Consider the following 71,307-nt stretch of genomic DNA (forward strand, 5'->3'; position numbering starts at 1 on the left):
TTTAGCTCATGATGTTGCGCACCGAGAGGATGAAGCACTCACACGCGTGGGTGCATACAGTATGTAAATACTGTACCTTTGAGAAAGACCCCTCAGGTGAGAACACACAAGTCTTAATTTTAGACTTACACAACTTTCCCCATATCCCATGTGGGGTATGTGCCTCCCCGGGTCTGGACAATACTGTTCACCTGACTTTCAAATGTTGTTCTATCAAACTGATTGAAGTTGACATGTGTGGTGAAGCTACTGGAGTACTGTGCAAAGGCAAACTGTGGAAACAAAATAGAAACTGCTCAACAGATGGCATAACATCCCCTGGAAACATAATGGATACATGAACGTTATTTATAATGTATATATATATATATGTATTTATACATTTATTTATAGTTTATTCAGAGCTACTGAACCAACAATAATGTTAAATTGGGAATGAGTTTGACATACTAATGTGTCATACGGCAGGAGACTCCTGGTCATATTCTTCACAAGCGTTTTCATGATCAAGAACTGGTCTGCAGCCACACTCCCAGATCCATTCAGAAGGAAGACAACATCTGCTGCCACTGAAAGGGAGCCATTGCAGATGACATTAGTTATGAGTTAAAATAAATTACACAGCCTTTTGATTAATTTCTCTGGTTTCATCATATTCATAATAAATACATATTCTATTATATTATATCATATTCTAGCTACTATACTGTGTTTGGAGTCAATACATTTGACAGAGGTCAAATCCATTTGCAATGAACAATGTTTTTTGGTGAATCAGAAAACAACGTTCTAGCTATTTATCACTTACCAGTAGGCCTAGTACAGAAGATGATTTTGAAAATGTTTAGAAAGTGCCTGGTATAATATTACAATGTAGCACCTATTATATTGGAACTAATGAGTATTAGTTCATTCGGAGTAGCTCAAGATTGTTCCAAGATGGCTTGCTTTGTTTATACAAACTAAAGAGGAGTTAGTTTGCTGTCGAGGAGTAAGTAAATTAAGTTTAAGCAGCTGCCATTAGAGAATGAAGGTGTTTGCTTTCAAATATGACAAACCCATTAACCCACAAAAATAATGTAATAGTCAGGCAGTCGATCAATCAAATCAATCAAACGATGACATGGCGAGCAGTTGACATGGTTTGATGGCCAGTGTGTCATGCCTATAATATTGTAGAAGTTGCTTGGAACAACATTGTTTGCTGAATAGATGTTCTTTGCTGTAATTTGACTGAATTGATGTAACTTATTAATTTAAGTTGACAACTAAAAGATTCATCAAGTTTATTGGATGCTGGATAGGTTGGACTAGTCCCTAATTGGGTCATCACGGTGCACATGCTGTATGTACAGACTAGCACAATGTGATATGGTGAAAGTAGGTTACACACTCTTACCTTGTACCACCTGTGTAGCCGTGGAACAACCTGTAGAGGATGGCAAATATATGGTTGGATCTTACATTTATTCATTTGGCAAACACTTTTACCCACAACAACTGTGTAAACCTTGAGATATCTTCGTATCTATTAGAATTTATAATATCCCGATTGAAGTTCATTCTAAAAGTACAAACACTCCAACCTTGGCTGATATATACCAGAACCATTTTTGAAGCAAAACAAAATTGAAGTGTTTTCAGTCTGATATCTATACTGGATCTAACGGAAAAGATCCTCAGTAATGGGGAAGCCTCTCCGGAAAGCTATATTCAAAATGAGACCTGGCCGGTTTCCCCAAAACCCACTTTAGGAGATTAAAGGAGCAATACAAATATCAACAATGAGTGGACCAACAGCCCATAAAATAAATGTATCCTTAATCGTGCTCTTGTTTGAAAACCCTCACTGTGTCTCATTCTTACATTTTATTCACAGAGACTAAAGGCTCTGGCATGGTCCCGCGACTGCGTCACGCGGACGCGGCACTGGTGAGCGCGTGACGAGAATTGCGTAATTTTTACGGCATGCGTTGCGTTTTTGAGTCGACCAAAATTTAAGACAGCGCGTCTCTTTCACGCGTAGACTGCGCATGTGTGAAACGGAACTGCTGTAAACACGCCCCTCCAGTAGAGAGGCAGCACAGAGTTCACTACACAAGTTCAGTAAAGCCGGAAAGTTTGCCGTTCCTTGATGTTCTCCCTGATCAAGAAGTCAGAAGCCAAACACCCCTCAAAAAAATAAGAAATTCAAAGATATTGACAAATTGCCTATTTGACTTGATGTGCAGACAGTGAGCTTTATCCGTCAGACATTAAGATGAAAAGAGACGTGGAGTGGACTTACCAGTGGGTGCTGCAGTGGAATACCCACCTGTTGGGACACCAATACAAGAAGCCATTAGATACACACACCCATTCCACAAGGTCTTACAGAAGCCGTCAGATACACACACAACCATTCCGCAATATCTTAGAGAGGTAATTTACTATCGGGCCAGCTGCTAGGGAAATATAAAGACATCAGCCTGCACTGCTTCCTTACCGCATTCATTCAGCAACAAGTGTCATGATACTCATGATACATCTGCCCACTATCAGCGGGAGGCATGTTTTCAAGTGGTGTGGGTGGTGGGTGTTTGTGTGTGTGGGGTTGTGACTCCCTATAGCAGAGGTCATAAATAATTACTAAAGAATAGATTTATTTCTCATTCCATATTTACGTCTTGTCATGCCCTCTGTCTGGTGAACAAAACATGGCGACAGAAAGGGTAGCCTACAGAAAATGCACCTGTGGGTAAGAAAGGGTATAGGAATACATATGGATATTTCATATGCATTTAATATTATATCAAATAAATGACACAAATACTTAAATAATGAATAAATATATGGCACTAAGTGTATAAACAAACATTCAGAGAAAGCGTACTTAATGCCACCATGAGGAGCAGTGGGAGTGGATTCATCATTGTCCGTTTTCTTTTCCTTGACCAAAGTCTTGCACCTGTGAAAACACACATAATAACAGTAGGCAAGGAGTTTTGCAGGAGGACCCAAGCAAAAGACTCATGATTAAATGCAGGGGAACAGTCACACAATTTAGTTGTTGGTAAATCCACATGAGAAGCAAAACCTAAACGCTGATGAAGAAGGCTGACGAAACTAAGAAAACAGAGGGCACAATCAAAACAACAGGCAGAAGTGAAAAACAGAAAAGAAGGGAAAACCTAACACTTACTGTATAGACTTCACTTTCAACTTACACAACAAGTGCAATGAACCAACAAAGCACAGAGGAGCAGAGAGTTTACACACACAGTCCAAGGAACAGATTAATTGGACAAGACCATCAAAACAATAACAGGGAACAGGTGTGAGCAGAAAATGGAGGGAAACAAGACAGGAAGTGCAGACCAAATAAGGTAAGGGGCGGAGACAGTCACATGTTAGCAGGCAGGTAAACACAGAGCACATGGGGAACAGCAAAAGGCGCGTTCAAGATGGCTGCGCAGCACAAAAACTGCGCAGCACAAGATGCACGTGGTTAAAAATCTGTCCACGATGGTCTAGATGGGTGTGTTTTCGACTCTGCAGTCGGTATCACATGGCCTCAACTTATCGCGGGAGCAAGGCGTGGCCAGGCAGCGGAGCAGCAACTTTAGAGGTACTGCGGAGCACAGCGGAGCCTAGACCCTGCCTTCATGACGTCAGGTCTTTGCCCTAATTGGCTTTTACATCCCTGACGTATATGTGCAGGTGTTTAGATGCCTCCTCATATCCACAAGGGTCCGTGCGGGTCCGTGCCTCGTGATTCGTCACATGGTCAAGTCTAGACTACGGGAAGTAGAGAGTGTACAACTTCATAGCAGCGTTTGTATCCCCTCCCCTGCTGCCACCGGCAGCTCTCGCTGCTGCAAGAGGTCATTTGGAGTTGAACTTGAACACGCCTAAAAGCACAAGCACAGGACAATATACAATATGGCCACCTTATCCAACTCTAGGACTGCGGGGAGAGACCCAATTTCACTTGGGGGTGGCGTATTCCTTTAAGAATATGATTATCCAACTTATGTTACCAGTCTTTATTGTATCTATACTCAGATTTTATACACTCAGTCACACAAAATAACAGAGGTACCCCACTGTTGTTAAAGAGAAAGCAGTTCCCCTCCACTCCTATAATATGAGCTGGTACCCATATGAACGTCATCATCCTTCCTAATTCAACAAACAAGTCAATGTCATGCCACCACCCGTGGAACTTACAGACACTATTGTTACAGACACTATTACAGACCTTACCAACTGCTCTATTGTTACAGACACTATTACAGACCTTACCGACTGCTCTATTGTTACAGACACTATTACAGACCTTACCAACTGCTCTATTCTCCATATCTGACACAAACTCTTGTCTTTAGATGTGAGAAGGTCTGAGACTAAGGAAACCTAGAAATCTAGACGCCCCTACGGGGTAGTCTAGCAACTCTCCGCTGACTTGGGAGCTGGAACTTTGAAACGACGGTCAGGCCAATCACATCGTGTATAGAGTCGGTGGGCAGGCTTAACATAATGATGACTCACATGCGACCATAAGTTGCGACCGTTAAACGTGATTTCTCTATCCTGCTACTGCACTTGAAAACAAGAAGATGATTGGTTGTACCGCTATCCTATTGCGTGGAGAGGGAGTTTGAAAGACAACCGTTTATCCCACCCCTCTGATTGAGCCCTGCCTATATGGTGAGTGCCCAGACCCTACATCTTGATGTGGGTCTGGCTCGTCAGAGTCGTCAGGCTATCTGAGACTAGGCTTTCAAAAATGTACAATGTAAGCAGGGCTTTAGTTATAATTTCCCTGTATGTCCTAATGATGACTTTAGTTTGAGTAGGCTACCTGTTAATCTGACGCTCTTAGCCAGTAACTAGTAGGCCTACTCTGGGTCACTTGTAGATGTACGAGTGTTTCCACAACGTTCCTGCAAAGATGGTTTTGGGAAACAGTCCGCACATCTTAAGACGTTTGTAAGAGGGGCTTTACGACCCTCTTAGGCTGCTGACGATGCGTTTGGGACACCGGGCCCTGGACTGCTTTTGTGCCACCCTGGTGGCCATTCTGTATACTGTCCTGTGTTTGTGATTTTGTTTCCCCCATAGACCTCTGAAGTTCGCCTACAAAAAAGCTACCATCTTTGCCCAAATAAGGAGATCCGGTATCTTGACATTTTTTCTATGGGAAAATAACATGGGGATTTTCAATTATCGCACCTGTTAAACTCACCTGGGGATGATGACATTGGAAATGCAGACGTTTTTCGCTAGACAGTTTTGTCCACTGCCGTCTAGTGGATACTGTGATCTCCGGTAGGTGAAGACGGCACACTTTGATCTTTGCTACCCCACAGCTAACTTACAATGCAACTTGCCATAGGCAGTTAGCTTCAATTAACTCCCGGATCTCCTTATATGGGCAAAGATGGCAGCTTTGGATCCTTTTTGTAGGCGAACTTCAGAGGTCTATGTGCTCTGTGTTTACCTGCCTGCTAACATGTGACTGTCTCCGCCTCTTTCCTTATTTGGTCTGCACTTCCTGTCTGGATAGTTTCCCTCCGTTTTCTGCTCACACCTGTTCCCTATTATTGTTTTGATGGTCTCGTCCAGTTAATCTGTCAATCTGTTAATTGGTCTTTGTATTTATAGCCTCTCTGCTCCTCTGTGCTTTACTCTGTGCACTTGTTGTGTAAGTTGAAAGAAGTCACTAAGTGTAAGTTTTTTTCCCCCCCTCCTTTTCTGTTTTTAAATTCTGCCTGTTTTGATTGTGCCTTCTGTTTTCTTGTTTGTTTCGTCAGCCTGTCTTTAGAATTTTTGCTTCTTTATCTAACAAATAAATTGTCCGACTGTTCTCCTGCGTTTAACAAGTCTTTCACTTGGGTGCTCCAGGAAAACTGACATTACGTTGTGTTTTCATTGTGTGTTTTCACAGGTGCAAGACTTGGTCAAGGAAAAGAGAATTCACCATGCTGAATCCACTTCCACTGTGGCTCCTCATGGCATTCAGTAAGCTTTTTCAGAATGTTTATTTATACACATTTATTTTATGATTTATAATATAAAATGCATATGAAATATTCCTACCCTTTCCGTTGCCATATTTTGTTCACCAGACAGAGGGCATTATAAGAAGTAAATTTATAATGGGGAGGGAGGGGGGGGGGGGGAATCTATCCTTTATGACCTCTGCTAGGGAATCACATCCCTTTATACACACCACTTGAAAGCGCTCCCCGGGAGGCATGTTGTGGCACAGCAGGCTACAGCGCTCATACCACATATGGGTCCGAGTGCCCACGGGGACCCAGGTTCGAGTCCGGCCTGCGGTCATTTCCCAGTCCCACTCCATCTCTCTCTCCCACTTACCTCCTGTCTCACCCTTCACTGTCCTATACAAATAAAGGCAAAAAACCCCCCCAAAAACTAGTAAATGACTTAAGATATTGTGGAATGGATGTGTGTATCTCATGGTCTTCTGTAAGACATTGTGGGTGTGTGCGCATCTAATGGCTTCTTGTATTGGTGTCCCAACAGGTGGGTATTCCACTGCAGCACCCACTGGTAAGTCCACATCTTTTCATAATGTCTGTTTACACACTGTCTGACTGATTTGTGTTCTTCACTTCACAATGAACAATCAGTACACCAGAGTAAAGTGACAATACTTCTTTACTTGGTTAAACTTCACTTAGGTACATTACATTCAGTTGCATGTGTACTACTCTATAACAATAGTATCAGTGCGCTTGATGGGCACTATATCAATGTAGCCATACGCAGAACAGAAAAGTAGTTCTCAATATAACTAAAGTAGATCTCATATATTTTCTTAAACATAACACTGATAAAGCTCACTGTCTGCACAAAGTCAAATGTGTTTATTGCTCCTGGGGAAACCGGTCAGGTCTTATTTTGAATTTTGCTTTCTGGAGAGGCTTCCCCATTACTCAGGATCATTTCCATTAGATGGGTGTGAAAACACTTTAAAAATGGTTCATTTTTCAAAGTCAGCCAAGTGTTTGAATTTAGTTCATTCTAAAGTACAATCAGGATATTTTATGTACAGTATTTTACTAGATACGAAGATATCTCAAAGTTTGCACTTGTACAGCTGCACTGTAAGTAACTGTAGTAAAGGGTTTGCCAAATGACTAAATGTAACATCTACTAACCATATCTGTCTACTGTGCCATCATCTACAGATTGTTCTACAAAGGTGGTACAAGGTAAGAGTGTTGCTCCTAGAAACTTCCACAATATAGGCATGATGCTCTGGCCACTGCTCGGCAGTGCTCGCAGCAGTTTGAATTGATTGATTTACTGCCTGACTAATAAATTATTTGAGGGTTGATTGGCTTTCATATTTGAAACCTTAACATTTTCTAATGGCAGCTGCTTCAACTCTATTCTGCTCTACTTACTCCTCGACAGAAAACAAACTCCTCTCTAGCTTGTTCCAAGATGACTTGTTTATACAATCTTGGGCTACTTTTTTCCCGATTAAGTAATAATTTGTTCCAACCGTACGTAATGGGTGTACATTGTAATATTATACTAGACACTTTCTAAACATTTCCAAGTCATCTTCTGCACCATTGGTAGGTCATAAATGGCTAGAACTTTGCTTTCCGATTCACCAAAAAAGTTCACTAAATAACAATACTTGTAAATAACAATACATTCACCAAAAATAATTGCAATGCAAATGGATTTTAAATGTATTAACTCCAAACACAGTAGCTAGAATATAATGTAGTTCTTTGAGTGTGATAAAACCAGAGAAATGAAAGGCTGTAATTTATTTTTAACTCCTAATTCGTAGTATGTCACCTGTAATATCTCCCATTCAGCGCCAGCAGATATTGTCTTCCTTCTGGATGGATCTGGGAGTGTGGCTGCAGACCAGTTCTTGATCATGAAAACGTTTGTGAAGAATATGACCAGGAGTCTCCTGCCATATGACACTTTAGTATGTCAAACTTTCCTGATTCAATATTATTGTTTGTTCAGTAGCTCTGAATAAACTATAAATAAACTGTCTGTATATCCATTATGTTTCTAGAGGAGGTTATGCTATCTGCTGAGCAGTTTCTATTTTGTTTCCACAGTTTTCCTTTGCACAGTACTCCAGTAGCTTCAACAAACATGTTAACTTCAATCAGTTTAGCAGAACAACATTTGAAAGTCGGGTGAACAGTATCGTCCAGAGCCGTGGAGGAACATACACCGCATGGGCCATGGAGAAAGTTGTGTAAGTGTATTCTCACCTGAGGGGTATTTCACATAGGCAATAAATCCAAGGTAAGAGAAAGCGGGGCTTAATTTACACTCACGTGTGTGCTTCCTTATCTTGGCACACAACGTTGTTTCATTAAACTCCTCCGTTTTCAATCAATTTGTACAGTAGACTATTCATCAAACAAGTAATTTCAGCCGAACATTGACATTATCCAAACTACACAACTGAATAACATGACTGTTTTCCAAAAATGGATTCATGGCATTTGGCAAATTGTGTAAATTATGCTCTTAATTCAAATGAGACATCCATGTGATCTTTTTGACATTAACATTAGAATTGGCTAAGCCTGGCTGTTGGCCTGGTATTCATGGGTTTCATCCGGTCCCTTTGCACAGGTGTATCAAATCAAGCACCTAGATTATGAATGCAGTTGCATGGTGCTTGATTAATACACCTGGGGAAAGGGACCTGATGAAACCCATGAATAGGGACAAGGCTATATGTGCATAGAATAAATCCCTATGATTTATGGATGAAACAAAGTTGAGGCTAAATTAAATTCCAGCTTAATCCCTTATCTAGATTTTGCGAAATTACCACTCTGATGCATCTATCTGTTAACTGTTAAATTGCTCTACTACACTTTCACCACAAACGTAACCACTTTTTCTGCCGCTAATGTTTCATCCAAACTGTAGGTGAAGTTACACGCTCTTAACAAAACTGGTAACTCTGTTAAAGAGTTCATAATGGTGTGTGTGTCATCATTTGTAGTACAGTATATACTTTTTTTTACACAGGCAAGAAATGTTTGATTCATCTGTTGGAGCAAGAGCTGGCGCGAAAAGATTCCTCATCGTCATCACAGATGGGCAGTCCTCTGATTCTATAAACTATCCCAGTGTTGCAGCGCAGGCTGATGCAAGCAACATCACTAGATACGCTATTGGGGTATGAGGCACAACTGTGTTCATATATGTTCATACTGTAGTTTTTTTTACTTGCATCAGTATTGCGGTCACCTGATCCTCCGATCTTGTGGTTTTCATTTTGCTAATTTCTTAAAGGTTAAAGTAAACCTAAGACTTTTCAGGATGTCATGTCAAGTAGCCTATCCTCAGACTTCCCCCTGATGTCAGTCACTCGGCTTTGTCTTTCCAGTATGGCATTATGTATGATGTACCTCATGGTCCTTGTCTGGCAATCCTATTGATCATCTGTGTCTGTAGAAAATATGTATATAATCACAATGCATTTTCCTGGTAAACTAAAAGAGAAAATCTTTGACAGGTTGGTGCTGCCTGGGGCAGTAAGTCATCCCACAATGAGCTGAATGCCATTGCATCCAAACCTGAATCGGAGCACCTGTTTCAAGTGGCCAACTTTGGTGTGCTGGAACAAATCAGCAAATCACTGGAAAAGAAAATCTTGACCGAACAAGGTATGAACACATTTGGGTGTATTTGCAAGTGCAAATTCATCTAACATAGAATAACTAGAAAAGCACTCTGAGCGCAGACCTCGGCCTGCATTGTTCTTCCTAGGATGTCACATTTGAACCTAAACTATTCAGATCGCCTATTGCTAACAAACACCGACAAATAAGCAAGCAAACAGATTTGACTGACTTTTTTTCGTTGTTGAATGGATGAAAGCCAAATGCTGACATAAGACTAACGTTGACACCAGACTAGAGTTTAGAATGTGATTCTAAACCCATAGAAATGACTTGGTTTCCCATTAAATACATGGGAACACGATCAATGTAAAGATGTGTCAATGGCCTAAACCCAGTTATAAGACCACCTTCCCTGTGAACTGGTGTATTTGAATGACTTGGGACTTATCTAATTGGCTTGTCAAATTAGATTAATTGGCCATCACTTCGGTTTGCTGAAGCCATCTGCTTGTTGGTGGATGAGCTTGTCTGTATCCCATTTTCTGAATCATGCTGATATGAAGATATTTCTGCACATTAAGTTTAGAAACATGCACCTGACATTCCTATATGTTCACGACTTTATCTTTGTCTACAGGGGTGGCTGAAAATTGTCCAAAACCAGGTAAGTGAGTTTACGCATCCACCATATCAGACGTACTATATATATTCAAATTTAGCTAATAGTAGAGCCCTGCAGAACAGATTTGACTGACATTGGGGTACTCTTTTCAAAGTAATTGAAGTAAACTCGGCTGAAGCAGAAGCTAATAGGATGTACAGAATGTAGTGATGAGTGTCTAGCAGCCTTGAGATGAGCTCTCAATTATTTTTTAGTTTTATACAAGACAAATTCATTCACCACTGTATCTACAGGCAACCAAACGTGTCCGCCCACACCTTCCGATCCACTCAATACAACCCGAGGTAAGAGTTTGTACGCATTCACAATCAGATTCATGAATACCCCTCAATCAATGTTTAATCTCTGCAAAATGTATTGTAGCTGCGGTTTTCATGGTGGTACTCTTCAAAACCATTGACTTGTGTTAAATGTACTTGATGACCGTTGGATAACCCCTAAGCAGATGCGCTGTGGCGATTCACTCTTTCAGACGCTGACAATTGTAAGAAACATTGCAATATGTATTTGATTAAACTCTTAAATTAGCATGACTTCAGTCATACCCAATTTTACCAGGCTGGCAATGTCATCTCGCCGACTTGATGAATTAGAATTACATCTCTGTGTGCAATAGCTGACTGCTCTCTTTTGAGGATATTTCTGCTTGCTTATTTGAGTTTTGGGGAATTTTGTATTCCGACTTTTGACTATCACGATTTAAGCACCGGCTTAACACTCTCACTGTCTTTTGCAGAACGATCCTACATTTGCTCCCATAAAACCTTATACAGTACATGTACAATATTTTACATTCAGTTACAATGGACTAAAGGGAAGCAATTATGAATATTGGAAAGATTAAGCAGGTTTTTTTTTTCATAAATTTTGCCAGGGCTTAGATATTAAGACTCTTCACTATAGCTGTGCTCTAAACATTCACACAAATAACACGATCACAATTTGGAAATTGCAAATTAATATTTCTTGATCAAATAAACTATAAACGCTTTGCTCATATGCCATGTCATTGATTTCTCTCTCTCCTTAGCATCTGCAGATATAGTCTTCCTTCTGGATGGATCTTCGAGTGTGAAGGCAGACAAGTTCGTTCTAATTAAGGAATTTGTGAAGAGTGTGACCAAGACTCTCCTGCCGTTTGACACCTTAGTAAGTCAAACTCATTGTTCAATATTATTGTTTGTCCATAGCTTTAAATAAACTATGAATTAACAGTCTAGATATGCAGTGAATTACATTTCCAGGGCATTGAGCCATGCATACATCACACCATGTGCTGAGCTGCCATTTTGTTTCCACAGTTTGCTTTTGCACAGTACTCTGACCAGATGACCAAACATGTGAACTTCAATGAGTTCAATAGAACAGATTTTGAAAATCAGGTGGACAGTATCGTCCAGAGACAAGGAGGCACACACACAGGATACGCTGTTGAGAAAGTTGTGTAAGTCTGAAATGAGATTTGCTGCACTTGACATTTGGCACACATTTTTACTTTGACAATCCCCCCCCCCCAGCTTTCCACTTTTTCAAATGTACTTTGACAAACCGTAGGAGCTAATTATTGGTCTCTTAATATTATGGACATCTTTGTCTATGAACTATTCATAATAGTTAGCACGTGATCATTTGAAGTGCACTGCATTAATCTGTACTTATTTATACAGGAAATATATGTTTCATTCTTTTGCTGGAGCAAGACCTGCTGCCAAAAGAATCCTCATGATCATCACAGATGGGCAAACCTCTGGTCCTTCGAATTATGCCACAGCCACAGCGCTGGCTGATGAGAAAAACATTACTAGATACGCTATTGGGGTATGAGCTGCTATATGTTTATATTCACTGCACAGCACTAGACATCCTCTTTCATCAGTATGTGTGGCCTCCGTTAAATTGTTGTGCAAGGCACTGACAATCAGATTAACAAAGCAACACTTATACAAATATTGGCACAATGTTTTGGCTAAGACTTTATGCACAGTTTTATTTGTACACACATGGCAATAGTGCCTTCAGTTGTATAAGCAACCACTCTGGATATCACTGCAGTCCGCCTGCCTGTTGCACATTCCCTCAACTTTATATCTGTAACATGTTGCTTCATTGTAGTTGAGTGGTCTGTCACTAATAAATTACAATGAAGGGGGGGGGGGGGGGATGGCTGACTGTTTCACTTGCCATTTCTCCATATCTGTTTTTGTGAACACTGAAGTGTCTCTGTCTCTAGGTTAGCAGTTTCTCGACCAGCCAGATGGCAAAAAAACGGCTCAATGCCATTGCATCCAAACCAGAATCAGACTATGTGTTTCAAATAGACAACTTTGATGCACTCGGCAACATCAGCAAAGCACTGGGAAGTGTCTCTGGCGAACAAGGTGTGTGCAAATTTAGATTACTGGTACTAACTATAGTTGCTACCAAACAATGAGGAATAATGGTGTTTTTGTCAAAGAGTAACTTGTCAGACTGACCTTGTAAGCACTAACAAAATGCATGGAATGGATTCGTAACCTCTTTTCCCTACCTAGAGCTGGCCAAATTGAATTCTTGTCAAATGCCATAACCAACTGTTCTGGCCAGTCACCGACATGCATGCTTAGGAGTTTCAATTGGATGGGGGTATAGGGAGTAGTGGGCTAGCATGGTTTTGTTTGAACATCAACAGACCTCACATCGCTTGGAGCACCTTTAGAGCGACTCGCCACTATTTGTAGACTGCTCTGCCAGCTGCAATGACCGACTAAACCCATTTAAAACAAATATTGGAGCCTCTCACTCAAGTAGTGATATTGGGTGGAAAAAGAGCCGACTTGTGTAATTACATTATGTAATTACAAATATTACTCTGAACTCTATTACTGTGCATGTCTAATGCTGTCCTTTGCTGTTTCCAGTCGTGCCCACCGTTAATGGAAATGCTGACGGTGCACCTTGTGAATTCCCTTTCGTGTACTTGGGCACAAGCTACTCGACATGTACTACCATCAACCATGACAAGCCATGGTGTTCAACCACAAGCAACTTTGACGAGGATGAGCGATGGGGAGAATGCTGCATTCAAGATGGGGAATAATTGGACATGTGACCGTAAAAATGATTTAATAAAGTCTAAACATTGAAGTGAAAATTGAGTTAAATTACTGATTTGTTCACAAATTCTTGGTTTTAGTCCTGCGTCTGTCCTGTTTATGCGTACTGTAAATACCTCAGTTGAATAGACCGGCTTTGCTGGGCTAGCCGATCAGGATCAGTTTGTCAGGGTGTGCACTTGACATTTTGCACACAAGCTGGTGTTCCCCAAAATAGGTCATGGCTAGATTCAGGAGCACATTAACATCTTGAAGGGCCTGGTAAAAATACAATTTCTTGGGACAAAATGCACCTTCAGTCATTTTTATCCACACATTGGTGTTTGATTTTGAGCTCTAAACCACTTCTACAAGTCATATTAGCAAATCAACAGAACAATTGACCTTCAAGCCATTTTGCAACCCCTTAACGCAAAGTGAAAACGTGTGCTCACTAAACTTAAAGAAACAGTATGTATGATTTTGGTCAAAACTGGTATACTGCAAATCACTATCAAAATGCTGCAGAGTGGTGTATCCCCTCTCCCTCCCCACGGAGTCAGAAATGGCAACCCGGATGCTGAAACACCACGGGAGTTGATCATTAGTAGATGGGGTAGAGGGTGGCGCATCAGGCCAAAACACAATATGTAAACATGCCCAGAACCAGTTTGAACATCAGAGGCATGTACTGTATGCTGGTCAAGCGTCCACCAGTTAATCACCAGATTTGTCAAATGCTGTCCCCTCCAGCTCTTGACTGCAATACGATTTCCACATCTTTGTTGCAAAATGTTCTTTTTCTTCCATTGCATAGATGGTGATGCCATAAGGAACAACCTAGATGAACCGCAAAGCGGTACAATATATGACCGCCACTCAGTCCTTACATTTTCTCCGCAAAAATAAATCATGCTGGTCAATTTGTTTTTCTTCCCCTACCACAACTTTTATGTATGTAAATGAGTTTGTGCTTTTGTATACTTTTCTGAATTTTTGCTTACGAGTGGGTGTGTCTGTCTGCCTGCATTTGTGTGTGTGTTTTATGTGTCTGTGGATAATGGTGGGTGTGTGCGCATGCGTATGCCTGCCCGTCTACTGTGTGTGCACAGTGTGTGAGTGTGTCTTTTTGTGTATGTGCATGTGTGTGAGCGTGTGCGTACCTGTGTCAGTGTATGTGTGTGCCGACGAGTGCTTCAAATGTCGTGCAGTGTTGAACTTGTCAACCAAAGACACCTGCTATTACAATGCCTCATTTTTTCTTTTTCATTTTTGGGTGGTGCTATACATTAAGTGATTATGGGATGGGTTGACATGGGCCCTATGTAGGCCCTGTGGTTCTCGAGATATTCACAGCAAACTGTCATCTACAGGTCAATTAATGTCCAGTGACTAATACCAGAGAGGGTTAAAGCGGAGCGAGAGGCGCAAACGTTCGACCATTTCCGCGTTCTGTGTTCGCAAAGGGGAGGGGGGCGAAATCCCCCTTTAAGCAGACCTAGAAAGTAACGTTACATTCGAACTGAACTGCTTGCCAATCTGACAGAGATCGATATCCCACTATGACGTCTTTTTGACGCCTCTTTAAACAGCCAGGAACTGTTCGATTTTTTTTTTTTGTTCGAATTTTGCTTCCATAGAGATGCATTATGTTGCTCTAGTAATGAAGGATCTTTGCTAATACTTGGGCACACTCCACCGGAAATATACTACTGTACCATCAACCATTTCCTCAATTTGAAAGTGGTTAGCATTTGAACAAGAAATTTCTGTTTTGTCTGCGGTTTCATATTTTACATTATTTTTGCATTACTTTTGCATTATTTTCCAGCTCCAGTCGCGACAGCAAGTCCACTTCCTCCATACGCATCTCAGTTTTCTCTCTCTCTCTATCCATCCCTGCACGGGGCTCTCTTACAGGAGCCGCACCATTTCGCCACATTAGGTTATAGGCTACCCTCAAACATCTACATTTTCATATTAGACTGTTTGTCAAAGCCTGCACTGTAATGAAAAGTAACCTAATTACAGGCACACTTCAGTCTTTTTTGGCATATCTGTTTGAATTCAGTTGTTGTAACCCCAGTGTCTATGAATGGCCTATCTTAAACTACCGTGATCAATTTTAATTCCCGCAACAGTGATCAATTTGTGCCCCCTTTGGAAAAATTTCATGCCTGTTTGTGAATTGGTGTCTGTTGTCGGGTCTGACAAGATTAAGGGTGCATATCCTGACATTCATTCCTGCAGGTGCCCCTGCTAGGCCCAGTGGTTCTCGAGATATTGACAGAAAACCATGTCCGGCCATCTACAGGCCAATTTGTGTACAGTCACTAAATATACACATAAATTCATTTATTGTACGGCCCCTCCATGACTGGCATGCGTTCAGAGGGTGTCATTATGATCCTACACTTCCAATTGTGTGCAGTTTTGACCACATAAGCCAGAGACCTGCAATTACAACACCTGATTTTGCTTCTTCATTTTTAACTAGGTGGCAATATGCATGAAATGAGTGGTTATTGGATGGGTTGATATGGCCCCGACCAACATAGAAAAAATGGTGGCTCAAGGGGCTCGAGATATTCATAGAAAACGGTGGTGGTTCGGTGTCGGTTCGTTTGTAACACCAAAAAGTTCAGAAACACCAATCATTTCTGACTAAGACCGACAATCAGTTATTCTATTGTTCATTATCAGTACACCTAAGGAAGTGAAGTTCACAGGAAAAACAATGAACACTTATCTCAGTTTGGGATTACTCTTAGTCTACTACCACCATGACTTGACATTCTTTGTCCAAATAAAAACTTGGACTTCACTGACTGAAAGAATATGTCCGGTTGACCAGGTTTTGACTTTTATCAGTTTCCCATTTCCGGATCTTCACCATTGATCTTCCAGCTGGACGTCTGTTGTGCATCACAAAGTGGCATGACCGCATATTTCTGGGAGGTGTCTAGTTTCCGAGTAACTTCTTGTTATTGTGGATGGAATGACAGATAGCGTGGCATTCGACGCTGAAAGGTTCTCCACAGGACAGCTTGGGGCGGTAAGGGCAAGGTCTTATTTGTTTTATTCTGTTTTGCTTGAAATGTCAGCTGAGCTCTCCTCAGTGACCAGAGAGACAACATATAAGACTGTGCGCTGTATTTGAACTGAAAACTTATCTTTGTAGTAATAAGTTGCGTAGCACATACCGCATTGTTACGTTGCACGCATGAAACAGTAGACCTCTCTGCCCTATTTTCTGATTTGATATGTGTCTAATATGTCATCGAAATACCTGAATTTATCCATTGCTCATCTGTTTCTAGAATTATACGCAAACTACTGCATTTTTGCACAGATAATGGCCAATTTGCATATTTCAGGATAAATATTTGTCTTTATGTGAATAAACAACTGGGCGAGTTTTATGGCGATATGTATTTGTTACTTTTTCTAGGGTTGGAAATGAAAAACATTTCATTGATTTTCATTTCCACCACATATTGTGTAACAAATAAAAAATAGGGAAACAACACAAACTGTGCTGTCCCTACCTGGACATAGAGTCATGTTAAAAACAAAGCAAACACAGTAGTTTTAATAGTAAATCAATATTTTATCAGTTTAAGTTATCTCTTATGTCCCTATACGCCTTTTTTTATGTTGCGACTCAGAGCTGGTCATAACAATGCCTGCATCTACCCAAAGAGGACATGAAGGCCTTGTGGCAGGTTTTTTTTTTTTTTTTTTGCAGGTGGTTGACATCTGATGAAACAAAGATGCCAAGATGCCTGCATTAACACTGTGTCAATGAATGTGTACACTCTCAAAAATAGGGGTACTGTTGGGGTACATTTTCGTTCTTTCAAGTACAATTTTGACCCTGTACCTTGTATTGGTACTAATAGGTACCCTTTCGGGTACATAAATAATGTACCTTTTCACCAAGGGACCATAATGTACCTATGGGTACAAAAAGCCCATGGACTGTCACTCAGAAGTTGATAGGGGAGGAGATTCGGAAGCAACCGTTATTTTTTCGTCTCACTCAAAGTAATGGAGGAGCAGTTTTCAGCAGAGGAGCTTGGTGTGGGGAAACGTGCTGTGGTGCTGGCATAATCTTTATGGAACAGGAGGCAACGCTATTCAGAGGTAAGATGTAGTTGCAATTTATCGAAATTCAGTTTGTAAATGTTGAATACTGTTAACGGAATCAAACTGTTCGCTTAAAGGCTAACATATTAGCATTCGCTAGCTACGTAGCCCATGTCATGTTAGCTATATTCAGATATTTTGAAACGGTGTTCAAACGCCTTCAGTAATGCATGAGGTAAGGTATAGTTGCAATTTATCGAAATTCGGGTTTGTAAATATTGAATACTGTTAACTGAGTCAAATTGTTGGCATAATAGGCTGACATTAGCATTCGCTAGCAACGTAGCCTATGTTAGCTATGAATATTTTTAAACGGTGTTCAAACGCCTTCGGTAATGCATGACTATCATGATAGATGTTAAGGAAAGGTATTTTGTGTGTGTTTTATCACTGTTTCCCATTTTAATGTGAAGTTAGTGAATACTGTTGAGTCAAATTGGCTTAAAGGCTAACATTAGCACTCGCTAGTAACCTAACCTTATGAACCAACCTTATGAAACGTTCTGCTAGCTGCTAACGTTAATCCCTCTCACACAGATAACCACCAAGGCAGAATGTTGGCGTGTGGAAGTACCTCTACTCAGAGTGATAGAGAAAACTATGGCTCTGCTTTTACTGAAGGAATGGCTACGTAAGTAACACAACTTGGTCGTTTTTCTTAGTGTATTGATAGTATTTTTCTTATTGATGTTAAATACACATAGAAATGAAAATAATACAGACAATTTTTAGATTGTTTAGTTTGTCCAGGAGAAATTATTGCTTAGGGTCATCTTGTGCTGTTTCATTGTGTCATTTTTTTATTTTTTTATATTAATGTATTGCATATGCCATTTCTCTCTCAAACGCATAGCGGAGCGGGCAGCTTTATGAATATAAGGTGAAAAGGATGTATGGAGAAGTTTTGGGAGAGTCAGACAGTCCAAGGAACTTGCAATGACTTAGCAATGATCTATGCCAGGTGAGTGGATTGACATACTGTAGTTGCATACATGTGTATTTTACACAATCTGTCTGAGGCTATTTATTTGTGTGGTTGAAAATATCTAATTCTGAGGTTTGTGTTTACATTTTGCTTCCAACAGACGTACAACCCCTGCTGTCATTGGTGATACCACTGCTTGAAAATATGTCAACGTCCTGTAGATCAAGTAAGGTTCCAGTCGAAGTCCTCCTGAAGAATTTGTTGGATTTCTGCCAGTTTTTGATATTGAACTTTAGTGCCTTTTGAGACTCTTGGCTTTTTAATGGCACGCCTCATTCTACCCAAATGGAAGGATTGGAGTGTGTTTATATTGTATATGTTTATAGGCTTGCTAATATTTGCTTAGGCTTTCACATTGTTTTCTGAGATACTACACAATGATGTCATTGTGACTCATTGTATCACACTTCAAGACGCGTATCTTTTACTCAATTAGTGTATGCACTGTGAATCCAAACATGAGAATTCTAAGATTATAGCAACTGCAAAGTTACTGCAAGGACAATGTTAGTTTTGTAAAAACCTTAAGTGACAAGCACAAGATGCGATAGTGCTGGGAGCTTTTCTCTTGTAACATTTTAATGCATTTGTAATGGTGACGGTAAGCAGATACTACATTTTCATCTCATATGTTAGTATTAACATGAACTTAAAAGCATGCAAGGTTTTTTTGTGTGAAGTGGTTAACTCAAATATTGGTATAATATAGATCAAGGTTATTAATGTTGATCACCTATGGTGCAAGTTAATCATTTTTTTCCCTCTGCATATAAACACAATGTGGAAGCAAAATATTGGAGATCAAACTGTTTTATATTTAAACTTACATAAAGAGTTACAACATGTTTTACGTTAATATGCATATTGATTAATGTAAGATACTTTGATGTTTTGATATGAATGTGTTAACTTTTATGTACCTGTATTCATGTGGAGTATTGTGTGTAATATCACAAAGTGATTTTTCTCTCAGAATAAACATTTTAATTTACTTATTGGTTGTGTGAATACATTTCAATTATACCACCTTAAATTTTCACTGGGGTTGTACCCTTAAAGTACAGATTAGTACCTTTTAAGGCTGCTATGCTGTAATGATATACACAGGTACATTTCGGTCATTGCAGGTACACAAGTGTACCTTGATGGGTACAAATGGCTAGGGTACCAAACGGTACCTGCTTTAGGGGTACATTATTGTACTTCAAAAGGGTACTGCCCCAGCGACAAGCATTTGTACCGTTTTAGGTACACACTGGTACTTCCATTTCTGAGAGTGTATTGTAAACATGCTATAATTCGACAATCAAGGGTGCAGTTAGGCTTAATTTATAGATTGTGTAATTACAACAAATAGCCAGACTAGTTTATGAACAAGACCTTCACAAAACCTCAAACTGATTAAACACATGGCAACTTTTTGAGCAATATTACAATGGGACTCCTATATATCTTCCTAAGAATTTTCTCAACTGTGTTCTTAACAAGGTCCTGCGAAAACGCTTAAGCAGATCCACATAGGTGCTCTTAAACCTCAGAATTGTTTGCAGGTTCGTTCTTATCATGCTGAATACCATTTCTTCTTAAGGGTGTGCCAATTGTGCACACAAAAATTAGGCTGAGACACCAGTTTTAATTTGTATCATATACAGTATTATGTGTTACAGGTCCCAGGCAAGGAGACCTAAGAAGTTAAAGAAGAGATAAGGTGAGATGACACAGGTGGTAGATGTGGGTCTGGTCTACAGTGCAGCTGATTTATTTACAGTAAATAGCAGATAAACATAGGGGTCTGGCCTGAAAATGGCCCAACACGAGGGGCGGAGCCAAGCATGGATTTGAAAATCTCACTGCACGCAATTGGATAACACTATTGTGGTATTATAATAGTGTAAGGGATGCTTTTATTTTGAAGTACGGCGGGGGAGTGACGTCTGTATTGTTGTGTGGGGATAGAGGGAAGTTTTGGTTCATGCAGCCCGCACCAGTGATGTTGCTGTAGCCTGCACAGTGCTAATAAAGATAGACTTTGATTACGTCGTTGTACGAACCTTATTATATGAATAACGCGACAACTATGACCAATGTTTACTCTGACTGATTCTGGACTTCGATGCAATTGGATAACACTACGACCAAAAACGAAAGTTGTAGCACTGTCGTCATCAGTTTAGCTTGCCCACTCCTTTTTTGGTTTCCCCTGATGCCTTGGGTAAAATAAATGTACATCATTGCTCATAAACCTCTGAAGTTCGTCTACAAAAAGGACCCAAAGCTGCCATCTTTGCCCATATAAGGAGATCCGAGTGTTAATTGAAGCTAACTGCCTAAGGCAAGTTGCATTGTAAGTTAGCTCTGCAGTAGAATAGCAAATACTTAAAAAATACAATAAAATACATCACAATATAGAACTATGAATTAAATTCCGTTGCATGAGCTGTGGCACGGTAGCTCTGGAGCATTTCCGTTACGGCTGTTTTCCATGGATGCTGAGCTACCGAGCTAACACAATCTTTCAACACCCTAATAAAGCGTTCAACACACCCATTAGCTTGTGGGTGGTAGACACTCGTCCTGATGTGTTTAATTCCCCTTTCTTTCAGGAAATCGGCAAAGGCAGAGGAAGTGAATTGCAGCCCATTATCTGTTGTTATGGCACAGGGGTTTCCTTCACGTGCAAAGATAGTGGACAGGAATGTCACAAATGTGGCAGTCGTTGCTGTTGAAGTGAAGGCTACCTCAGGCCATTTACTAAAGTAGTCTACGAGGGTGATGGCGAATCTGCAGTCATAGGTCCCACGTTCAAACGGACCCACTATGTCCATAGCCAAATACTGAAAAGGTCCACATGCTGTAAAGGGGCCGGAGAGGCTTTGACTGACAGGTTGAGCATGATGTCAGCACACTGTGAACTAGCGTTGCTTTGTGCGAACTACAACCTGATGACATTTTGTGCGCCAGATGTACTACTCTCTCCTGAAGAGACTTGGGAACCAGTAGGCGTGTTCCACGGAAAACAAAAGAGGCGCACCAGGAAGTATGGCTGTATGTCCTTCGGGAGAGCTTTCTTTACCTTAGGCCACCCGGAACGGATCACCTGTTGCAGCTGTGTAAGTTCAGGACAGTCCTCACATTGAGCTTTGAAATCTGAAAGTGGCAGTGCAGTAAGAAGAGGAGAAATCTCAGCTATCTCGGTGAAGAGGTCTTCCTCAGACTCCACTTCAGTGTTGGACTCAGTAAGGGGAACACGTGAGAGGCAGTCAGCTAACACATTCTGACTACCAGGCCGGTGCTGCATGTCATACTGGAAACACATCAGCCTAGCTGACCATCTTGCAATCCTCATGCCAGCTCTGTTCATGCCTTTGGTGTTGAGGAGAGTCGTGAGTGTGGTCAGTTCAGAGTGTGAATCTGTGTCCCCACAAGTAGGTACGCCATCTTTCCACTGCCCAAACACAGGCTAGGGCCTCTTTTTCTGTCGTTGAGTACTTCCTCTCGGCAGCTGATAGCATGCGAGAAATGAAGGCCACAATGTGTTCATGTTTATCTGAGTGTAACTGAGTCAGTACAGCCCCTAACCCATAATCTGATGCATCTGTCGTAACAAGGGTAGGTAGCTTAGAGTCATAGACAGACAGAGCAGGGCTTTTCAGAAGCATTGTTTTTAATTTCATGAAGCTTTGATCTGCTGCGTCATTTCACTATATCACGGCCTGTGTGTTAGTTCTGAGCAGCTGTCGTAGTGGCTCCACTAGCGTAGCATAGTTTGGCAAGAATTTACTGAACCAGGAAGTTAGTCCTAGGAAGGAGCGTAGTGCTGCCATGTCTTTCGGTGCTGGAGCTTCAGCAATGGCAGTCAGATGATCTGGGCTTGGGCGTAGCCCTTCTTTGGAGATTTCATGGCCCAAAAAGAGAATGCTGGTTTGACCAAAAGAACTTTTGTCAAAGTTGATCTGAAGGTTTGCATCCGTAAGACGCTGAAGGACTTCAAGTCATGTTTTTCTTTTGAATTTCCGTACACTACTATCATCCAAGTAGTTCTGCACTCCTGGCAAGTCTTTCAGGGCTGTCTGCATCATTTTCTGAAAGGCAGAAGGCGCGGTGGCAAGGCCAAATGGCACTCATGTGAACGCCATCATGTGTTATGAAAGCGGTTAAGTTGCGGCTCTCCACGTGTAAAGGTAGTTGATGGTAAGCGGAACTCAAGTCGATCTGGCTGTAGAGTGTGGTGCCTGCCAGCGCTGAGAACAAGTCCTCCATATGAGGGAGAGGATAGCAGTCCATTATCACTCTTATTTGGTTCACGGAGATCCACACACAACCTCAGCTCTCCTGAACGTTTCCGCGCTACTACAAGGGGACTCACCCATTCAGGTGCATCCTCTTGTTCCACAATGCCTGCTTAAAGTAAGCGGTTGAGCTCCAATGACACCTCTTCACGGATGCTCAGCGGTAGTCGTCTCAACTTTTGACGTACTGGCTGCACAGCACTGTTTGCCTGAACTTTGTGAATGAACCCTTTCACGCATCCAAGTTGATGGGGTGAAGAAGAGTCAACATGGTTTACTGTGGAGTTTTGGTTGGCATGTTCATTTCCATCAACTATTTTACCTCCCATAATGTTTACATGGAGCGCATTAATCAAGTCCAGGCCCATCAAAGGCGATCCAGTTCTAACAATGTAAAAGTATGTACTAACTCTGTTGCACTTATCTGCTATTACAGCAGTTGCTGGCAGACATCCAATTACAGGCAACTCCCCTGTCGCATGAGTGACTAGCCTGACTCTAGGTTCATGGAGTGGGCAATTTGCAAAATATTGTTTGTACATGGACTCTGGCAAAATAGATACAGCAGTTGTAGGCTTAAAGAGACCCTATGCAACTTTTTCATAGTCATAAAATCGCTCAGAAATCGTTGTTTTGCTTGACTGACCAGTTTCGTCGAAAACAGTGATATTTCCTCCCGCCCCCAGTGTCCCTATCAACTAATGCAACCTTGCCGTTTCTGCAGGAGACGATCGTCTGTTTACATCTGGAAGTCGTAAGGAACAAGAAGAACCACGCTTGCCATTTATATATTTATATATAGCCTATATATGTATAAATATACTCGCTAAAGCTGTCGGGGAAGCTCTGCAGAGAAATATGCAAGCATAAAACGAGCGAAAACGAAAAACGAAACCGAAACCAGAGATTAAATCGCCAATCCTGCATAATTCCTCTTTAAGGCCCATTCATGCTCAACGCAAAATAAGGATACATATACGCGTGGAGTGTTTCAAAGCAACGGATGAAACGTTGCTATACCGAGCACTACCACACAAAAAAGTGGGGGCGCTATGCCTTCACACGTAAAATATGGACGGAGGTATAAAGACATCACCGGGTAGAACGTACGTACAAAATACAGACGTAAATTGCCACACGTTGAGCATGTATGGGCCTTTAGCTGGGCGCGCTCCCTTTTTCCCTTGAAAATGAGCATTAGTGGCTCTGACCGCTTGCACTGACTCTGTTGGAATCGTTTTGGCTGAAGACAGCAATGTAGCGTTTTTAACTGCCGCCTCTACCTGGCATGCAATCGTCTGAGCCTTTTCCAGTGTGAGATTATCCTCCAGCAGTAATTTGTCTTTCACAGCACTAAGATGCGCATTCGAAATGAGTTGATCCCGTATCATTTCACTCTCCATTTCTCCAAAATCACAATGTGTAGCTAAAGTTCTCAAAGCTACTACATACTCAGTAGCGGTTTCATCAGCCCTTTGTACACGTTGTCTGAATGTGTGTCTACGGGCAACTACATTAACTTTTGGTATAAAGTGCTTGTCAAGAGCGGACATACAGTGAGGAGCACATGTATTTGATACCATGCTAAAACAGGAATATCAAATCATCATTTGACAATTGACCTTAATGCCTTAATTTAAAAAATGAGTAAAAATCAAACCGCCAAGGACACCAATTTTCTTTGTTTTTGAATAATGTATCATAAATAGATAAATGTTTTCCTTAAATGCTAGGGGAAGGAAGTATTTGACCCCCTATGTAACCCTATGGGAATTTAACGCATAGGGTGAACATAGGGGCAGGCATATTTTTATTTTTAAAGGCCAGCTATTTCATGGATCTAGGATATTATGCATCCCAATAAATTTCCCTTGGCCTTTGGAATTAAAATAGCCCCACATCATCACAAAGCCTTGACCATAGCTAGAGATTGGCATGGTGCTTTTTCCAGTAGGCCTATTAGCCTGTTTGATTTACATTGAGCTCAATGAGCATCAAACAGGCTAATAGGCCTACTGGAAAAAGCACCATGCCAATCTCTAGCTATGGTGAAAGGTATGTAATGATGTGGGGCTATTTTAATTCCAACGGCCAAGGGAACTTTATCAGGATGCATAATATCCTGAATCCATGAAATAGTTGGCCTTAAAAAATAAAAATCTGCCGGCCCCTATGTTAACCCTATGTGTTAAATTCCCATAGGGTTACATTGGGGGTCAAATACTTCCTTCCCCCTAGCATTTAGGAAGAACATTTATTTATTTACGAAACATTCTTCAATCACAAAGAAAATTGGGGTACTTAGCGGTTTTATTTTTACTAAATTTTTGAATTAAGACATTAACATCAATTGTCAAATGATGATTTTATATTCCTCTTTTTAGGCAACTTTAGCATGGTATCAAATACATTTTCTCCTCACTGTAGCCTCATCAAATGTCGTACCTTGCTCGTATTTCCAGTAGCATGGATAGCTAACATGTAGTTGTTGAAAATCTTCCTCCATGTAATAAAAGGTATGTGGCTCTCCCTTGAGGAACAGTTCCTTCCTCAAGTGGCTCTCACTTGAGGAAGGAACTGTGGTGGACTCAGCATTGAGATACTCATCCTCGTCGCCAATTTGGAAATCCCTTTCAACGACATGAAACTTAATAGTGAACCTTCAAATACCCCCCATATTTCAGTGCCCATCAGTCTCAACATTTAGTAACATCACCAAACAGTCCAAAAGTAAATTAAACCGAACCCCAAACTAAACCGAAAACTACTGCTTTTAACCCTTTCATGCGCAACGTCCACATGCGTGGACAGTAACTTTAACTCAGTCTTCTACTTATTTATCATGTTGATATACACCAATCCACTTCAGGGCAGTTTTAGTAGGTCCTTGGCAATATATTAACAATATGTATCATCTTATATTTGGAATATTGACTGCTTGATGACATCATCAATTCAACATGAGTGACAGTAATGGCCATATGCTGAATGCTCCTGGCATATCTGTAAAAAGATAGTACTCAAGAAGGCAAAATCATGTAAAAAAAAATATTATGCTGTACAGGAGAGTGTGTTGAACAACTCTATGTTTTCAGAAATTAAATCGGATGTAAAATAGAGTTTGTAGACCCTAAAAAGCAACTGTCCACGTATGTGGACGTTGCGCAACAGAGGAGTTAAATGGCCAAAAATTAGATTTTGTAACTAGGACTTTTTTTTTTTTTTTTTTTTTCAAATATGATTTTAATTGCTTTAAATTACAAAGAAACGAACATTTGGTAAACATATTTATAAATAATGACCTAATTACATGTGGTAATGCAAAGGTGGTATGGTAATATGGGGGTAGTAGAGGGGTGGGTGGGTAGTAGAGGGGTGGGTATGAGAGTACTAGAGGGGTGGGTGGGTTAGTAGTAGAGGGGTGGGTAGTAGGGATGTAGTAGAGGGGTGGTTGGGTAGTGGTGGTAGTAGAGGTGGGTAATATGGGGGTAGTAGAGGGGTGGGTGAGGGTTGGTGAGCAATAATGGGGGTAGTAGAGGGGTTGGGCGGGTAGTATGGAGGTAGTAGAGAGGTGGGTGGGTAGTATGGGGGTAGTAGAGGGCTGGGTGGGTAGTATGGAGGAAGTAGAGGGCCATAGTTTCCACATTTTCTGTCATTACATTTTATTCTTTTTTACCCCTTTGTTGCGCACTGTCCACATACGTGGACAATAACATAACTTCTATATAAAAGCATATTTTTAAAAAATTCCAACTGATTTTCAATATTGGGCTCATATAGAGTAATAAAATCAATACTAAAAAAATCTAGACACTTTTTTTCATAATGCGTGCATGAAAGGGTTAATAGCCTACCAGTGCCGCTAGAAACAAAACGCATGTATCTCTGGTCTCACAATAAAACACACGTAACAAACAGTTCCTGCCTGGAAGTCTGCCTCAAATAAAGGCCTTTGCTTTGCGCAGCCTAAGTAGCCTAAATAAAGACCATAATCGAGGGTTGATGGTACGATCTACCGTGCGTTAGGCTATTTATTTTACGAATACTTGTTCTTTGTTTCTTAAGAAACTGCTATCTTGTAGCCTTTATTGTAGCCTATGTTGTAATAAGTCAAAACTAGCCAACAGTGTGTGTGTGGTTTATGAAGCGTAAGCTGTCACCTGTCTAGATATCCTGCAAACTATGGTTTAGTCTACCGTTAAACCATGTCACTTTCGAGATTAGACTAACACGCACTAAATGCGCCCTCTAGTGGGTGATTTGAATTTCCTTGAAGACACAGCAATTGAGATCAAGGTAAAACGCAGCAGCAGGTTAAACCACAGGTGCATATGACACAGCAATGGAGCTTAAGTCGTCATGTGACTTCTTGTGTCACCACCGAGTTTAAAACCGTGTTAAACTCTAAACTAGCGACAGAGCAATTGCCACACACAGATTTTCTTTTTCACCAGATTGCAAACAGTATCTACTACATATAGTATATATTCAAACTATGATATCCCTATTTAAGACAGATGTAACATTTTAATGAAAAAGATGTACCTGTGAAATTAACCTTTTAAAGCATTAACAAGTATCATATACAATTATTGATAGCCCTGGATAGCACATGTGTCAACTATATAGAATAAACAGAACACCTCTATAATATGTTTTTTTTTTCACAGGTGCAGGTGTCAAGATCAGGTTAAACAAAGAAAAACAGACAATGATGAATCCACTTCCACTGTGTGTCTTCATGTTGGCAATGAGTAAGCTTTGCAAGTTATTTCATGTTGTTATATGTGATGTATACCATCTTGGCTTCTTTTATTACCACTCCAAAGTTTCCCATGGCCATAGCTACAGTAGGCGACTGTCTTTCCTCGGTTTTCTGAATGAAAATGTGTGTTCATAATCCTACAATAAGCATTTAACAATTATGGTTATGTGTCTTGTCCAAAGGGTATCAAGAAATTACCCTGGCTCCGCCTGTTCTTTTCCCTACAGTACTCCGTCTGCAATAACTTGATCCACCCTTGTTTACTCCTTGCTGGAATCCGGACCAACCAGTGAACAGAGGGCATTTTTGAGAGCAAATTAAGTTGCAAGCCCGCTATTGTTGTGTCCCCCGTGATTAACATGCATCATTGCCAAGCGTTAGTGATTGAACTCAAATGATTTCAAACTTCAGACAAATGTCCACCAACCAAGAAATAAATGTTTGCCATGAATCTAGGCCAGACTCTGCAAAGTCAGAGAGTCTGGTATCCAGGGTATCAAACAATAGCAATATATATTACTTAATCATTAGTTCAACATAAAGTCAAATAGTCTTAAACAAAGTAATAACAACAAGACAACAACAATAACTAGATGCACCGCATAGCGGAACACAATATGACCTCCGCTCAGTTTCTCTCCACAAAAATTAATTGACGCTTGCAATTTATATGCATTTATCTCCTACTCTTGCAGCTCATGTGTATACAAATGAGTGCTTGCTTTTGTGTATAAGACTGTGTGTGTGTGTGTGTGTGTGTCTAAGCGTGCGTGCATGTGTGCGCCGCGTACATGTGTGTACAGTAATTGAGTAAATTTACTCAAGTAGTGTCCACCACTGCTGGTTATACTCTAAGTTGATGTGGGCTCTTGAGACCAACATACCATAAACATTTTGTCATCCTTGGTGCCACGGTTCAGGTAGTTATTTACTGTAGGAAAAACAGATCAACATGACACTTGGTGGGCATGTAGCCCCAGTAGACTTCTACGGAAAAATAGAATGCAATATAATATTGCTTTAATCACCCCTATCTTCTGATGAGATGTTATGAACTACTCCAAATTTCATACCGGTATGTATTATTAACCTGACATCCTCTGGGAGTATGCCCAGTTTTGTGGAATTTCATACATGGGGGCTATATAATAAATGTATTTATGTGTACTGGTCACTGGTCACTTTAGTGCCTGGTCACCCAACGGCCTGCAGATGGTGCTATTTAGCGAAGGGTTGGTTAGGAATGAAACTGTCACACTCACTCTCACACACACGTATGCACACACACATCAACAGATTCACACACACAGATAAACACACCCACAGCTTCCACATATGTACACACACACACACACACACACACACACACACACACACACATATACACACACATTTATATACACAAAAGCAAACTCACACACGCACACACTCATTGATACATGAGCTGCAAGAGTAGGAGATATCAATTGCACAAAAAGGAGATGTGTAATTTATTTTTGTGCAGAATTGAGCAGCAGTCATATTGGGTACCGCTATGCGGTGCATCTAATTTTAGTAAGTCATCTTGAGATGAGTGTGTGTATTTCATGACGTGTGTTTTCCCCAACAGGTGGGTGCACTACTGCCCAGGGTAAGTCCACTTGTTCTTATATACTGATGTTTAAAATGTATTTTACATCATGTGGCCACCCCCGACTGCAATCGTGTGACATTTTCATGTGATGATCTCGGACATTTTCATCTGATATTTTATCTGATTATTTGTATTAACCTAATCATGCACTGACACTGTAACACATAGGAGTTTAGTCAACACATCATAACTAATCTTTCTCAGTCAACATGAATGCTCCCACACACAATCATTCATAATAAAAGATAAATCATCAGTAATAATGTCCTACTTCAGAGACTGCAGATATTGCCTTCCTGCTGGATGGATCTGGGAGTGTTACAGCAGATCAGTTCACCACCATGAAAACATTTGTGAAGAATGTGACCAGAGCTCTCCTAGACTTTGACACCTTAGTGAGTTGGACTCCTGGCTCTTGGTGCAGTTTCAGCAAACTTTAAATAAATTATATATAAATTGTCCAGATATACATGTACGTTTTCAGGGGGTGTTGCTCCATCGACTGAGCATTTTTATTTTGTTTTTGCAGTTTGCCTTTGTACAGTACTCCGCCGATACAACCATCCATGTGGACTTCACTCAGTTTAATAGAACAGATTTTGAAAATCAGGTGGACAATATCACCCAAATAGAACTGTTCACAAACACTGCAAAGGGTATCCAAACAGTTGTGTAAGTCATGAAGACTAGTGTATCCAACCTGATACCTTCATCTGTTTCAACAGACCCATTATCCTCCTGCATTAGATAGGTACTCACCTGAACTGTTCACCATGTTGAAGAAAAAGTATTGGAACACATGCTTAAAGTTAAATATAAAATCATCTTTTGGAAGTTGATCGTAATGCCTTCAATGAAAAAATGAGGAAATATTTAACCTTTAAGGACATCAATTTTCTTTGTGAATGAATAATGTATTGTAACTAGAAAATGTAATTCCATGGAAGGAATTACCATTGCATGTAAATGCAAAAAGGTTACTGACATAATTGTATTAGGCCTATAGTTAAAAAGACAACTAGGCTACACAGACGAATAGATAAATAACAATAACCCAATTACAATTCCACTGAAATTAGGCTACTTGGAAAGTCACATTTAAAAAGTGATTTATGAAAATGCATCAAAATTGTGGATAGGCCTATAGGCTATTTTGGAAAATAACTCTTCATTTATTAGAATTTGAAAAGACTGAAATGAAGTTGCCAACTTCAAACGAGTTGCAAGAGCTGACACTTTAGTGGTGAAACGACTGGTAGGATAGCTTAGCCTTCAAGCAGGTTAAAAGTAGGCATGGAATACGGAATACAATGTCATTCTCAAACAACGCCAATCAACGATGATGCAGCAACAGGTAGGATATCTAGCAAATGTAACGTTAGCTTACAGTAGGCCTAGGATATTTTATGTAGGCTACACATTTTACAGGATGAGCTAAGTATGTTCTTCGAAGTGTGTTCAGGTGCGTGATTGTCCTAATAGGAATGTACAATAAGCTTAGGTTTTTAATTTGTGAATGATACCGAAAGCTTTAAATGATTGCCTGGCTGGCAAGTCTAACGACTAGCTTGCTAAACCCTGTTCGCCTTGCAGCCTACCCCGACGTTAAACGTCAGCCTGGAGCAAGTTTGGTTGTCGTTAGCTAAATACAGTGTTTACATTGACGTTAGGTTAGATTCTCTTTAGGTTAGATTGTCTTTAGTTGTTGATAACGTTACCGAGAGCAAACCGGTTAGGCTACTGTAACGATATAAACAAATCAAGTAAGGAGTAGCCTAACAGGAGACAAGACGACAACGTCCTGGATTACAGTGGCAAGGTAGTTTTCACAGCTGTAGATGTAACGTAACATTCACGTTTAGCCTGGTTTAGCGCAGTGGTGATGCCATGGCTTTGGATCAGACTCAGAGATCCTTGATTACTGACAGCTGAGCACTGACGTAACAATTAGTCTTTGCCGCCAAAGGGTCTCAATGTAAACTCTATGGGAATTTTAAACTTTTTTATCGTAAATATCTCAAAAAGTATAAAGTTCACAAATGTGAAAAATACATAGAACAAATCTCCGTTACAAGACCTGTGTATGAGTGTTTGAATGACGTCAAACGGTTCAGTGGTTTTAGAGCCTTTGATCGTTGATTTTGGTCGGAAGCAGAATAATTATCCCGATAATAATAAGAAGAACAGTGATAACAGTACATTGCATTTAACATGCAATGTAAATAGTGGTGGGCCGTTATCAGCGTTAACGTGCTGCGTTAACGTGCAACTAACAAATATACAAATATATCGGCGATAGCAAATATATCGGCGTTAATCTATTCTCAAAGTTGTGTTGGGAGCTGGGTCTATACCACGCAAGCTATGATCACGTTTACCTTGATATTTTTGCGCGAACGGCCAAAACGTTTAAAAATTGTAGGCCTACTGGTGCTGCACCTGACGCTGCTCGGCTGCTTTCTTTCACACGTTTTTATTGTAGACTAAAGGCCTATTCGGACGGGATTAGTTTTATGAGGTGACATCAGGTAAAGTAATAATTACCAGGTAATGTAGTCCCGTCCGGACGCGCCATGTCAGTAAACATAACGGAGTATGTCGGTGACATTTACAGACACTTTTACCTCCCGTAAAACGGTCCGGAGAAATTACCTTAGGTAATATTAATCCCGTGCGAACGCAACCCTCTGTAAAGATGTCTGTAATATTTCGTCACATCCTGATTTGAAAACAATTCCACCATAGTCTGAATGAAAACATAACATGCTGTGCAGCTCCTAATAGGACGTTAGCTAGTTTGCCTAATAGCTTGATATTGTTAGCCATTTCAAACTACGTATGGCATAACATAAAGCTAACGTTTGCTAGTTTAACCAACTTGTGTAGGCTAGTCTTTCAAATCTGAAAATGCCGCACGTACCTGACGCAAAGTATAGAGAATGGGAATGTGACGTCGCGGACATTTCGCGGTTGCGCCGCGGTGGCGTCTGGGATACATACGTGAGGCCACTTGTACGCTGCTGCCAATGCTGTACCATTGTAAACATCGTAAAACATTGCTAACTCGCTGTTTCTAACACTGTTTTTCACACATCATGGGACGAACCTGTTGTGTTGTTGGATGTAACGTCCGTGCCCACGATCGTCAGGTAAAAAAAATCAACAACGGAGTGTCTTTGTATTACTTTCAGGGTCTCACGTCCACTCTCCAGACGGTCTGTCATAGGGATCCATGTTACCGATCAAAGATATCTTTTCTATATAACGTTTCATCGCGTCTGGCAGGAGCTTGTCTCTGTACGGTCCATTACTACTTCTACTACTAGTTTTTAGCATAGTAGCCTAAATGTTTACATCTAGTGTTACTGTTTTGGCTAGCCGATCTTGTTCGAAATATCATAGGTTTCCATAGGTTTCTTGTTTATAATTCGCGCCGCGGCCTCATCTAATGGAGGGAAACGCCCTTTTTGTCCCAGAATGCACTGCGCCGCTAACTTCCGTTCCCATTCTCTATCACGTGCACGGCGACGAAGATGTGACGGCAGAACGTAAACATACTCCTCCCATGTCAAGTAAAATGACAGCGATATCTAGTCCCGTCCGAATTGGACATTTATATTACAGAGGTCATATGATAAACCTGCATTACTCTACGTCCCCCTATAAAACTAATCCCGTCCGAATAGGCCTTTAGCGTGCAACTTTACCAAACAGTAGGCCTATAGAAGTAACCCACCTCTCCTTGGCCAGCTGTCTCTTGCTCTCCCTCGCTCTCCCGTGCGCGTTGAATGGACACCCGCCCCTCGACATGCACATTTAATCCAAATAAAACATTCACAATCATGAAAGCAATGATGCATAGAAGACGACTAGCTCAATTGTTATTAAATCCGTTTAGCATCATTGCCGAAGAAATTTGATTAAAACTCTTGCATTCAACTTGAGTTGACTGTAGGCTATAGCTGCTCCCAAACTTATTCTTCTGGTCAGATTAAAACGTATGCTTCAACTGATGTTCGTAGATTCTTTATTGCATTTCTTTGCATGTTCAAACATGTTCAATCACCATAAACATCTTCTAACACCGTCGAACACCGTCGAACACCGTGAAAAACTGAAATAAAGTAAATAATACATTCTTAAGCATTGTCCATGAGTGTTCATTCATTTTGCTCACATATTAAACTAGTATTGACTTCATGAAACATTATCTACCATTATACAACAGTTAGGTCCGGTCGAACGATTTAGCAATATCTGATTGGACGAGACGCGTTCTACAACACCACTCCCACTCGTGAGATAATGCTTAACTACATTACAACACAAACATGAAACACATATCATTCCAATTCAACATACCGTGTGAGCCTTCCGACCAGATATTTAGGAGTTGCTGTAACATTGTTTGATTATTTGACTATTCGCTGCTCTCACACACACGCCTAGAATCTTCATTTAACCCATGAGGAGATAGGCTAATGTATTCAGAGAATAAATCCAAAATGTTTTTTGTCTCGATCACTCCCCCTGGGGGCTTGATCGACTTTCTCTATGCCAATATACCTCAAGGCACTGACTGCATGGCCTGCGCGCTTAAAATGCGCCGCCACCGGGCTACGCTGTATATAGTGTAAATAGCTCAGCATGTGTGGCCTAGACAATTTGTACCAGGGGTGCAAATAGACACTCCGTTATTTATTTACAATACATTATTCATTCACAAAGAGAATTGATATCCTTAAAGGTTGAATATTTCCTCATTGTTTCATTTAAGGCATTAAGATCAATTTTCAAAAGATGATTTTATATTTAACTTTAAGCATGTGTTCCAATACTTTTGGAGGGCACTGCATGTACATCAACTAATCATCCATGTATCTTTGTGTGTTGTTTTATGAAAAGGTCATTATAGCATGATTATCATTCATACTCACTGTAGGCTATATTACAGGGAAGACGTGTTTATTTCTTCTGCTGGAGCGAGACCTGAGGCCAACAGGATCCTGATTGTCATCACAGATGGGTTGTCCCACGATGCTCAAGACTTTCCCAACGCCACAGCGCTGGCTGATGAAAAAAATATTACTAGATACGCCATTGGGGTATGAAGTGCAAGAAACAACCACAACAACACATTGCATTAAATATAGCTCTTTCAAGGCACCCAAACTGCTTTACGGGGGTACAGTACATCTCTAAACACCACCAGAATAGCACACACCTGCGTTATACAATGAAAACATAATAATATTAATATAAACAAATATTTGAAAATTCCACTACATCCACTATTGAGGTATGCAGGTGCTACACTATGAATATAAATATTCACATTTGTGCAGCACAGAGACTCCCACTTTAGTCATTATACTGTATGGACACTCTGCTGATCCTCTGATAGTTGTGGTGTTGGCACCTTGCACAACAAGTTGAGTTTAAGGAACATCGGCCTTACACTGACAGACTTTGACAAGATTTGGGAAAGGTTCTTGAAAGATTGTCTTTTGAGTAAAGCTTAAATGAGGGGCATTAGTTAAAAGACTACAATCTTTCAAGAATCTTTCCCAAATCTTGTCAAAGTCTGTCAGTGTAAGGTAGGCTTTAGATAGAGTAGATTGATTCTCCAACTAAACCTGGCTGTGATGTGCCAGGAACAGTGGCGATTCTAGAGATTTGTAACAAGGGTGGCCCTAGTGGGGCACTGGTTAATTCAAGGGTGGCATCTAGATAAACAGAAACAGGCTCAAGTTGTTCAATTACTCAATACTCAGAAATTGAAAGACAAAGGCCATACTCTCACATCAAATGTCTTTGTAATTGGATAAAATGTCAAATACAGTTTTCAGCTCATTTTCAGCTCTGATCAACCCGTTCAGGAATTAGGCCATTTGAGCAAAAGTGGAGGTGTGAAATGTTTTTTTGCCAGTGGTTCTTAACTGGTCTAGTTTTGGAATCCATTAGTTCACATGTTCATAAAGTTGTGACCAACTATATATATATTTAGCGTTCAGGCCAACGAATGTGGTGAGGTAGCCTACATGGTAAGACACAAAAAGTGCCTGGCCTACTTGTTTAACTGGTCTGGTTTTGGAAGCCACAATTTCACATGTTCATAAAGTTGTGACCAACTATATATATATTCAGCAGCGTTCAGGCCTACGAATATGGTGAGGTAGCCTACATGGTAAGACACAAAAAGTGCCTGGCCTTGTTTGGAAAATGCAGATGTTTGGCATTACATTTGTGAAGTCTTTAACTGCTGATGTTACCTTTCAAAGTACTACTCGACAGGTTTGTCTTTGACAGGGGTGCGTTGTTTCCATGTGGCATTTTAGTTTGGATGGTTTTATGCTCTCATGTGCACCCCACACACAGGGGTTTCTGTCTTATTTTGTCTTCAATTTAAGTGAATCAATCCATATCCTATCTTACTTCAAGTATTAAGGGTTGCAGCCAACTTGCATTTAACATGATATCTTAAAAATATGCATACTTTTATAAAATTAGCTCCCTAAAATTATATCTAACATGACCTGTCACATAAACATTGTCTATGTCCATGCCATGGCAATGACTGACAGGCTATGAATAAAGTTTATTAAAATAACGGGCCAATATTAGATCTGATCAGGTAGCATTTTAAATTGGCGATTTTTAATTTCTTTTTAACCACAAGCTCCGCGACCCATCACTCAGATCAGTACCACAACCCACTTTTGGGTTCCGACCCACCAGTTAAGAAACACTGGCCTAAGCTATGTAAACTTTCCACAATGTCAATATTACATTAGGGCAGTATACTATTTACAATACAACATACTCAGTGTTGGCTGAGTAGAATAGGCAGATATAAAAATGTGCCTATATGATGTCATTCCACAGTCGCAATACTGGGTTTTGTGTGTGTGTGATAAGATAAATGGGCACTAGCAGATGCGATAGGTAAATATATGTTTGCGTGTTAACGCAAGCAGTAGCCTGTAGGCCTATTGTAAACTCACATGCTAAAAACAATAAGCCATGTAGCCTATTACTGCAAGTATGTTTGCTAGATTGCTTATGTTTCTGAACCCTGATATTTCAAACTAGTGCGCTGCAAGTGCATCAAGAAAGGTCTCGCCTTTGACTGTTAATGGCAAATAGTAGACTAGGATTTTGGGGTGGCACCTGGGGTGGCCAATTGAATCTCAAGGGTGGCCTGTGTCACCCGGAGCCACCCCTCTGGCTACGCCCCTGGCCAGGAATCCTCAGATAATTTCCTGTAATGTGAGATGCTAATTATCTTCCTTATGTGACAGGTTGGAAATGCCTTTACCTCTAACACAGCACTAGGACAGCTCAACAGCATCGCATCCTCTCCAGCATCAGACCATGTGTTTAGAGTGGACAGCTTTGAGGTGCTGGAACAGATTGCCAGCACGCTGGAGAAGAGCATCATTCCTACAGCAGGTACAGTAGCCTACACACAGCACTTGCTCTTTTATCACCACTGAATGAAATACCTACTTGAAGATGGTACTGAATAGCCTACTCTGATGTATTGACACTGAAGATGGTTAGATTTCAAGAGTTTAAGTAGGCTAGTATCAGTTAAGTTGCATTCATTGCTATCAAGGGGGAGAAGTCCTTGTCCCCACTGGAGATAAAAAAAATATTTAGCAGAGGTAGGGATAGGAAAAACAGAAGGATGGAAATCCCCCCCTACAAATCACACCCAGCTCCTATCTATGTATCCACTCCTATCCTCTATAGTATTGACAGATGCAGTGGTAACTCCCAGCTATAGACTCCCAGTCTCCTCTGCACTGTAGTTAAAACGTTATTCTACTGCTGTATCTGTAGCTCTGAAAAAGTTTAAATGTCAAAATGTTTAAAAGTTAATAGCTTTATGTTATTCCATTGCCGTATAAGTCACTTTGAATAAACGTGTCTGCCAAATGAATTAATGTAAATAAATACAACCTAACCTAACCCTCTCCTACTGAATATTTTATTTGTGTGTGTGTGTGTGTGTGTGTGTGTGTGTGTGTGCGTGTGTTCAGGTTTGAACGAGATTAAAACAATATGTATTTTCATTCCAAATTCACAAATTCACTCCCCACAGATGTTGTTGTCATTGGTATGCGTCTGGAGGTTTCCTCAACAAAAAGTCTAAATGAAACTGAGATTGAGGAGCAGATTCTGAAGCCAGTGAGTAAAAATTGTCCTTTACGATAAGCTCTTTGGTAAGAGGTCATGTAGCCTATGTCAACTGTACAATATAAAGTATGTGTATATGACTTCTTCTCAATAATTCAGAGTTTAGGGAAATGTACAACACGTTTTAAATGGGGGTGGTGAATGGTCTAGTTGCTAGATGTGTGGCCCTCCAAGTATAACACTAACTGGTCTAGTGGTTATGTGTGGTTCTCCAAGTAGAACACTAACTGGTCTAGTGATTATGTGTGGTTCTCCATTCTGGACCAAGCCTATCTATCACATTGTCTACCACTTTTGTCAAATAACAAGTATTACATAGGGGGTATTCACACCTGCCTTGTTTAGTTCGATTAAAACGAACTCAAGTTCGTTTCTTGCTTGGTTCGGACCTTTTTGACTGGTGTGAATACAATCACTCGAACTCTAGTGCGGACCAAACAAGCGGACCGAGACCCAGCTGAGGAGGTGGTCTCGGAGCGGTTCCTATCGAACCCTGGGGCGGTTCGTTTATGGTGTGAAAGCAGACCGACCTCGATCCGACCCAGTTACAGAAATCTACCTTTTTTGGATTTGACAAGCTCCCGTAGTTTTTGCGCATTATTTTTTTATTTTATTTTATTTTTTTTTTTAACTCTGCTTTATTAAAGACAAAAGCAAATATACAAATGAATACAGAAGGATACACATGAAACAGTAGAATCACAATTACACAAAATAATATTACAAGGTGCACAAACAATTCAAATCAAATGAAAAGTAAATAAAAACTCAAATAAATTAAATTACAGAAAAATAAAGGAATAAATAAAACTAGAAATGCAATTCCAAGGAATTACCAGTGCATGAAAATGCAAAAATAGATAGATAATGTAGATATGCTTACTAAGGTGTAGCTAGGGTAAACATGGTGGTTTCATAGTTTACAGAGAGTTGATAGTGTGAAGGTAGACAGTTTAAAGATGAAACATTCCAGTTCTAACTTAACTAATGATTTCTATTCATGTTAAAATGTTGATTAGCTAACTTAGCTAATGATTTCTAGCAGTTACGCTAAAAATGCTAATTATGCTAGCAATGCTAACTTTACTAACAATGCTAACCAGGTTGATTAGCTAACTTAACCGATGATTTCTAGCAGTAATGCTAAAAATGCAAACTATGCTAACAATGCTAAATTTGCTAACAATGCTAACCAGGTTGATTAGCTAACTTAGTTGATGATTTTTTGCAGTTATGCTAAAAATGCTAACTATGTTAACAATGCTAACTATGCTAACCATGCTAACTAGCTAACTTGCTAGTGAGGACTTTTATTTTGAAACATTTGTTGCTAGGGTATCCATGGTGGCCACTATCAGGAAACAAGAAGTTACTGCAGTATAATCATGTTGGTTGCTATGGAAACAGTCATAAACACTTAATTTTAATGGTTGCTATGTTGGTTGCTAGGTACATGGAGGTTTCATGTAGTTGACTGGAGGCATAGTGGATGATAACTGACAGTTGGAATGGTTGAACAGTTCAATAGTTGAGTAGTTTCAATGGTTAAATGATTTAATAGTGTATTATTGCAGTGAGGACCTTTATTTTGAAACAGTTGTGGACAGAGGAAGTAGTGAAACAGGATCTGTAGTCTTAATGAGATTGTATGCTTAAAGCCTGAGACAGAAGGTGCCTCTCATAGCGTTTACGCGTCCTCTCTCGCTCCTCACTGATCTACATAAAGAATGATGGAGCGGCAACAATGGGATAGTCTAGCCCTTCTTCTATCTTTCTTTATGTAGATCATTGAGGATCGAGGAGCGAGGGAGGACATATAAACGCTGCTTGAGAGGGACCCACAGTAAATACTTTAAAAGTTGTACGTAGATAGTCTAATTAATGTTGATAGACAGAATGTTTAATGGATGTTGATAGGCAGATTGTTTAATAGATATTGATTGACAGTTTAATGGGTGGATGAGTGAATGGTCTGAAGAAGATGAATGGATAGAAGGTTGGATGGAATGTGCCTTATATTCTTGTTAAGAGAGACACTGATACAGCTCTCTGAGAGTAGTTGACACAGGTGTAATCAATTTAACTGGCTAGTCTTAAGAGAGCCAGAGTACTCTTAAAGCCTGAGACACAGTAAATAATTTAAAAGTTGAATGTAGATAGTCTAATTAATGTTGATAGACAGAGAGTTTAATGGATGTTGATAGACAGATTGTTTAATAGATGTTGATAGACAGTTTAATGGGTGGATGAGTGAATGGTCTGAAGAAGATGAATGGATAGAATGTTGGATGGAATGTGCCTTATATTCTTGTAGAATGGAGAGACACAGCTCTCTACTGAGAGTAGTGGATACAGATACAGGTGTAATCAATTTAACTGGCTAGTCTTAAGAGAGCCAGCCTGAGACAGAGTAGATTGTTTAAAAGTTCAATGTAGAGCGTCTAATTGATGTTGTTGATAGGCAGACTGTTTAGAATGGGTGGATGAGTGAATGGTTTGAAGAAGATGAATGGATATAAAGTTGGATGGAATTAGGAGGACTTATTTTGATACTGTTGTGCGCAGAGGATACAGGGGAACAGAATATGTAGTCTTCAGAGAGATTGAAAGCCTGAGAGAAACTGACAGTTGGTGCCCAGGTGGCTGACCAGCTGGGGTAACATTCTAATTGCTGCCGTGATGTCATAATGAGCAATGTTAAGTCTATGGGGAAATTGTTAATAGTTTTTAATTTATAGTTTAAAAAGTATAAAAGTTACAAAGTTAAAAAATACATTGCGCTGATGTCCTAAGCAAGACCTTCGTAACACAGTTTGAATGAAGTTTCTACGTTAAATGGTTCAAGCTGAATTGCGTGCGTTAGAAGAAGAACTAGAAATGCAATTCCAAGGAATTACCAGTGCATGAAAATGCAAAAATAGATAGATAATGTAGATATGGTTACTAAGGTGTAGCTAGGGTAAACATGGTGGGTTGCATAGTTTACAGAGAGTTGATAGTGTGAAGGTAGACTGTTTAAAGATGAAACATTCCAGTTCTAACTTAACTAATGATTTTTATTCATGTTAAAATGTTGATTAGCTAACTTAGCTAATGATTTCTAGCAGTTATGTTAAAAATGCTAATTATACTAGCAATGCTAACTTTATTAACAATGCTAACCAGGCTGATTAGGTAACTTAACCGATGATTTGTAGCAGTAATGTTAAAAATGCTGACTATGCTAACAATGCTAAATTTGCCAACAATGCTAACCAGGTGGATTAGCTAACTTAGTTGATATTTTTTTACAGTTATGCTAAAAATGCTAACAATGCTAACTATGCTAACTAGCTAACTTGCTAGTGAGGACTTTTATTTTGAAACATTTGTTGCTAGGGTATCCATGGTGGCCACTATCAGGAAACAAGAAGTTACTGCAGTATAATCATGATGGTTGCTATGGAAACGGTCATAAACACTTAATTTTAATGGTTGCTATGTTGGTTGCTAGGTACATGGAGGTTTCATGTAGTTGACTGGAGGCATAGTGGATGATAACTGACAGTTGGAATGGTTGAACAGTTCAATAGTTGAGTAGTTTCAATGGTTAAATGATTTAATAGTGTATTATTACAGTGAGGACTTTTATTTTGAAACAGTTGTGGACAGAGGAAACAGTTTACAGGATATGTAGTCTTCAGAGAGATTGTATGCTTAAAGCCTGAGAAAATGACAGTTGGTGCCCAGGTGGCCGGCCACCTGGCGTAAGATTCTAATTGCTGCCGTGATGTCATAAAGAGCAATGTTAAGTCTATGGGGGAAATTGTAATAGTTTTTAACTAATAGTTTAAAAAGTATAAAAGTTACAAAGTTGATATATACATTGCCCACATCGCGTAAGTAAGATCTACGTAACACAGTTTGAATGAAGTTTCTACGTTAAACGGTTCAAGCTGAATTGCGTGCGTTAGAAGAAGAATAATAAGAAGAAGATGAAGAAGTTGAAGACTAGGAAGAACAGTACAGTGCATTTTCATGCACTGTAATAATAAGAAGTAGTAGAAGAAGAAGCCTAGGGATAACAGTACAGTGCATTTTCATGCACTGTAATTATCTGGGGGAATTGACAAACACTTTATTATAGTGTGTAAGCAAAGTTGTAGCTTTTTGGTTCTCCAGACGTTTAACAATAACAATAAAGGATTCAAGTTCTGCACTAAATTGCTGTATATTTGGGGTGGCCAAAGCAAATTTTTGTTTGTGTATATAAAACTTAGTCATTAAAATAACAAAATTACAAATAAACTCTAAGCTAGTGTCTTCTTTATTTTCATAGTACACAAAGACATCTTTCAAAGAAAATGTAAGGTCAGGGTACTTCCCTGAAAACCAGTGGTTCAAAATGTCTGTCCATAACTTAGAAGTGACAGGGCAACTGTAAAATAAATGTGTCAAAGTTTCGCTATGAGCCTTACAAAAGGTACATATATCCTCAATATCACAATATTTAGAAACAATAAAGTGTACTGGATAGATTGTGTGCAAAATTTTAAAGTGCACTTCTTTAACTTTGTTACTTATACAGTACTTGAAAGGAGTTAACCAAGATTTACGCCAGTTAATGGGCCCAATTATGCCATCCCAAAAGAACTTGCCCCTAGGAGAGATCTTATTTCTTTCCTGAAGCATAACTCGAATATGTTTGTTACTACACTTCTTGTCAGTGATAGGAACGCCATTTAGTGAAAGTGTAGGAAGAATAACATTAATTGTATTATAACAAAGATGACATTTGAGTAGCTGTAACAGGCCAGAAGGGATAGCCTTTGTGACCAACTTATATTCTCTGAAAGGTAGAGGGAAACAATGCTGAGCCATGAATTGTTCATAAGACAGCACATCCCCTTTACCATTTAACAAGTCCATAACACGATTGATACCCTTATCATACCAGTTTTGAAGAAAGATAGATTTGTTCTTGCTGATGATCTTACAGTTATTCCAAAGAAAGGCACAATGTGGGGAGAAATTGTGCAAGTAGCAGATTTTCCAAGATAGCAATGCTTGTTGGTGAAAATTGGACAACTTAATTGGAAGTTTAGATATTGAGTAATCACATTGCAACAGGAAATGTATACCACCCACCATATTAAAGACATTGTGAGGAATAAAGTTCCAAATCGTGAGAGGATTACACAAAAGTCTCTTAATCCAATTGACTTTAAAGGAATAATTCAAATCAAAGAAGTTTACTGCTTCAAGTCCACCTTCTCCTTTACAGTTAGTGATAACTCCTTTTTTGAGTTTGGCTGTTCTGTTTTTCCAAATGAAATTAAAGAATAGCTTATTAATTTCTTTACAAACAAAATCATTAACAAAAAGACAGAGAGAGGGATAAACAAAGCGTGATAACCCTTCAGCTTTAGACAGAAGAACACGTCCAAAAATAGACACATCCCTTACTAACCAACTATTCAGTTTCATTTTAGCCATTTTTAACCTGGAGGAAAAGTTAAGATTTTGTCTTTCAGTATTGTTATTAGTGATATGTATACCCAAATACTTTACTACAGACCGTACAGCTATGTTACAGATGGAAGTCTCTGTCATGTTATGTAAGGGAAGCAAATCACATTTGTTTAAATTAATAGTTAAACCAGAGGCCTTTGAAAAATCTTCCACTAAAGCAATGACTTTAGAAACTTGGTCCTTATTTTTCAAAAACAATGTGGTGTCATCAGCCAATTGAGAAATTTTCAACTGTTTACCAAAAATCTCAATACCCGAGAAGCTGTTTTCTTCACGTATTCTTATAGAAAGTAACTCAACAACCATCAAAAATAAAAAAGGCGAAAATGGACATCCCTGTCGCACTCCACGATTGATTCCGAATCTTTGTGAAGTGTTATTTCCAAGAATAACTACACTATTTATATTATTATAAAACATTTTCACCACATTAACAAAACTGTCCCCAAAGCCAAAAACTCTGAGTGTTTCAAAAAGAAAGTTGTGTTCAACAGTATCAAATGCTTTATAAAAATCCAGGAAAAGTATGAGACTGTCTTTTCCAACTGAGTGAGCATAATCCACTAAATCAAGAATAAGTCTAATATTGTTACTAATGTGTCGATTTTTCATAAACCCAGTTTGTGTTTCATGTATAATAAGATCTAGGCCTTTTTTCAGTCTGTTTGCATAGGCACTTGCTATAATCTTATATTCAATAGTAAGAAGGCTGATTGGTCTCCAATTATCAATCATCAAACTATCTTTACCCGGTTTGGGGATAAGTGTTATGATGCCTTGTTTCATAGTATCTGTCATTTCTTTATCAGAGATACATTTACTAATCATGGCACAGAGAGGTTTTTCAAGTAAATCCCAGAAATGTACAAAAAACTCTGTGGTAAGTCCATCTATACCTGGCGACTTGCCCTTTTTCATTGCCATAACAGCCTTTTTAATTTCACAAGTAGTTAGGGCGGAGTCACATACATCTCTAAACTCACGTCCTATCAGAGGTGCTTTCCCCCTAACTGTTTCAAGAAAGCTATCAATGTCTGTAAGGTTAGATTGATAGAGCTTAGTATAAAACTGAGTGACATGTTCTGAAATTTGTTTAGCATCAGCACAATAGCTACCATCAATATTTAAAGCTGTGACAGAGTTCCTTTGAGCATTCCTCTTTTCAAGTGAGAAAAAGTAGTTAGAGTTCCTTTCACCTTCCTCCATCCATTTAACCCTTGATCTGATATATGCACCTTTAGCTAATTCCAAATAGTGTTCATCAAGCTCTGATTGGATGAAGGTTGATTAGATACTTTGGCATCCTCCAATTTCAAATGAACAAATTTATGGTCTGACAAGGGAGAAGGTTTATGTATAATGTCTTTAACATAATGCAAAGCAATGGCGGAAATCAGAACAATGTCAATTCTAGAACGCAGAGTCATAGCCTTATTAGCCCATGTAAAATCCACCTTTCCAGGATTGAGAAAGCGCCATGCATCAACAAGGGATAACGTAGTGCAAAGATCTGTAATATTGCTGTTAATACTATGTAACCTGGGGCGAGAAGGGTATCTATCCATAGAATCATCAAGACACTCATTGAAATCTCCTGAAATAATAATATATGGGTCATTATATTTAGAGGAGTTCTCCTGTACCAACTTAGTTATTTCTGAGAATAAGATACGATTTTGAGAAACAGAGTTATACCCATAAACATTACAAATAACAAAAAATGCATTGTCCACTTTGAGGATCAAGATTATCCACCGACCATCCTCTGAGGAAAATGAGTCCATCACAACCCCTCTGAACTTGTGCATCAGAATCAAAACTCCAGCAGAGTGAGAGGACCCATGGCTGAAGTATGCAGAGCCCCCCCATTGGGATTTCCAGAACTTAACATCTGAGTCAATAGAATGAGTCTCTTGGCAGAATATTAAATCTGCATCAGAGTGTTTACAATAAAGAAAAAGTGCTTTCCGTTTAATGTTGTCACGAATTCCCCTGACATTCAAAGATGCTAAACTTAAAGAATTAAAATTAAGAACCATAAGAAATAATAATATAAAGTAAAAGTGCAAAAGGAATAGAAAGGTTAGGAAGTGAAACTAGACTTGACCTAAAAACTTCGCCTATGGAATGCAACGCTGTATGAGCTGACGCTTCATTAAGTGGCTTCTGGGTTTATCCTCTTGAGTCGTCTGCAAAAGTGCCATCCGAACTAATTCTTCTCCCCTCCACGAACGCAAATGGACCTCGAAACGAAGCCTTTTTCCCTTCCAACCTTGCCTTTTGAACAAATGGCCAGAGCCGATCTCTGGCAGCCTGATCTTCTGGAGAAAGAGCTTCAGAGATGCGTAAAACTTTATTAACCAGGTACGCGTTGTTTCTGGCCTCCTTCCAGATGAGGTCTCGGTGACGGCGCATGGAGAACAGTATGATAATTGAACGTGGTGATTTCGCCTTGGGATTCTTTCTGCCAACCCGGTGAATGATATCAACTACGTCCTCAAGTTTAGTTTCCATACTCGGTGCGACGTTTTGTAGGACCTCTATGGTACGTGCCCAAACATCTTCACGATCATCTTCCTTCAAACCATGCAATTTGAGCGACCACTTTCTTGTATAGCGCTGAGAATCTGCTAGACTGGCTTTTAATGTAGAATTCTCATCTCTCAATTGGCCAATTTCTCGCTCTATTGATTTTATCTTGGCATCATGTTCACTGACATTCAAGACCAGATTTTGCACGGTGGAGGCGAGCTCGGTCAGCTTTGAGGACGTAATTTCTGACGTTTTCTCTATGGCAGCTATCTTAACAAAAGTGTTATCCATCTTGTCGCTAATTACTTTTATAGCTGCCAGAACATCACCAGTATCAGCCGGGGGAAGGGGGTTACGTTCAATGTTTCTAGCAGAGTTTACCTCAGCTTTGACTCTCTTCGAAGGAGGGCATTTATCAGGTGTTTCAGGCAATATAACAGAGAGGCCATCATGATCAGGCTGGGCAGAAGGAGTATCTGCATCGAACCACTCCGGGTCAGTCTCGTGATCTAGGGAAGATGCCCTGCTTCTTTCTTTTTCTTTCTTCGACATTTTCGAATGAATTTTCCTCCTTCCTTTGCCCATTAAACAAATAAACAACTCAAGTAACTCTTCTTAAGTAGCCACTACATAAAACAAATGACAAAATATCAGCACATACTGCAAAAACTCCCTAAACTTAAGGAGCGCTTGGAAACACGCCCGACCACATGGACGCCATCTTGGAACCCTCCAGTTTTTGCGCATTATGGGAAATATAGGATAGCTCCGTGACGCACAACAGCTGTAAGCAGCAGTGGGCTAACGCTTTTTTGCCAACAATAATTTGATTTTGCATCTCCTACCCGTTCCGTCTTCCGTAGGCCTGCTGTTAGCATGTTGGACACACATGAGAGCTCTTCTCAGCTGTTTTGTTGCACGTCTTCGTCGTTGCCAAATTACGAGCATCATATTGTTAAACTTGCATCAAACGGCCTTGACGCTCAAGCACTTCTGCAAAGCTGTAACTGTATAAACTATATTGCTAGGATAATAACGAGTACAGTACGCAAACATAGTATTTACGTGGGCCAACTTTGACTTTGGCTTCCTATTCTTCACCCCACCTACACGTTTACCAGCCAATGGTTGGACGACCTTAGCACATGTGCTTTTGTTTATAAATTCTGGTCCGGTTGCAATAATCACGGTGTGAAAGCGAACCGCACTAAAAAAGAAAAAAAGAAAAAAAAAATGGTCCGGACCAAATAAGTGAACTAACGGACCTTCCTGGTGTGAATACGCCCATAACGACTGACCCTTTACCTGAAGATATATTCAATAAGAAATCAAAAGCTGTAATCATTCCTTATCTTGCTGCATGTGTTCATTCTCAGTTTGAGGACCAACTCAGAGACCAAGGAATAGCTGTTGCTGGGATCAAGTTAAGAAGGGTTTATAAGATTGAACCCTGAGAGGAATCAGGAAGAACATGAAGAAGGACAACAGACACACTCTCACTGTGTGTTTCCTGTGTATCTCTTTTGTATCTCATTATTACCATAATATAATCCCAAGAGTTACAGCTGTGTTTGGGAGACCAAACACCTCGTCTGTTCTTAGAATGTGTTTGTTTTGAACTACTCGCATATGCGTTATATAAATAAAGTTACCTTACCTTTAGCCTATACCTTACAAACTTCTTCTGAAAATAGACGGCTGCTAATAAAATGTGGCAGAATAAATGGGATCAGGAGGAGGAAGTGATAGTTAAAAAAGAGGACTCACAAGGGCCGGGTTTCCCAGATTCGTTAAGAAGCTCTTGAGTGCTAACAACTTCTTCCTAAGAAGTTATTAGCACTTAGCTTCTTAATGAATCTGGGAAACCCGGCCAAGGTTGGTTCACAAGGCTAACTATCAGACATACATTACACATACAGTAGAATAGGGAAATGACAGACTGGAGCATGTCTATATTGTGGAGAGGTAGAAAATGTAAGATTACAGTATGTAGCCTACTTCTGTAGAGAGTACTCTGAAAGAAGAGAAGAACAAGAGAAGTTAAGAATTAAATTACATAAGCAAACCACTGACAGCCCAATAATATCACACCTCAGTCCAGAAGATGGCGGTAATGCAGTACTGTAGGCTATGTCTGTAAACTGCCATAAAAAAAAAGAAAAAAGAAGACCATCTTTGTGGAATTTTTATAGCCTGTTTCACTCGTATTGATGTGATTTCTTTTGAACAATGACCCTTGTTGAATTTGTCTGTGGACTTGTCTGCATTACTTTAGATGGTTCATTTTTTGATAGGCTTTTGCTTTATTTTCGGTTTGCCTTTGTATATTCTCGGTGTTATTTCTCCAACTGTATTAAACTGCATTTTGCCTTTGAACATTTTGGCTTGAATGTGTTTTTTTTTTTTTTTTGGACCTCTGTGTCTTCTTGTCAGAATACAAGTTGTCAATCTTTTCCTCACTTGGTTTTAGTAGCACAGGGGTTTGTCACGTGGTTGATGTGTGAATATTTCTGACACAACGTAACTTGCTACCTTGACCATACCTGTGTGCTCTATTCTCGATATCTTGCAGTCTTTGACAAAAAACTGATCTGCTGCCTGTGCGTTGTCAGAGAAGGCTGAAGCGGAGTAGTAAATCAAGCATCTTTGGCCTTGTGCCTGATAACTGCTCTTAGCTGCTCTAAAATCACTGGAACCTACAGCCTCTCGAGGTTTAATTAAACTACATCAGATGCAGGAGTCTGGAGGAAAACCTGCTATATCACATTTCACACGTGAAACCTGCTATATCACATTATCATACACAATGGCAGTACATTGCATACAACACAGAAAAAATTAAATACATTAAGATAAGACTAAGACTTTTTATCTGACAATTACTGACAATCATTATTATGATTTTATTGGTCATATGATTTTGAAACTCATAATGTTGACTTTAAATCTTAAAAGTTTGACTTTATTTATCAGAATTATGAATTTCATAGTTTTGAGTTTAAATCTGGTGGAAATGGGCTTCCATAAAGACCAGTTATCCAGGGGAAACAAAGGGCATCGGGAGTGCGTGGTCGTAGAAGGCTACAGGTGTTCTCTGGCAGTAGGCTTAAACTGCATACAGTCTGTTGTGGCCTCTGTACTCCTATGAGGAAGTGAAAAAACAATACACTCATATCACTACAGGATTACTCCTATAATTATATAATATACATGTTTGCAAGGGTTTTGTTTGCACAGGTTTTGAGTAAAACTGATAGATCCAAAGCAGTTTTTGGTTTAATATTTCAACAGCTGAATCTTGCGCTTCACTTTCTGAAAGAATCTGTCTGGCCACAAATATGCTTGTGGAAGAAGCATACAATCCATGGGGTTGAACAGATAGTCCCCTACAGACAAGTAAATTAGCTAACTAAACCTGATAAACCCTCAATTAAATTTGGTCCGCTTAGGACACTCAACTCAGTTCTCGGACTGCAGTTGTTCGACTTCTATATTTCTCCTTTGGCTTTCTCTCTCATTCAGTAGCCTAAGTTGTAGAATGTGACAGCTACAGTAAGTATGAGGAAAAAAAGATGCGTGTCTTGCCACATTACTTGATTGTCTATGCCTACAGTATGGCATGACGAAGTGGCATGACTGCATACTTCATGTTTCCTAGTCGCTATATATTGTTACTGTGATTAGAATGACAGATGGAGTGTGATTAGACGTTGTAAGGTTGTCAGAACAAGGGACGGTAAGTGCAAAGGCCAATTTGTTTTATTTTCTTTTACTTGCAAAGAGTCATTTTCTAAATGTTCAAATTCACAATTGCTTTTTTGTGTTAACATGCCCATCTGCCAAGAGAGGATATTGAGTCCGTGCCCATTATTTTTAATTTAATTAATACATTTTTGCAGGTGACAACTGATTGAACTGAACTGTGCTGTTTACCATCATATAATTGGACTATATAGTTCATGAACACTCACAGTTCTTGAAACCTTAAACTGATTAAACACGGCGAGGTTTTCAGCAATGTTGCTGGACAATGTTCTTATGTAGCCTATAGAAGTTCAGGCATGTTCCCATAGATATCGAAAGTAGTGAAAATCCATATTTTACCCTTGTGCGTGTATTTTTTTGTGTATTACTGTATGTGATGTCTTTACGCTTTGGTGTCTGTGGTCTGTAGTCAGAACACCATTTGTGTTCTGAATTCAATAGGCATCGTTGTGTATCCCAGGTGTGATTCTCAATTATGTACTTTAGGTGGGCAAGAATGGGGGGCTTTCACACCTCCCTTTGTCACCAACAGCTCATGCTCCCCTTTGATTGTAATTCACTTAAAGCTTAGTAATTCTATGTACAAGTCAGAGAGATTTTTTGTGAAGTAAAGCTCTTTTCTCTCTCCCTTGGTGCGCACCATTGCGAGAATAAAGCCCGTTTCCTGATTGACCTCCATCCTGAGTTTCCAGACCACTTTGGTATTAAAGAAATTACCAACAATATGGAGCACCATTTTTTTTCCCAAAAAAACTTTAATCTTTATACGCGAATTTCCATGATCATCCAATCAGATCATATGAAACTGGTTATGTGATTGCCCAGCAACACTGCTCAAAAAGTATCTATCATGTGTCACTGTATGATCGCATTAAAAAAAACCTTGGCTTGTGTTTTTTCCAGGAAGTGGGCTATTGTGTGGAGTATCTGTTTAACAGTGTTTCCTTTTCATCAGATTGAAAACAGTATCTAGCCTACTATTTAAGACAGATGAAACGTTTTCATGAAAAAGATTGATCTGTGAACTGAAGCTTTAAAACATAAACAAGTAGGCTATGATATCATATAAAATCATTGACAGTCCTGGATAGCATATGTGTCAACTATTTAAAATATAAAACAAACACAACATCTAAATAATAACATGTTTTTTTTTCACAGGTGCTGGTCTCAAGATCTGGTTAAACAAAGAAAAACAGATAATGATGAATCCACTTCCACTGTGTGTCATCATGTTGGCAATGAGTAAGCTTTGTCTGATCTGTTTATAAGAAATGTTTGTTTCACTGGCAAGTTGTTTCATGTTATGTGATGTATATCATCTAGGCTTCTTTTATGATCATTTATTTAGGGACGTAGCTAGGGGCCCGGCAACTGTCTTTCCTCAGTTTTCTGTCATGAAGAAAAATGTACAGGATGTTCATAATCCTACATTAAACACTCAACAGTTATGGTTATGGGTCTTGACAGATGCTTTTGTCCAAAGCAGTTCGCCAGCTTGTTGGAATCCGGATCAACCAGCGAACAGACGGCGTTCCAGAGAGCGATTAGGCCTATGTTTAAGTTGCAAGCCTACTTCATTGTTGTGTCCCCCCTGGTTAACATACGTCATTACCAACCGTTTAAGTTGCAAGTCTATCATTATCGCTGTTTCCTTTGTGGTTAAAGTGAAGTCATTACCAAACTTTAGTGATAGAACTCAAATGATTTCAAACTTCAGACAAGTTTCCACCAACCAGGAAATAAAACATTTGACAATGGATCTAGGCCAGACTCTCTGCGAAGTCAGAGTCTGGTATCCAGGCCATCAAACAATAGCAATACACATTATACAGTATTATTATTAGTTCAACATAATGTATTATTATCATTATCATTATCATTATTTTATTAGGAATTTGACCTGATATAGCCTACATTAAGTAAGGGATAATGTATTGTCCGCCGGTAATTATCAGAAAATAAGTAATAATGATAATAATAATAATATATAATTCTAAAAAGTTATCATGATAAAAACAGCCATGAATACAAATCATAGCTCTGTAAAGAGAATTAACTAGGTGCAACTGAAAGTTTTAACTTTTAATTGTCTTCCTGCTTGATCAAATTAGCCTGTGTGATCTCAAAGTATATGTTGTAGTCCAATAGCATCTTATTTTAGTAAGTCATTGTGAGATGAGTGTGTGCATCTCATGACGTGTGTTTTCCCCAACAGGTGGGTGTACTACTGCCCAGGGTAAGTGCTCCTCCTCTGGCCTACTGACATTTAAAATGCATTTTACATCACATGGCCACCAACTGCAATCGCGTTACATTTTACCTGATGATCTTGGACATTTTCATGTGATATTTTACCTGATTGTGATATGACTATTAGCCTCATACAATGACACTGTAATACATAGGAGTTTAGTCAACACATCTTAATTATGTTTTTCTCAGTCAACATGAATGCTCCCACACACAATCATTCATAATAAAAGGCACATCATCAGTGATAATGTCCTACTTGCAGAGACTGCAGATATTGCCTTCCTGCTGGATGGATCTGGGAGTGTTGGTGCAACTCGGTTCAACACCATGAAAACATTTGTGAAGAATGTGACCAGAGCTCTTCTTCAGTTTGACACCTTAGTGAGTTGGACTCTTCTCTGGCTCAATGTTATTTTAGTGTTGGTCAGTTTAAACAAACTTTTAATTAGTAATACATTGCCATGTCAGTCTCAGGGGATGGTGCTCCATCTACTGAACATTTTTAATTTTGTTTCTGCAGTTTGCGTTTGCAAAGTACTCCTCCACTCCAACCATCCATGTGACCTTCTCTCAGTTCAATAGAACAGGATTTGAAAATCAGGTGGACAGTATCAACTACATATCAGGATCAACCAACACTCCAAAGGGGATCAAAAAAGTTGTGTAAGTCATAAATTATGTTGTGTATCTAGCCTGATGCATATATCTGTTTCAACAGCCCCTTTACCCTCCCTTAGACAGTCACCTACTATTTTTCTACTCTGAATGTTTTTCATCAGAATGGTGAAAAAGGTTACCTGCATCAAGATGTTATGATGTGGAGTGGACATACAGTACATCAACTCATCCATATCTGTGTTGTTTATAAAATATCACTATATTATCATTGTCATTCATTCTTACAGGGAAGATGTGTTTATTCCTTCTGCTGGAGCGAGACCTGAGGCCAACAGGATCCTGATTGTCATCACAGATGGGTTGTCCCAAGATGCTACAGACTTTCCCAACGTCACAGCGCTGGCTGATGAAAAAAATATTACTAGATACGCCATTGGGGTATGAGGAGCAGCAACAACAACACATTTAATTAAATATAGCACTATTACGGCACCCAAAGTGATTTACAGTACCTCTCTAACCACAAACCAAAAGTAGCACTCACCTGCGTGATTTAAAAAAATATATAAATATATTTAAGAAAACATACTACTACATCCACAATTGAGGTATGTAGTGCTACACTATTAATATAAATATTCACATTTGTCCAATTAGCAGATATGCTATCTATAGCACCTGCAGCACAGAGACTCCCACTTTAGTCATTATATGGACACTCTCCTGATCTTCTGATATTTGTGGTGTTGGCACCTTGCAAGTTGAGTTTAAGGAACATCTCAGCTTACATCTGGTAGATTGATTTTCCAACTAAACCTGGCTGTGATGAGCCAGGAATCCTCAGAGAATTTCCTGTAATGTGAGATGCTAATTATCTTCCTTGTGTGATGCTAATTATCTTCCTTGTGTGACAGGTTGGAAATGCCTTTACCTCTGACACAGCACTAGGACAGCTCAACAGCATCGCATCCTCTCCAGCATCAGACCATGTGTTTAGAGTGGACAGCTTTGAGGTGCTGGAACAAATTGCCAGCACACTGGAGAAGAGCATCATTCCCACATCAGCAGGTACAGCTCGGGTACATCTGGATGCATCAGCACTTGCAAATACATTGACCACCGAAATACCTTAACCTACAGATGGATTGCAAGGCTAAACTAAGGAGCTATGTAACTAGGTAACACCTGATAGACTTGCCTTGCAAATACAGTTTGCACTGATACAAAACTACTTCAACCTTACCAGGCGATTCACATCTGTAGTTCCCTGATGGTGCAATGTACTACCAATCCCTACCCGAGAATAGCCTGGCTAGCGCCTATCTGGCAACCAGACGTTCATTTTCTCGTATTTGAAAAAAATGCCCAGATCCGTTCATTGGGCGCCACGGATGTCTATCAAATGCGTCTGCATAGCTCATCATGGTCTTGCTTTCTCCCCTGTTCTGTGATTGGTCGCCAACATCAGGCGAAAATTTGGGTGTTAGTTTCCTTAGCAGCGTGAATAAAATCTGGGAACACCCAGGCCAACTCGAGAAGGGGTGTTCCTCACTATCTTCAAAAATCTGTTCATTATACCTCGGCCAAGAGCACCTCCTCTCCTAACACAACCTCCTAACTCCTAAAAGTTTATGCTAATTGTAGTCAAGTGAGCAACTTTATTTTTAATATTTTATATATATATATATATATATATATATATATATATATATAATGTGTTTGGGGGGCTTTTATGCCTTTAACTGCCAGGATAGTTTAGAGAGTGTTAGGAAGTGAGTGAGAAGGAGAAATAGGGTGGGATGGGGAAATGACCTATAGGCTGGGCTGGATTCGAACCCAAATCCCTGTGAGCATGTGGACCCAATTAAGATATGGATACTGTAACCAGTTGCACCATAGTGAAAATGAATGAGCTGCTTGTCAAATTAAAACATTATATTATAGCAATTACACAAAAAGTTGCATTGTCTGCATTATAACATGTAATCAAGTAATCCCCAAGAATGCAACTATAATCCGATTACATTTTTTGTAATTTGGACTGATTACAGTTACTTGATTTTTGTAATCTGATTACCTAATCCAGATTACATGCAATCCATTACTACCCAACAATAGCCCCATTTACATGGACACTTCTATTCCGATTACAAACGGAAAAACAGCTCAATCGGATTAAGAATCGCCATATAAACACCTCAATCAGAATGAAAATCCTGATCCGATCAGAATTGTAATTGGAATGGAAGAGGTGGTGTAGTCCGTTCCTATTCTGAATGAACACCCATGTATATGGTCATTCGGATTGACAGCTATATCTTCCCAATGGAAAGTAGCAAACAACGGCTATTCCGCTCAAAGATTCTAAAGCGATTACAAGCAGTAGAAAGTAGCCCATGTAAACAGACGGCGGAAATTTTTCAATCGGAATAGTTTAATCGGAATGACAAAAAAACTGTCCATGTAAACGTGGCTAATGTGTATTTTCATTCCAAATTCACAGCCTTATCTACCTTTCCTCCCCACAGATGTTGTTGTTGGTATGCGTCTGGACGTTTCCTCAACCAAAAGTCTAAATGAAACTGAGATTGAGGAGCAGATTCTAAAGCCAGTGAGTAAAAGTTGTCCTACGGTAGGCCTCTAGGAGGTCATGTGTATCATGGGCCATCATTTAATAATATTAGAGTCTATGGAAATTACACGTAAAGCATGTTTTGAAATGGGGGTGGTGAATGGCCTATAGTGGTTAGATGTGAGGCCCTCCAAGTACACTAACTGGCTAGATTTGTGGTTCTCCAAGTAGAACACTAGCAATTCTAGTGGTTAGATTTGTAGTTCTCCAAGTAGAACACCAGCAGTTGTAGTGGTTAGATGTCTGGTTCTCCAAGTAGAACACTAACTATGTGGTTCTCCAGGTTTACACAACAGTTGATATGCGGACTAGAACTCTAGCTGGTTGCAAGTTTGTTTCCAGGAGCTTCACCAGGGTTATGGTCCATGTAGTTAGTTCACTAATAAATAACAAGTATTACATAATATAACAACGGATCCTTTACCTGAAGATATATTCAATAAGAAATCAAAAGCTGTAATCATTAATTATCTTGCTGTGTTCGAATTCTCAGTTTGAGGACCAACTCAGAGACAAAGGAATAACTGTTGCTGGGATCAAGTTAAGAAGGGTTTACCAGATTAAACCCTGAGAGGAATCAGGAAGAACATGAAGAAGGACAACAGACACACTCTCACTGTGTGTTTCCTGTGTATCTCTTTCGTATCTCATTATTACCATAATATAATCCCAAGAGTTACAGCTGTGTTTGGGAGACTAAACACCTCGCTTGTTCTTAAAATGTGTTCGTTTTTAACTACTTGCATATATGCGCTATATAGCCTAAATAAAGTTACCTTATCTTACCTTATGAACTTCTTCTGAAAAAAGGATACTTCTGATATGTAGAGAGTATTCTGAAGTTAAGAATTAAATTACTGTAAGCAAACTACACAGTATGTATTGTGACATCACACCTCAGTCCAGAAGATGGCGGTAATGCACTACTGTACAGTACTGGGACATTTCCACTACGGTCCTGGGCCAGCCCCAGGCTTTACCCCGGTCTTAAACACCGGTGCCTAGCCCCAGTGTTGTATTTCCACTACTGAGTTAAACACTGGGGTTTTACGTGAACTTGGAATGTTTACTATACAAACGTAATAGCCTACGTTAATTTCCCGGGAGAGATGCATATCGCCGCCTATCATAGCAGAAGTAACCTCCGACATTAGTGCTGAAACTAAAACGTAGCCTACGCCTACATAGGCTAATATTAACGGTAGGTTAATAGGCTAGTTCTGCATGAAAGCTGACTGTAGCAGCCCCTCACTCGGACGTTGGAGAACTAGCTGGCAACTTTACTACCTAAACAAATCAAGCACTGACTCAAAACGGGGTGACCAGGAATGCTGCAAAGTGGTATAACACGTGAAAACTAGCGTCCATTTTTATTTATATTTTACTTTCCCGAAACAAATAACTGACATAATGGTAGCAGCTAGCTGGCTAGGCTAAAAACATTGTTACGTTTGATTCCATTCCTATTACCATTCGAAGTCCTCGGTCTGGCCTCGGTCCGGCCCTGCCCAACTCCGGGGCCGGCCTGAGGCCGTTTGAGCCCTGGCCCAGGGCCGGCCCCGATCATGGAAAGACGTCAAGTCCGAGGCTTTACCCCAAACACCGGGGTTTTACCCTGTAGTGGAAAGGCGCCACACACGTCTGTAAACTGCCATTAAAAAAAAAGGAAAAAGAAGATTGTCTTTGTGGAATTCTATAGCCTGTTTTACTCGTATTGATGTGATTTCTCTTGACCAATGCCCCTTGTTGAATTTGTTTGTGGACTTGTCTGCCTTACTTTAGATTGTTCACTTTTGATTGGCTTTTGCTTTATTTTCTGACTACTGACCGGTTTGCCTTTGTATATGGTGGTGTTATTTCTTCAACTGCATATTAAACTGCATTTTGGCTTTGAATGTTCTGTTTTTTCAATTCTTTATTTCTTTAAAAGCTCAAGATCTGACGGCCAACAAGCACTCTGGCTGTGACTGGCTTCCATGGTCTATGCATAGAGGCTATATACACAGCAGGCCATAATAATGAGCATTGTTTGCAGCCTCAGATCGGTGTCTGTTGTCCCGTTCTAATCTGTTTTTGATGTAAACACACATCATACCTGCCGTCTTGCCAGTTCAATGGTAACACAGCCAGCTGTCTTGGATGTGTAGCTGTTGCCTGCTTACCCCTGCTTTGGATTCTGACGTGTGTTCAGTCTGTCCCATGCCGGACCCTTTCTCCATCGTCAACCCTGTCTGGAGGTTTCTGGCTGGACATGTTACTCCTCTGGGGTTTGCAGATGAATTCTGGTCCACCTGCAGAACCAAACTGAACGTCCGTAGCAGCTGTGCCAGCTGACCGAGACTGCAGTGTTTGTGACCCAAAGCAGCACCGCAACACGCTTATAAACACACAACACGCTTATAAACACGCTTATGATCTCAAGCATCTCACGCATACAGTACTTCGTTTTGAACATTATCCCCCGTCAATCACTCTCTATGCTCAGGTAGCCTTTTCTTCAGAGGAACTGTTCGCTTGCCACTGCCTGGAAAGCCAACATATGAAGACTGGACCTCTGCTCCTCCTGCCCCACATTTATTACCGCTAGCCTGCATGCTTTAGTTGCACAGAAAAGCAATGCAATCTTCCCACTTTCTGAACCTTTTCTCCCCCCTCCATGGAGTCCTGCCACCTGCCCAGATGATTTCATTAATGCTCAAACTCAGTTATCCGCTTGCTTTACTTGTGACCTGACTATACCACACACCTTTCTTTCTTCTTATTATTCATATCTTACAAATGCAGTCAACAAAAAAAACGACTCTGCTTTGTGCATTGTTAGAGAAATTTGAAGGCGAGGGGGAGTAGTAATCAAGGATCTTTGGATTTGTGCCTAACAACTCTCCTTAGCTGTTCTAAAATCACTGGAACCTACAGCCTCTCAGGGCTTAATTAAGCTACATCAGATGCAAGAGACTGGAGGAAAATTGTAATATAGAACCTGCTGTTTGTTCTTGTGTCAGGCTACATTGAGGGAGTGGTACAATATTAAGACACACTTCACTTCACTTGACACACATGATAAGAGCAGGTGAATAAGCTACAGGATGTTCGACATGCCAACAGGACAGAGGGGGAATGCAAGACCACTACTACACACCATAACACTAACCACACAATTAAGGGAATAACTTCAAGACATCAAGCACGGAGGTGGACAATGTGCAGTGCCAGACCTGTCTTCATTCCTGTGAGGAAACAGTTCAAATTCAAACGATATTTATATAGCAGATTATCATACACAATGATGAGCATACCAAATACATGATTGAACACATTAAAACAAGAACACTTATTTGAACATTATTAATTTAAATCTCATAGGTTTGAGTTTTAATCTGGCAGAAATGGGCTTCCATAAAGACCAATTATCCGTGGGAAGCAGAGGGCATCGGAGGTGCGCGGACATACAGTAGAAGGCTGCAGGTGTTCCCTGACAGTAGGCTATCAGTACTCCCACAAGGAAGTTAGGTTCACTGAAAAACAACTAACGCTTATCTCACTTTAGATTTACTTTTTTTTCATGAGTTTTTTTTTTCATTCTGCATGTTTGCACAGGCTTTGGTCTACATGCGCGTGCCACTTCATGCCAACCCTCTGAAAATGGGATAGATCCAAAGCAGTAAGCCTACTGTGCAAATCCAATACTTTTTCAACAGCTGTTGGAAAAAAAAAAATATTGTGCTTCACTGGCTGAACAAATCTGTCTGACCACAAATATGCTTGTAGCAGAAGCATGATACAATCCATGGGGTTAAACAGAGTCACCCAGGTAAATTGAGTAACTACACCTGATACATCAGCATAACGAAACTCTGGTTTGGCCCGCTCGCACAGCTCTGCTTTTGGACTCAAGCTTTCGGCCTCTATCTCTTGTAGCCTAAACTCTAGAATGCGACAGGCAGCTATGCATGAGGACAACAATGGTGTGCGTCTCGCCAGACTTCTTGGTCACCTGTGACAGAGTGCATCTGAAACTGGCACGACTGCATACTTTCTCTGGGAGGTGCCTAGTTTCCTAGTAGCTATTGTTATCGTGGTTGGAATGACAGATGGTGTGGGATTAGACTGTGGAAGGTTCAAACAAGGAACGGTAAATGCAACGTCTTAATTGTTTTATTCTGTTCTGCTTGCATGTCTGACAACATCAGTACAGTATATCTTTCCTGAGTGACAAGAGAGACAAGACCGTGCATTGTATTTTAACTTGTAGTCAGTGGTGGAAAAGGTACACAACCCTGTACTTGTGTGAAAGTGGTTAAATGTTACTCTTGTAAAAGTAGAAGTCCTCCTTTTACATTTTCACTTGAGTGGAAGTACAAAAGTATACTTTTTTGTACTTAAGTATCAAAAGTAAAAGTCCATTAGCCTACAGTTGCATTTAGCCTACTATTGTTGAAATGATTCGGCACTCATTGAGCCTTTCTCCTTCATTCAGGACAGAATCAATTAAGACATTTTGTGTGTAGAAAGAACTAAAAGCAAATTAATGAGATCTTAGATACTCCAAAGTAACAACTTTTGGCTTTGTTGAATGCTTTACACTTTTGGACTAGTTCAAGACATTCCTTTTTGTATTTGATAGTGTCAGATAGTATATCATTGTCTATAATCATTTCCTCGGCGGCATCTTGAGGCTAGTTATGGAAACATCACCAATATTGTGAAAAGGGGTCAACAAGGTGTAAATAGTGGATATAACAATTAGGGCCTACATAGGTTAGGCAACACCATTATGTAAAGCCTAGCTTCCTTAATAGAAAAAACACATGTAAGTACACATGTATTTGGACAGTCTTTTTTCCAAAAGGAGCTGCAGCACAGCTGAAGTAAAAAGTAAGATAGTCAGCCTAGAAACATATTGGAGTAAAAGTAATGAGTTTAACAAAATTGAAATACTCAAGTTAAGTACAGATACATGGAAAAAGTGACTTAAATACAGGAATTGAGTAAATGTACTCAAGTATGTCCACCACTGCTTGTAGTTATCTAAACTTTCTTGTCTTGTAATGATCCCTGTCGTCAAAAGAGTCCTTTTCAAAATGTTCAAATTCTCAATAGCTTTTTTTTCCTATTCAGTGACAATACAATGCCCATATCTGCCAGAGAAGATATGGAGGCCGTTTTCTTGCAGGTGACAACTGGACTGTGCTATTTACCAACAAACAATTGAACTGTAGTTCATGAACACCCTTCATTTCAGTTCTCAAAACCTTAAACTGACTAGACAAGGCAAGGTTTTGAGCAATGTTGCTAGACAATTTTCCTATGTAGCCTACTGATGGAGCACCATTAAAAAAATAAATAAATAAATAAATAAATAAATCATTAGTTGGCCGATTTTCATGACCATCCATTCATGACACATGGAACTGGTTATGTGGTTGCCCAGCAACATTGCTCAAGAAGCTGCTCCATGTATCATCAGCTTTAAAAACGCGTATTGGCGCAGTAATCCAGCACCTGCCTGTTATTTTCTGTCTGTGTGCCAAGCTACACTCATTTCAGAAAAATGAGGAAGAGACAAACAAATCTGATTACATAATTGGATTACATGCTAAGAGAAAGAGACAACGTTACGTGACGTGACGTGACGTTAACGAAACTTAAGCGACGCGAAGTGCAGAAACAAAGCGCAGCCTCTCCAGACTAATATTCAATCTTAAAAGATTGAGCTTAGTATGGTGAAAACTAGACTAAATTTGTATCATATTGCATCATAAATAAATAAATGTTCTTCCTTACAATACAGGGGCCATAAGTATACTATGTTAAATTTTCATTTTTAAAGGCCAGTTATTTTATGGATTCAGGATACTGCATCCTGATAAAGTTCCCTTGGCCTCTGGAATTAAAGGGACACTTCACCGATAGCATTAAGCTTTGTAAATGATGGGAGAAATACGGATTTCAATGAAACCCATGAAAGGGACTTCCTGTTTTAAATTATGTAAAAGCAGGAAGTCCAACATTGAAATCCGTATTTCTCCCATCTCAAGGCAAACTGAGGGAATGATGCACGACCATTCAAAAACATGACTGGTTTTCTAAAGATACAAAGCTTAATGCTAATCGGTGAAGTGTCCCTTTAAAATAGCCCCACATCATACCTTTCACCATACCTATTGGCATGTTTTTGTCAGTTAGCCTAGCTGGTTTAATTTGCATTGAGCTCAGTGAGCATCAAACAGGCTAATAGGCTAACTGGGGAAAAAGCCAAGGACAAAGGTGCTATACAGACCCAAGTTGCGTTCTCTGTTTCCCAGACATGTCTTTTATTACATCTGACGGGGACTATAGTATCACCAAAAAAAGTCCAGGATTTGGCTTTTGAGTTCAGGTTCATTCAATGAGTATGTTTTTACATGGCTTTGGCCTTTGCTTGTGTTCTTACCAGGAAGTGGGTTATTGTGTGTCGTATCTGCTCACAGTGATGTTGCATGAATATTCACACACAGATTTTCCTTTTCATTAGATTGCAAACAGTCTCTATACCTATTCAAAACATGATATCCCTATTTAAGACAGATGTAACATTTAAATGAAAAATATTTATTTGTGAAATGATTTATTGTGAAAACGTAACAGGTAGGCTATCATCTTGATTGTCCTGGATAGCACATTTGTTAACTATTTAAAATGGCAAAATAAACAGAAAATCTACATAATATAATGTTAATAATGTTAATGTGCCTAATGTTTTTTTTTCCACAGGTGCAGGTCTCAAGATCTGGTTAAACAAAGAAAAACAGACAATGATGAATCCACTTCCACTGTGTGTCTTCATGTTGGCAATGAGTAAGCTTTGTCTGATCTGATTATAAGAAATGTTTGCTTTACTGGCAAGTTATTTCATGTTGTTATATGTGATGTATATGATCTAGGCTTCTTTTATTACCACTCCATGGTTTCCCAGGGCTGTAGCTAGGGACCCGGCCTTATAGTCTTTGGATGAGTGTGTGCATCTCATGATGTGTGTTTTCCCAACAGGTGGGTGTACTACTGCCCAGGGTAAGTACACTTCTTCTCATACTGATGTCTGACATTTAAAAAAGCATGGCCACCTCCGACTGCAATCGTGTGACATTATAGGCTACCTGATGATCTTGGACATTTTCATGTGACATTTTACCTGACTATTTTTAATTAACCCAATCATACACTGACACTGTACCATATACTGTAGGACTGTCATGATGAACAGCACATCATGATTATTTTTTTTGCATTCACACAATCATTCATGATAAAAGATAAATGATCAGTAATAATGTCCTACTTCAGAGACTGCAGATATTGTCTTCCTGCTGGATGGATCTGGGAGTGTTGGAGCAGCTCAGTTCACCACCATGAAAACATTTGTGAAGAATGTGACCGGTGCTCTCCTTCAGTTTGACACCTTAGTGAGTTCGACTCCTCTGGCTTATTTTAATGTTGGATCAGTTCAAGTAAACTTTAAATAAACTAAGAAATTGTCCAAATATCCAAGTTTTCAGGAGATGTTGCTCCATACTGAGCATTTTTTTTTTGTATTTTGTGTCTGCAGTTTGCATTTGTACAGTACGCCAGCTCAACGACCATTCATGTGGACTTTAGTCAGTTCAATAGAACAGGATTTGAAAATCAGGTGGACAGCATCAGCCAAACTGGAGGAGGCACAAACACTGCAAGCGGTATCAGAACAGTTGTGTAAGTCTTAAATGAGGACTAGTGTATCTAACCTGATAACTTCATCTGTCTCAACAGACCCATTATCCTTCTGCACTACTGTAGATGCTCACCTCAAACGTTTGCAACTCTTCCTCTACTCTGAATGCTTTTTATCAAAATGGTGAACATGGTCACTTGCATTTGGATTCTATGATGTGGAGAGGACATAGAACTAAGAATCCATGTATCTTTCTGTGTTGTTTATGAAAAGGTCATTATAGCAAGATTATCATTAATATGTACTGTATTACAGGGAAAATGTGTTTATTCCTTCTGCTGGAGCAAGACCTGAGGCCAACAGGATCCTGATTGTCATCACAGATGGCCAGTCATCGGATGCCTCACTCTATCCCAACGTCACAGCAGAGGCTGATGGGAAAAACATCACTAGATACGCTATTGGGGTATGAGGAGCAACAACAACATATTGCATTTATATACATGTATATATAATTTTTGTTTTTATATATATATATACATGTGTGTGTGTGTGTGTGTGTATACACACACACACACACATATATTTCATGGCATAGTCTTCCCGATAGAACTTCAGATTCCGATTCCGATTCCGAAAACGTTATTAATCCCCGAGGGGCAATTCGTTTTACAGCCAACCCAATTGTCTAATTTATCATATCCGCTATTGAGGTACTGCATGTGGGGCTACACTATTATGTTCATACTGTATATTCCCATATCCGCTATTGAGGTACTGCATGTGGCGCTACACTATGTGTTCATACTGTATAATATTCACATATCCACTGCACCTCCAGCACAGCTCAGACACCCAAGTTCCATATTTATTTGGGGTCACTAATCCTCTGATCTTTGGTGTATGGCACCTTGCACAGCAAGTTGAGTTTAAGGAGCATCTAGTTACACCTTACATCTGGTAGATTGATTCTCCAACTCACTCTGGCTGTGATGTGCCAGGGATCCTCTGAGAATTTCCCCTAATGTGAGATGCTAATTATCTTTCTTTTGTGACAGATTGGAAATGCCTTTAACATTGCGTCAGCGCTAGCAGAGCTCAACAGCATCGCATCTCCTCCAGCATCAGACCATGTGTTTAGAGTGGACAGCTTTCAGGCACTGGACCTAATCGCCACCGAACTGGAAGAGAGCATCATTCCCACAGCAGGTGCGGATACATCTGGATGCATCAGCTCTTGCAAATACATTTACCACCAGTGATACATAAAACAATATATATAAAAACAAGGAACAAGCATGCCGCATCCTCATAGTTTTAGAGGCAAGACAAACACTAACAACAACAGATAAGACAAAATACAGCAGATTCTGTGATTGTCATACATAGTGAAATATGCTAAACAGTTTGCCCAAATGTGGTGCGCCTAAGCTCAATTCACACCAAAGATTCCCGACGCAATGAGACCGAGTTGCAGTGGTGTGAATTAGGAGTTACACATAGTTGCAAGGATGTTGCAAGCATGTTCAACATGTTTAGTCACAGAACTTTGCGAGGTTTTAGACCGTCGCGTCTCGTCTCGTAGGGAATCTTTGGTCTGAACCCGACTTAAAAGGTATTACACCCCTTAGGTTGATGCCCTTGTACTACCACCACTCTCAATTCTTTCAGTGGGGGAGGGGCAAGATAATATGTTGCCTTAGGCTACTGTATATGCAAAACAGGCATACTTGAAATCTTTAAAATTGTAAAGAGGCCAGAGGCCAAGGGAACTAAAATTTGTGTTTCTGCAGTATTTTTGAAGGTTAAGTGTTACCTAGATATTTAAATTCCACTTTAAATACTTCCCTTAAAGCTAGCTAGAGCACTAAAAAATGCAGAATTAACGGCATGGTCCAGACCAGGCTCAAGAGTGATAGGCGAGCACTTAATTACTGGGTATGTGTTTGTCAAACTGGTACTACCAGTATGGTGTGTGTGTGTGTGTGTGTGTGTGTGTGTGTGTGTGTGTGTGTGTGTGTGTGTGTGTGTGTGTGTTTGCCTGTCTGTGCATGTGTTCAGGTTTGACCAAAATTAAAAAAAAAAAAAAAAAAAATATCCCAAATTCACAGCCATATATATTTCCTCCCCACAGATGTTGTTGTTGGTATGCGTCTGAAGGTCTCCTCAACTGTAAATCTAAATGAAACTGAGATTGAGGAGCAGATTCTGAAGCCGGTAAGTAACGTTGTTCTTCACAGTTGGTCTCTAGGTACAGTAGGAGGTCATGTATGATATACTGCACTGCTGTAATTACACAACTGTTCAATCTACACTAGGTGTATGAATGGCTTCTTCTCAATAATTCTAGAGTCTAGGGGAATAAAATGCACAGGATGGTGGTGGTGATTGGTCTAGTGGTTAGATGTGTGGATCTCCAAGGGGACCACTAGCTGGTGATGAGTTTGGTGCACCCAGGTGCTCCAAGTATGGTCCATGTAGTTACTAGTTCACAAATAACAAATGGCAAACTAATGTTGAATAATGTAAGAACCGACCCTGCACCTGAGGAGACATTAAATAAGAAATCAAAAAGCTGCTATCATTCATTATCTTGTTGTGTTGTTGTTCTTTCTCAGTTTGGAGACAAACTCAGAGGCCGAGGGATAACTGTTGCTGGGATCAAGTTAAGAGGAGTTTATAAGATTGAAGATTGAGAGGAGAGAGGAAGAACATGAAGCAGGACAGCAGACACGCTCCCACTGTGTGTTCCCTGCATGTGTATCTCTTTTGAATCTCAGGATTACCATAACCACAAGCTTTACAGCTGTGTTAGGGAGTTATATTCCTGTAAGCAGGGGGGAAGTGGTAAAATAAAATAAGAGGTTGGTAAACTATGAATTCTGTGATCAAATCAGATTTTTCAGAATATGTTTGATGATGTTGGAGGTTGATGATGAGTGTGCATATTGTGAATGTGGATAATAAAATGTGATGTTAAAAGTTGCAATTGGTGAATAAACTCTTTTTAGAGGTGGATAAACTGTAATAAGAGGTGGATAAATTCTATCTCTGACATTTCAGAGGTGGATAAACTGTGTTTACTCGTTTTTGGCCACCACATCCCTAAGACCAACAAAACACATTTTACTACACCCAAAGGGCCAATTTCTCTGTCGCTAGTTTGTTGTTTAACACAGTTTTAAACTCCAACTCCCAACTCTAACTCCAGTTTCAAAATCGTGTTAAACTCCAAACTAGCAACAGAGCAATTTCCCCATAATGTTTATTTTTGTGGACTCATTTCATGACCAACAATGTTTTTGATGGCCTTTTTACCAAATGCTTTAGAAACCTGTTTTGCCAAATGCTTTAGATGTGTAACAATCTCCTTCTCTCCCAGTTCAGCTCCACCCATTCCACACTCATCATCAGCTGTCTGCCCCCCCCCCCCCCATTACTATCATTACTATCTGGTCAAACTTGCTTTGTGTGTGTTATGTATACTGCAATTGAAAGATGGTGTGGATAGATAAACCAGAAAAGGTGGTACCATAATGGAAGGCCCAGTGAGGAAATGGTTGTTTGGCCAGCTCATGTATTCCCAGTGGAGCGTAAACTGTGTTGTCTTGCTATATTCTGCTCCTATTCGTGTTCACTGGGACACTGTATAACAGGGGACTGTTCAACTTTGACACTTCCATAAATGTTAACTTTCTCGTTCTTCACTCGATGCAAAACCCTAAACAGGTACACTAAAACAACAGCTGCTACAACACAGCTGACGCAACTGTTATGCATTCTTCTAAGCACATTAATATAGAACGAAATGCGGTCTCAGCTGTGCTATATCGGTAAGATATACAGTACAACAGCATCGAACGTTATTCAACCGATCATAATCAAGGACAGGAACTATCCATTTTCTAATAGCTGCTACACAGCTGCCGCTTCACTGGAAATATATGAGTTGACTAAAACCTTTCATATAAAGATGGATGCAGATGATGCCACTTTCGTTTGGTTATGGAATTCTGTTAACACTTTTGTCTAAAGCAACTTACAAAATATAAGTATAACTAGATGCACCGCCAAGCAGTACACAATATGACCGCCGCTCAGTTCTGCACATTCTCTCCACAAAAATAAATAGACTCTTGTAAACATTTCCTGTAACTCCTGTTTGATTGCTTTTGTGTATAATACTGTGTGTGTGTGTTTGTGTGTGTGTGCATATGTGTGTGTGTGTGTGTGTGTGTGTGTGTGTGTGTGTGTGTGTGAGTGAAAGAGAGAGTGTGACAGTGTCATTCTTAAACAGCAACCCTTTGCTCAATATTACCATCTGTAATATCATGTAATATAATAATATCAATGCAATATTAAATATCAATGGTGAAAATAACAGAAACCACAAATATTGGAAAAACAATTATTACTTAGGTGTACAGTAAGTCGAAAAGAAAAGACCCAAACACTAGACAACTAATTCCTCCAACTAGGAATAATAAAGGAAAAGAGTCTTGAATTTGACCTGCTAGCGTTAATGGCTGGTTGTCACAGCAGACACTCGTCAGGTAGCAGGGAGCAGATCCAGTAAGTGTCCTATAGGCCAGAATGAGGGATTTGAATTGAATGTTGGCAGTTATAGGAAGCCAGTTACATGTGTCCTCTTCTGGCTGATTAAAGACCAGGTGTGTTGCCGTATTCCGAATCAGCTGTTTGTTTGCATTTATCATAATAATGTTTGTGTATTTCTGTTGTGCCATGTCAGCTCATGTAAATGTACATGTAAAGCATGTTGGATATTGTCTAGAATGAATGTGCTACACAAATGAGCCTGTTTGCATGATCCGGCCTTTCTTTTGCGTCCAGTTACGGAATTAGGATACGTATGTCATCACATGCCATTTACCAGTGAAATCTGCAGGAGCAAAACTGGACACAGATGCAGAGGGAGACGTAGAAAGAGGAGGAGTAGGAAGAGTAGTAGGAAGTGGAGGAGTAGGAAGAGGAGTAAAAAGAGGAGGAGGAGGAGGAGTAAGAAGAGTCTCCTTTTTGAGGGGAGAAAAACATCTCAATTATCAATTTCAATTCAATTTTACTTATATAGCGCCAAAACATTACACATGTGTCATGGCGCTTTACAGAGTGTTAAACATCCAGAGAGAGCCCATGAGTAACATCTGATTGATATTCACCTGAGGAATGTTAAGCTGTTTTGTAATCGCATTTGCTAACTTTCATGAAAGCACTGTTGTTATTGATTTCTCAACCCCATGCTGTTCATAAATATATGAATGCAACAAATGTGGCTTACTGTTTCTAGTGTGTGTGTGTGTGTGTGTGTGTGTGTATTTTCAGACAAGGACAAAAGACAGAATTTGGTGTGAATAAACTTTTTTTTTTTTTTAAAGATTATTTTGTTGGGCTTTTTATGCCTTTAATGGACAGGACAGTAGAGAGAATGACAGGAAGTGAGTGGGAGAGAGAGTCGGGGTGGGATCCGGAAAGGACCACGGGGCGGGAATCGAACCCGGGTTGCCGGCGTACGGTGCAGGTGCCTCAGCCAGTTGCGCCACTGCCAAGGCCTGGTGTGAATAAACTTGACTGGCCTACACAGAGTCCTGACCTCAACCCAATAGAACACCTTTGGGATGAATGAGAGCGGAGACTGAGAGCCAGTCTCCTCGTACAACATCAGTGTGTGAACTGACAAATATGCTTCTGGAAGAATTGAAGAAGAGTTGAAGCTGTTACAGCTGCAAAGGGTGGACAAATGTCATATTAAACCCTGTGGATTAAAAATGGAATGTCTTTTAAGTTCATACGTGTGTCAAGGCAAGTAACCCAATACTTTTGGCAAAAAGTATTTTTTTGTGGACTAATTTCTTGGACAACAAGGTGTAACAACTTATTTATCTTACCAGTCTACGGATTATTGGTTAATTCAACACTTCATCTCCACCAACTGATTTATTTCCTCATTTAAACCATCCTGTTTTGCCATCTGTCTTTTGGTATTTTGCTTTACATAATAAACATAATTATGCACATAATTATGCCTGCATATAGCTTCCTTTAAGAATAAAAGACTGAGGAGGAGTGCAGTTTTACTTGGAAATATGTTTCTGGTCAGACTTGTTTCGTGTGTTTCTTGTAACATGTTTACTGTAAGGAAAAGATTATGTGGATATAATGCGTCACTATACTGGAAGGGCCAATGAGGAAATAATGCTAGGAATTTGTCAACTAAATGGGAACTGCCTTTATGCCAGGAAGGCTCCCAATAGGGCGACTTTATTCAGCACATACTGTACATTTTAACATTCTCGTTCACTCTGTGCAAAACCCTACCAGGTACTGTACGTGTGCACAGCTGACGCTCCACTGGAAATATATAATTTGCTTTAAGAGCCTTCCTGGCATAAAGGCAATTGAAACAAATAATAACAGCGCAATCGGTATACCAGCATCATATTCCTCATTTAATACACACTGATATGGAAAGAGTTTCCATCCTATAGATCTACAGGTAGAAGAGAATATTTAGGAGATGCAGCTTTCATTTGGTTCTGGAATTTAGTAGACACTTTTGTCCAAAGTGAGGGACTTACAGAATATGAACATTACAATAGTTCAAATTAACAGCAGATAGATAGGTAGATAGATAGATCGTTTATAACACGTTGTTGAGAGAAAAAGAGTCTTGAATTTGTCTTCCTGGCGTTAATGACCAGCGGACACAGAAGACACTTATCAGAGAACTGCAGTGGACGACTGGGGATGTACTGTAGAGTCATAGTTGCAAATCCACGTCCTACAGTATAGGCCGCCAGAGTGAGGGATTTTCCATTTCCATAGTTCATATTCTGTTTGAATCATTGAGTTTTTACTTTAAATGTGTTTGTTTTCTTAAAATGATCAAGTAGGTTTGTGTAGCTCTTTTGCGTCCTGTATAGCTCTTGTAAATGTCCATGTAAAATGTACATGTAAAGCATGTTGGATGTCGTCTAAAATGTGCTACACAAATGAGCCTGTTTGCATGATCTGGCCTTTCCTTTGCATCCAGTAACAGAGGTAGGATACATACGTCCATTTACCAGTAAAGTCTGCAGGAGCAAGACTGGACACAGATACAGAAAGAGAAAAGTCTCATTTCTTTTAAAGGGAAAAAAGCATCTCATTGTTCACCTGGGGAAGGTAGGACTATTTTTGTAACCACATACATGTAATCCCTAATGTGTGGTGTGTGTGTGTGTGTGTGTGTGTGTGTGTGTGTGTGTGTGTGTGTGTGTGTGTGTGTGTGTGTGTGTGTGTGTGTGTGTGTGTGTGCATGTGTGCATGCATGTGTGCACGTGTGTGTTTTCAAACAAGGGTGAATGACATCCTTACTTTTTTCTCTCTGGTGATTTTTATTTTTAGAGCAACAGAGAACATGTCTGTCCTCGCGGGAGGTTTACTTCTGCTGCAGACGTGTAAGAATCCATCATAATCTAATATAGTCCATGGGCCAAAGACCCAAAATATAGCATACCGGTACCATCTGGATGGGCAAATTCTAGTTGTGATTTTTTTATACCTACACATCCCTAGTTTATGTTTTGATGTGATAGACCTCTGAGATTGGTAGCTTTTTAGTGGTTATCACCTAATGAAGTACACCACCCTCTACAATAAATCGCATTTTAGACACCTGGTGCATATCCTGGTTGAACCCATGGTTAAGATACTTATCAGTGTTGTATACTATTGAGTGTGGTATCATTTTAAAGAGGACATCCTAAGCTTTCATTCAAGCACATTGGTGGAGCCCTCTGGTTAACACAGAGGTCACTGGAGCTCTTTGAGCCAACAACAACACAACATTTTCATCCATTTCCGCCTAAACTATACACTTTCTTTATGTCCTGTGGCATCAGAGAATATTACAGACACAAAAGACAGAAACTAAAATACTCTCAGGACTCCAAGGATTCAAAAAATGTATGCTTTACCCATACTACTCCATTAAGGGATGTAATTTCAGGGCCAAACTAAAAAGGATGACCAAAATAAAAAGCAGGGCCAAAATTCCGCACATGGAACTCCTTGGCCCCCTTCTGTTTCCTCTCCTTCACAATCTTTTCATGGCCCGTAGAAGAGTTGTGGATCTTATACACATGAATGTCACAATTCCTCTCTGTGACAACATACAGTGCATTTCCCCACCTGTCTGCTAGTTTTCTTTTACCACATTCCCCCATATTCGGGATTTAAGGTGCGACACTACAGGTGAATAGGGTAAAATTTTAAAATAATAGATATCACCATGAAACTTCCTCAGTTGATTACTTACACAAGTATGAACATTTTAAATTTGTCTCATTAAATATGCATGATTTTGCATATATTTCCGGTAGATAGATTTGAACATATGATAAAGTCAGGCGCACAATCATTTTGTTTACAAACAAGACTAAAATTACAGAGGGATTTCAGGATATCTGCTTTCATAGGAAATCAAAATATACTGTCCATAGTAAAAAAAAATATTGTTATTTTTATTATTAAAATGTCCCATATCAGGCCAATGTTTAACTAACAAATTCCTCTGTAAATATTTGTATGTGTGTATAACAAGTTTGGTGTACATACATGTAGGTGCTACATACAATGCCTTTAGAAAATCATCATACCACTTTGAAATAGTTACTTTATTTGTCTTACAGCCTGAAATCAAAGCCCATTTTTATTTACAAATTTAGCATCAAACATCAAAATAATGAAAAAAGTCAACAGTTCTGAAAATGAATTTAAGAAAATGAAAAACTAGAGTAACAGGGTTGGAAAAGTCATCATATCCCTGATTTAATACTTTGTAGCGCTTCTTTTTGCTTTGATTACAGCCATCAATCTGTTTAGATATGTCTCTAT

The 71,307-nt window shown here is 39.7% G+C and overlaps 5 protein-coding genes and 1 long non-coding RNA gene across 8 annotated transcripts in view; 5 read left to right on the forward strand and 1 right to left on the reverse strand.

Moving 5' to 3' along the window:
• The window catches only part of LOC134076170 (collagen alpha-6(VI) chain-like), a 24,144-nt gene extending 20,881 nt beyond the window's left edge, over window positions 1–3,263 (reverse strand). Inside the window, exons 1-6 of the mRNA XM_062531174.1 lie at window positions 3,182–3,263; window positions 2,873–2,947; window positions 2,288–2,314; window positions 1,400–1,429; window positions 451–569; window positions 130–272 (exon numbers count right to left, since the gene is read on the reverse strand). Of these exons, the coding sequence (XP_062387158.1) occupies window positions 130–272; window positions 451–569; window positions 1,400–1,429; window positions 2,288–2,314; window positions 2,873–2,912 (359 nt within the window). The 5' untranslated portion in view covers window positions 2,913–2,947; window positions 3,182–3,263. The remainder of the gene's footprint in view (window positions 1–129; window positions 273–450; window positions 570–1,399; window positions 1,430–2,287; window positions 2,315–2,872; window positions 2,948–3,181) is intronic.
• Window positions 3,264–5,664: 2,401 nt separating this feature from the next.
• Window positions 5,665–13,450, forward strand: LOC134077017 (cartilage matrix protein-like). Its single transcript, XM_062532370.1, has 15 exons — window positions 5,665–5,710; window positions 5,930–6,003; window positions 6,532–6,558; window positions 7,200–7,223; window positions 7,848–7,966; window positions 8,106–8,248; window positions 9,040–9,190; window positions 9,530–9,680; window positions 10,276–10,302; window positions 10,554–10,604; window positions 11,351–11,469; window positions 11,622–11,764; window positions 11,988–12,138; window positions 12,551–12,698; window positions 13,218–13,450. The coding sequence occupies exons 2-15, from the start codon at window positions 5,964–5,966 to the stop codon at window positions 13,394–13,396; spliced, it is 1,473 nt and encodes a 490-aa protein (XP_062388354.1). The 5' UTR covers window positions 5,665–5,710; window positions 5,930–5,963; the 3' UTR covers window positions 13,397–13,450.
• A 2,940-nt stretch (window positions 13,451–16,390) lies between these two features.
• LOC134077018 (integrin alpha-D-like) lies at window positions 16,391–47,827 on the forward strand. Of its 2 annotated transcripts, none has more exons than XM_062532371.1 (10): window positions 16,391–16,446; window positions 20,193–20,233; window positions 27,485–27,568; window positions 29,189–29,209; window positions 29,489–29,607; window positions 29,742–29,884; window positions 34,167–34,317; window positions 36,514–36,664; window positions 37,320–37,405; window positions 46,834–47,827. In XM_062532371.1, exons 3-10 carry the CDS (start codon window positions 27,526–27,528, stop codon window positions 46,909–46,911), a joined length of 792 nt encoding a protein of 263 aa, XP_062388355.1. In that variant the 5' UTR covers window positions 16,391–16,446; window positions 20,193–20,233; window positions 27,485–27,525; the 3' UTR covers window positions 46,912–47,827. The 2 variants fall into 2 exon arrangements, with proteins under 2 accessions (XP_062388355.1, XP_062388356.1); XM_062532372.1 differs by having other exon boundaries at window positions 16,397–16,446; window positions 20,178–20,233.
• On the forward strand, window positions 17,427–18,886 carry LOC134076171 (uncharacterized). Its single transcript, XR_009938551.1, has 4 exons — window positions 17,427–17,537; window positions 18,078–18,171; window positions 18,394–18,501; window positions 18,626–18,886. It is a non-coding gene; the product is annotated as an uncharacterized LOC134076171 (long non-coding RNA).
• A 3,619-nt stretch (window positions 47,828–51,446) lies between the features above and the next one.
• Window positions 51,447–55,486, forward strand: LOC134077021 (integrin alpha-M-like). The gene is made up of 7 exons (XM_062532375.1): window positions 51,447–51,461; window positions 51,741–51,859; window positions 51,999–52,141; window positions 52,384–52,534; window positions 53,011–53,164; window positions 54,625–54,707; window positions 55,222–55,486. Exons 2-7 carry the CDS (start codon window positions 51,806–51,808, stop codon window positions 55,297–55,299), a joined length of 663 nt encoding a protein of 220 aa, XP_062388359.1. The 5' UTR covers window positions 51,447–51,461; window positions 51,741–51,805; the 3' UTR covers window positions 55,300–55,486.
• Window positions 55,487–58,767: 3,281 nt separating this feature from the next.
• Window positions 58,768–65,400, forward strand: LOC134077020 (integrin alpha-M-like). 2 transcript variants are annotated; one of them, XM_062532373.1, is made up of 9 exons: window positions 58,768–58,860; window positions 61,482–61,565; window positions 61,758–61,778; window positions 62,052–62,170; window positions 62,314–62,456; window positions 62,731–62,881; window positions 63,474–63,624; window positions 64,550–64,632; window positions 65,034–65,400. In XM_062532373.1, the coding sequence occupies exons 2-9, from the start codon at window positions 61,523–61,525 to the stop codon at window positions 65,109–65,111; spliced, it is 789 nt and encodes a 262-aa protein (XP_062388357.1). In that variant the 5' UTR covers window positions 58,768–58,860; window positions 61,482–61,522; the 3' UTR covers window positions 65,112–65,400. The 2 variants fall into 2 exon arrangements, with proteins under 2 accessions (XP_062388357.1, XP_062388358.1); XM_062532374.1 differs by having other exon boundaries at window positions 58,846–58,861; window positions 61,470–61,565.
• Window positions 65,401–71,307: the final 5,907 nt, after the last annotated feature.

Source organism: Sardina pilchardus, chromosome 3 (genome assembly GCF_963854185.1).
Source record: "Sardina pilchardus chromosome 3, fSarPil1.1, whole genome shotgun sequence".
NCBI lineage: Eukaryota > Metazoa > Chordata > Actinopteri > Clupeiformes > Clupeidae > Sardina > Sardina pilchardus.

What these genes read in the sequence shown, in the direction of transcription:
- LOC134077017 (XM_062532370.1), top strand. Translation starts at nt 5,964, where the DNA reads ATGCTGAATCCACTTCCACTGTGGCTCCTCATGGCATTCA. An exon ending in TCCACTCAATACAACCCGAG is followed by an intron (nt 10,605 to 11,350) that starts GTAAGAGTTTGT and finishes CTCTCTCCTTAG; the next exon opens with CATCTGCAGATATAGTCTTC. An exon ending in AAGTGTCTCTGGCGAACAAG is followed by an intron (nt 12,699 to 13,217) that starts GTGTGTGCAAAT and finishes TGCTGTTTCCAG; the next exon opens with TCGTGCCCACCGTTAATGGA.
- LOC134077018 (XM_062532371.1), top strand. Translation starts at nt 27,526, where the DNA reads ATGATGAATCCACTTCCACTGTGTGTCTTCATGTTGGCAATGA. An exon ending in TGTCTTCATGTTGGCAATGA is followed by an intron (nt 27,569 to 29,188) that starts GTAAGCTTTGCA and finishes TTTCCCCAACAG; the next exon opens with GTGGGTGCACTACTGCCCAG. An exon ending in AAGGGTATCCAAACAGTTGT is followed by an intron (nt 29,885 to 34,166) that starts GTAAGTCATGAA and finishes GCTATATTACAG; the next exon opens with GGAAGACGTGTTTATTTCTT.
- LOC134077021 (XM_062532375.1), top strand. Translation starts at nt 51,806, where the DNA reads ATGAAAACATTTGTGAAGAATGTGACCAGAGCTCTTCTTCAGTTTGAC. An exon ending in TTCTTCAGTTTGACACCTTA is followed by an intron (nt 51,860 to 51,998) that starts GTGAGTTGGACT and finishes TTGTTTCTGCAG; the next exon opens with TTTGCGTTTGCAAAGTACTC. An exon ending in TTACTAGATACGCCATTGGG is followed by an intron (nt 52,535 to 53,010) that starts GTATGAGGAGCA and finishes CTTGTGTGACAG; the next exon opens with GTTGGAAATGCCTTTACCTC.
- LOC134077020 (XM_062532373.1), top strand. Translation starts at nt 61,523, where the DNA reads ATGATGAATCCACTTCCACTGTGTGTCTTCATGTTGGCAATGA. An exon ending in TGTCTTCATGTTGGCAATGA is followed by an intron (nt 61,566 to 61,757) that starts GTAAGCTTTGTC and finishes TTTTCCCAACAG; the next exon opens with GTGGGTGTACTACTGCCCAG. An exon ending in TCCTTCAGTTTGACACCTTA is followed by an intron (nt 62,171 to 62,313) that starts GTGAGTTCGACT and finishes TTGTGTCTGCAG; the next exon opens with TTTGCATTTGTACAGTACGC.